This window comes from Lolium perenne, chromosome 7 (genome assembly GCF_019359855.2).
Source record: "Lolium perenne isolate Kyuss_39 chromosome 7, Kyuss_2.0, whole genome shotgun sequence".
NCBI lineage: Eukaryota > Viridiplantae > Streptophyta > Magnoliopsida > Poales > Poaceae > Lolium > Lolium perenne.
This window is the reverse complement of record NC_067250.2, coordinates 3,461,354-3,533,442: the sequence shown is the minus strand read 5'-3', so window position 1 is coordinate 3,533,442 and position 72,089 is coordinate 3,461,354. Positions and strand designations below refer to the sequence as shown.

Sequence of the window (72,089 nt, the reverse complement as noted above, 5' to 3'; positions counted from 1 at the left end):
TCCTTTTGCATCACTATAGGCATTAATTATTTTACTCGTATCCAACACCAATCAACTTATTTGAAATAACTCCCACATATGAAATACATTATAGACTATAGAGTTAATCATACACAAATAAAGAATACTAACAAGCTCTGAACAAAATTTAAGTGAAAGAACAAGAGCTAAACACGGTACTAGAAAAATAGAACACTCGCAGAACAATAAGAGCGAAAACTAGAGCGTTCTATGCAATAAAAAACGGAGCCGTTCTTTCTCCAAAAAAATATGTCGGGATCCAACATATGCTACAACAAACAAAAAAAAACAAAACAAAAATAAAGACACTCCAAGAATATCACATAGCGTATGAAGCAATAAAAATATAACGCATAGAAAGATGACATGTTGTTTTGTTCATGAAGAGGGGATGCCTTGGGCATCCCCAAGCTCTGACGCTTGTACCTCTTGAATATTTCTTGGGGTGCAGGGCATCGCCAAGCTTGAGATTTTGTCCATTCTTCATCTCATCACATCATTCTTCTCTTCCTACACTTGAAAACTTCCTTCATACAAAACTTCACATAATTCTTTATTAGCAGCATTAGTACAATCAAAATAAAAAAAATCCACTTGGGTTCAGTACTAACATATATCAAGCATCTATTAAAGCATTAGCTACTGTAGCAACCTTTGAAAAATCTCTTTGATCAAAATAACTAAAAAAAGATTTAAGAGGTAAATGCAAATAGTGTAGAAATTTGTCAAAACTGAACAACAGGTAAAGATCGATTTTTTCAAAAATATTTTGTTGCTCATCTTGAAAAGTGGTCAACTAACAAAAGTTATATAATAACCTGGGGAATATGCATAAAAAATAACAGCTCAAAATTCAGCTATGGCTATTTTTACAAAGCTTTATGGTAACATCACAGAATCTGTTTACAGGACTGCAACTTCTCCAAATCTTACTTTCTTCCTATTAGAGGCTATTCTTGGCACAAAAACGAAATAAAAATGATAATAAGAGGTTATTACAAAGATAATAACTTTCAAAACTCAACAAAAAGAAAAATTACAGTAAATAAACATGGGTTATCTCCCAAGAGTGTTTTTCTTTAACGCCTTTCAGCTAGGCGCAGAAAAAGAGGAAGCATCAGCCATCAAGTATTATCGAGTGAAGAAGCATCAACATCATAATTTGTTCTAATAATAGAGTCATAAGGTGACTTATTTCTCTTTCTAGGGAAGTGTTCCATACCTTTCTTAAGTGGGAATTGATATTTAATAATCCCATCTCTTATATCAATAGCAGCACCAACTGTTCTAAGAAATGGTCTCCCCAAAATAATTGGACAAGAAGCATTGCATTTAGTATCCAAGACAACAAAATCAACGGGTACAAGGTTATTGTTAACCATAATAAGAACATTATTAACTCTCCCAAAGGTTTCTTTGCAGCAATATCAACAAGATGAACATCCAAATAACATTGTTCCAACGGTGGCAATTCAAGCATATCATAGATTTTTCTAGGCATAACAGAAATACTTGCACCAAGATAACATAAAGCATTGCAATCAAAGCCATATACTTTCATCTTAATGATGGGCTCCCAGCCATCTTATATCTTTTTAGGAATAGAGGCTTCACGTTTTAATTTTTCCTCTCTAATTTGCATAAGAGCATTTGTAATGTGCTTTGTAAACGCCATATTTATAGCACTAGCATTAGGACTTCTAGCAAACTTTTGTAAGAACTTAATTACTTCAGAGATATTGCAATCATTAAAATCAAATTCATTTTTATCAAAGGTAAAAGGACTCTTATCTCCCGTACTCCGAATTTTTTTAGCACACATATCAGGAGCAGTTTCATTGGTTCTAGGTAATTTTGTAGAAGGAGCGGAGACTTTCCTACACCAATTGTTTTACCATTAATAGTAGGAGAGTGGCTAGCATTTGAAACTTCATTACTACTGGTGGTGGTGATGGTATAAACTTTAGTCAAATTATTGTTTCTAGCAATTTCATCTTCTCTTTCCCACCTAGCATGCAATTCCGCCAACATCGTAACATTTTCGTAAATTCTAATTAAATGGCATTGAAAGTTTTACTTTATTTAACATCATGAGGCAACACTTATAATTTAAGAAAATCAACATCATGAGCAAGGTTATCAACTTTAGAAGCAAGAATATCAATTTTGCCAAGCTTTTCCTCAACAGTTTTACTGAAAGCAGTTTGTTTACTAATAAAATCCATAAGCATGACTTCAAGATCAGAGGGTGCATTTTTATTATTGAGAAATATGAATTACCATAAGAATTGCCAAAAGCATTACCATTATTATAAGGATATGGCCTATAATTTTTGCTACCAAAATTATTACTATAAGCATTATTGTTGAAATTGTTGTTTTTAATGAAGTTCGCATCAACATGCTCTTCTTGAACAACGAAAGAAGCTAATGGAATATTATTTGGATCAACATGAGTTTTACCATTAACAAGCATAGACATAATAGTATGAATTTAATCACTCAAAGAGGAGGATTCTTCGACAGAATTTACCTTCTTACCTTGTGGAGCTCTCTCGGTGTGCCATTCAGAATAATTTATCATCATATCATCAAGTAGTTTTGTTGCAGCCCCCAAAGTAATGGACATAAAGGTACCTCTAGCAGCTGAATCCATGAGTTTTCTTGAAGAAAAATTTAGTCCTGCATAGAAAGTTTGGATGGTCATCCAAGTAGTCAGTCCATTAGTGGGACAATTCTTTACCAAAGATTTCATTCTTTCCCAAGCTTGAGCAACATGTTCATTATCAAATTTTCTAAATTTCATTATGTCAATTCTAAACGATATAATCTTAGCATGAGGATAATATTTTCCAATAAAAACATCTTTGCATTTAACCCAAGAATCAAGACTATTTCTAGGCAAAGATAGCAATCAATCTTTAGCTCTACCTCTCAAAGAGAAAGGAAACAATTTCAGTTTTATAATGTCACCATCTACATCCTTATATTTTTGCATCTCACAAAGTTCAATAGGTGCAAGTAATTTCATAGAAGCCAGCTTCGGGAGCAAGTGGAGCAATAGGTGTACGAATAAAATCATTGTTGTTGGTGCTAGTAAAGTCACACAACTTAGTATTTTAAGCAGAACCCATTTTAGAAAAATTAAAAGTAAGCAACAGAAATAACAACTATAATAGAAACTAACTTTTTTGTGTTTTTGATATAAAGACAACTATAAACGAAACTATTTTTTGTGTTTTTGATATAATAAAGCAAAGAAAATAAAGTAAAGTAAACTAAGCAAAACAATAACACAATAAAGAGATTGGAGATGAGAGACTCCCCTTGCAGAAATTCTCTTTCCCCCGGCAACAGAGCCAGAAAATCTTGATGGTGCTCCGATGATAGCGCCAGACAATCTTGGTGGCGGTTGTTGTGGAAGCGGTTGGTGAAAGTTCAGAGATGGTAAACCTAGAGGGGGTGAATAGATTTCTACAAATTTTAATTCTTTCTCTGCAATGTTAGGCTTTGCGGAATATGAAGATGAGCCTAATGCAAACTAGGTGAAGCACCCTATATGATGATACAAGTAACTCGAGCACGAAGGCTCTCACAGGTAGTTATATCACAAGTAAAGAGTTCAGTTAGGGATAACCGATAGCACGTGGAGACAAAGGTTTATTCCCGTGTTCGCTTCCTTTGCAAGAAGATACGTCACGTTTGGAGAGGTGGGGGTCCCACGAAGGATTTCCCAATGCCACGAAGGCTCACCTTCTTCTCCGGAGCCTATCCCACGAAGGAATAGCTCACTCACTTGTGATAGACTTTGAGGTAGCCTCCAAACCTTCACAATCTTGCCAGGAGCAACTCCATAGCTCGGATGCTTCTGGACCTCTTTTGCCCACCTAGGGTTTCCAAGAAACCCTAGAGAGCAAGTCTTGATGAATACAAGGGGGAAAAAGATTTGGATCGGTGGAACTATAGATCAGGGCCTCCTCTAGCTTTTCCCCGGAGGGATTTGAGTTTGGGTGGAGGAGGAGGGAGATCTGAAGGTTTTGGAGCTCAACAATGGAGTATGAGAGAGAGAGAGAAATGTCTTGAGCTTTTTGCACTAGTCTCCTTACCCCTTCAAGGAAGAAGAAGGGGTTTATATAGTCCTCCCGAGAAAAGATCCGTTTGAGTCATCAAAGTCGAAGCAACTGGTAGCTGATCCGGCAGTACCGGGCCACATACCGGACTACCCAGCAGCAGACCTGGAACACCGGGCTGTGTGTTGAGCCGCCCGGCAGCAGCACTCGGTCTGCCGGGTTGCATGCCGATTTTCCCTGGAGCTTCAGTTCTTCTCTTTTTGGCCAACCCGGTAGCATCACCCGATATGCCGGGCTGAGTGCCGAGCTGCCCGGCAGCAGCACTCGGTCTGCCGGGTGATACGTCTCCGACGTATCGATAATTTCTTATGTTACATGCCACATTATTGATGATATCTACATGTTTTATGCATACTTTATGCCATTATTATGCGTTTTCCGGAACTAACCTATTGACGAGATGCCGAAGGGCCAGTTGCTGTTTTCTGCTGTTTTTGGTTTCAGAAATTCTAGTAAGGAAATATTCTCGGAATCGGACGAAATCAACGCCCAGCATCTTAGAATCTCCGGAAGCATCCAGAACACCCGAGAGTCGCCAGAGGGGGGCCACAGGCCCACCAGGAGGTAGGCCGGCGCGGCCTGGGGGTGGCCCGCGCCCCCTATCATCTCACCGCATCTTCGACCCTCTGACGCCGCCTCTTCGCCTATAAGAAGCCCCTCGACCTAAAACCTCGAGACGAAAAAGCCACGGTACGAGAAACCTTCCAGAGCCGCCGCCATCGCGAAGCCAAGATCTGGGGGACAGGAGTCTCTGTTCCGGCACGCTGCCGGGATGGGGAAGTGCCCCCGGAAGGCTTCTCCATCGACACCACCGCCATCTTCATCAACGCTGCTGTCTCCCATGAGGAGGGAGTAGTTCTCCATCGAGGCTCGGGGCTGTACCAGTAGCTATGTGGTTAATCTCTCTCCTATGTACTTCAATACAATGATCTCATGAGCTGCCTTACATGATTGAGATTCATATGAGTTTTGTATCACAATTCATCTATGTGCTACTCTAGTGATGTTATTAAAGTATTCTATTCCTCCTGCATGATGTAAAGTGGACAGTGTGTGCATCATGTAGTACTTGGCGTAGTTTATGATTGTGATCTCTTGTAGATTATGAAGTTAACTATTACTATGATGGTATTGATGTGATCTATTTGGTTATGTTGATCTATCTTGCACTCTAAGGTTATTTAAATATGAACATTGAATATTGTGGAGCTTGTTAACTCCGGCATTGAGGGTTCGTGTAATCCTACGCAATGTTGTTCATCATCCAACAAGAGGGTGTAGAGTCTAGCATTTATCTATTCTGTTATGTGATCAATGTTGAGAGTGTCCACTAGTGAAAGTATGATCCCTAGGCCTTGTTCCTAAATACTGCTATCGCTGCTTGTTTACTGTTCTACTGCATTTGTACTGTCCGCAATATTACCACCATCAACCACACACCAGTCCTGGACAGCAAAGCACTTTTCTGGTGCTGTTGCTACTGCTCATACTTATTCATACCACCTATATTTCACTATCTCTTCGCCGAACTAGTGCACCTATTAGGTGTGTTGGGGACACAAGAGACTTCTTGCTTTGTGGTTGCAGGGTTGCATGAGAGGGATATCTTTGACCTCTTCCTCCCTGGGATCGATAAACCTTGGGTGATCCACTTAAGGGAAACTTGCTGCTGTTCTACAAACCTCTGCTCTTGGAGGCCCAACACTGTCTACAAGAATAGAAGCTCCCGTAGACATCAAGCACTTTTCTGGCGCCGTTGCCGAGGAGGAAAGGTAAAAGGCACTCATACTCCGGTTCCAGGTAACAGTACTTTTCTGGCGCCATTGTGTTTGTGCTCGAAGCTATTTCCTTTAGATCCTGCAATTGCATCTTTTTGTTTCTTGTTTACACTAGTTAGGCATAATGGAAAACAACAAAAATATGAGAGATCTTTATGAACTTTATCTTGAATTAGGACATGATGTGTTTGAAGAGAGAATTAAAAAACCCATGGAACTTTATATGCATGCTAATGGGAATGTTATTAATATGAATGCTTTGAACACCATTGTTGCTAATGCTATGGAAAATTCTAAGCTTGGGGAGGTCAGTTTTGATGAAAATGATCTCTTTAGCCCTCCGGGTATTGAGGAGAAAGTTTATGTTGATTATGATATGCCTCCCATATATGATGATTATAATAATAGTAGTCTTTTGGTGCCGCCTGTTATGGAGGATAAATTTGATTACGATTACAATATGCCTCCTATATTTGATGATAGCTACTTTGTTGAATTTGCTCCCACTACAACTAATAAAATTGATTATGCTTATGTTGAGAGTAATAATTTTATGCATGAGACTCATGATAAGAATGCTTTATGTGATAGTTATATTGTTGAGTTTGCTCATGTTGCTACTGAAAGTTATTATGAGAGAGGAAAATATGGTTGTAGAAATTTTCATGTTACTAAAACACCTCTCTATATGCTGAAAATCTTGAAGCTACACTTGTTCTATCTTCCTATGCTTGTTACTTTGCTCTTCATGAACTTGTTTATTTACAAGATTCCTATGCATAGGAAGCATGTTAGACTTAAATTTGTTTTGAATTTGCCTCTTGATGCTCTCTTTTGCTTCAAATACTATTTCTTGCGAGTGCATCATTAAAACTGTTGAGCCCATCTTAACGGCTATAAAGAAAGAACTTCTTGGGAGATAACCCATGTGTTTATTTTGCTACAGTAATTTTGTTTTATATTTGTGTCTTGGAAATTGTTACTACTGTAGCAACCTCTCCTTATCTTTGTGTTTTGTTGTGCCAAGTAAAGTCTTTGATAGCAAGGTTGATACTAGATTTGGATTACTGCGCAGAAACAGATTTCTTTGCTGTCACGAATCTGGGCAAAATTCTCTGTAGGAAACTCAGAAAATTATGCCAATTTACATGAGTGATCCTCAGATATGTACGCAACTTTCATTCAATTTGAGCATTTTCATTTGAGCAAGTCTGGTGCCCCAATAAAATTGGTCTTTACGGACTGTTCTGTTTTGACAGATTCTGCCTTTTATTTCGCATTGCTTCTTTTGCTATGTGGGATGGATTTCTTTGTTTCATTGACTTCCAGTAGCTTTGAGCAATGTCCAGAAGTGTTAAAAATGATTGTGTCACCTCTGAACATGTGAATTTTTGATTATGCACTAATCCTCTAATGAGTTTGTTTCGAGTTTGGCGTGAAGGAAGTTTTCAAGGGTCAAGAGAGGAGGATGATATACTATGATCAAGGAGAGTGAAAGCTCTAAGCTTGGGGATGCCCCGGTGGTTCACCCCTGCATGTTTCAAGAAGACTCAAGCGTCTAAGCTTGGGGATGCCCAAGGCATCCCCTTCTTCATCGACAACATTATCAGGTTCCTCCCCTGAAACTATATTTTTATTCGGTCACATCTTATGTACTTTACTTGGAGCGTCTATGTGTTTTTGTTTTTGCTTTTGTTTGAATAAATGATTGTGTGGGAGAGAGACACGCTCCGCTGGCTCATATGAACACATGTGTTCTTAGCTTTTAATTTTCATGGCGAAGGTTGAAACTGCTTCGTTAATTGTTATATGGTTGGATACGGAAAATGCTACATGTAGTAATTGGTAAAATGTCTTGGATAATGTGATACTTGGCAATTGTTGTGCTCATGTTTAAGCTCTTGCATCATATACTTTGCACCTATTAATGAAGAAATACATAGAGCATGCTAAAATTTGGTTTGCATATTTGGTCTCTCTAAGGTCTAGATAATTTCTAGTATTGAGTTTGAACAACAAGGAAGACGGTGTAGAGTCTTATAATGTTTACAATATGTCTTTTATGTGAGTTTTGCTGCACCGCTTCATCCTTGTGTTTGTTTCAAATAACTTTGCTAGCCTAAACCTTGTATCGAGAGGGAATACTTCTCATGCATCCAAAATACTTGAGCCAACCACTATGCCATTTGTGTCCACCATACCTACCTACTACATGGTATTTCTCCGCCATTCCAAAGTAAATTGCTTGAGTGCTACCTTTAAACAATTCAAAATTTATCACCTCTGATTTGTGTCAATGTTTTATAGCTCATGAGGAAGTATGTGGTGTTTATCTTTCAATCTTGTTCGGCAACTTTCACCAATGGACTAGTGGCTTCATCCGCTTAACCAATAATTTTGCAAAAAGAGCTGGCAATGGGATTCCCAGTCCCAAATTAATTAACTTAAATAGACACTCCTCCATGGTATGTGATTGTTGGACGGCACCCGAAGGATTTAGGTAGCCATGGCTTGAGAAAGCAAAGGTGGGGAGGAGTGTCATCATAATAAAACTAAAATAAAAAAGGCACTCCTTCATGGTATGAGATTGTTGGCAGGCACCCGAGGATTCGGTTGGCCATGGTTTGTGAAAGAAAGGTTGGAAGGAGTGCCACACAAAAATAAAAATAATTCATGGGAGCCGCTCTTTGAAGGTTTGTCTAGCAAGGGGGTTAGAGTACCCACTACCATTCGTTGACAACAACAAACACCTCTCAAAACTTTACTTTTATACTCTCTTGATGTTTTCAAAATAAAAGCTCTAGCACAAATATAGCAATCGATGCTTCCCTCTGCGAAGGGCCCTTTCTTTTACTTTTTATGTTGAGTCAGTTCACCTATTTCTCTCCACCTCAAGAAGCAAACACTTGTTTGAACTGTGCATTAATTCCTACATACTTGCATATTGCACTTGTTATATTACTCTATGTTGACAACTATCCATGAGATATACATGTTACAAGTTGAAAGCAACCGCTGAAACTTAATCTTCCTTTATGTTGCTTCAATGCCTATACTATGAATTATTGCTTTATGAGTTAACTCTTATGCAAGACTTATTGATGCTTGTCTTGAAGTACTATTCATGAAAAGTCTTTGCTATATGGTTCATTTGTTTACTCATGTCATTTACCATTGTCTTGATCGCTGCATTCATTACATGTGCTTACAATAGTATGATCAAGGTTATGATGGCATGTCACTCCAGAAATTATCTTTGTTATTATTTACCTGCTCGGGACGAGCAGAAACTAAGCTTGGGGATGCTGATACGTCTCCGACGTATCGATAATTTCTTATGTTCCATGCCACATTATTGATGATATCTACATGTTTTATGCATACTTTATGCCATTATTATGCGTTTTCCGGAACTAACCTATTGACGAGATGCCGAAGGGCCAGTTGCTGTTTTCTGCTGTTTTTGGTTTCAGAAATTCTAGTAAGGAAATATTCTCGGAATCGGACGAAATCAACGCCCAGCATCTTAGAATCTCCGGAAGCATCCAGAACACCCGAGAGTCGCCAGAGGGGGGCCACAGGCCCACCAGGAGGTAGGCTGGCGCGGCCTGGGGGTGGCCCGCGCCCCCTATCATCTCACCGCCTCTTCGACCCTCTGACGCCGCCTCTTCGCCTATAAGAAGCCCCTCGACCTAAAACCTCGAGACGAAAAAGCCACGGTACGAGAAACCTTCCAGAGCCACCGCCATCGCGAAGCCAAGATCTAGGGGACAGGAGTCTCTGTTCCGGCACGCTGCCGGGACGGGAAAGTGCCCCCGGAAGGCTTCTCCATCGACACCACCGCCATCTTCATCAACGCTGCTATCTCCCATGAGGAGGGAGTAGTTCTCCATCGAGGCTCGGGGCTGTACCGGTAGCTATGTGGTTAATCTCTCTCCTATGTACTTCAATACAATGATCTCATGAGCTGCCTTACATGATTGAGATTCATATGAGTTTTGTATCACAATTCATCTATGTGCTACTCTAGTGATGTTATTAAAGTATTCTATTCCTCCTGCATGATGTAAAGTGGACAGTGTGTGCATCATGTAGTACTTGGCGTAGTTTATGATTGTGATCTCTTGTAGATTATGAAGTTAACTATTACTATGATGGTATTGATGTGATCTATTTGGTTATGTTGATCTATCTTGCACTCTAAGGTTATTTAAATATGAACATTGAATATTGTGGAGCTTGTTAACTCCGGCATTGAGGGTTCATGTAATCCTACGCAATGGTGTTCATCATCCAACAAGAGGGTGTAGAGTCTAGCATTTATCTATTCTGTTATGTGATCAATGTTGAGAGTGTCCACTAGTGAAAGTATGATCCCTAGGCCTTGTTCCTAAATACTGCTATCGCTGCTTGTTTACTGTTCTACTGCATTTGTACTGTCCGCAATATTACCACCATCAACCACACACCAGTCCTGGACAGCAAAGCACTTTTCTGGTGCTGTTGCTACTGCTCATACTTATTCATACCACCTGTATTTCACTATCTCTTCGCCGAACTAGTGCACCTATTAGGTGTGTTGGGGACACAAGAGACTTCTTGCTTTGTGGTTGCAGGGTTGCATGAGAGGGATATCTTTGACCTCTTCCTCCCTGAGATCGATAAACCTTGGGTGATCCACTTAAGGGAAACTTGCTGCTATTCTACAAACCTCTGCTCTTGGAGGCCCAACACTGTCTACAAGAATAGAAGCTCCCGTAGACATCACCGGGCTGTATGCCGAGTTGCCTGGAGCTTCCGTTCTTCCTCCCTTCTCGGAACAATTCTTCCTCTCGTCATTTTTGGTGTGAAGATTATGTGGTAGGATGTGTATATGTGGCTTTGACAGCATCCTCTTTTAGAGAAGAGAGACAAAACACTATCACTAGTTGAGAACATCAATTGGGGGTATCTCATCACCTTGCATCCTCGTATGTCGACTGGAAACCTTTCTGACCACCTTGCCACCTCATACGTGGACTAAAAACATGTGTATACACTTATAGAACCATTAGTCCACACAATAGCTCCGGTGTCATTGTTAACCAAAATAATGGTAAAGGGTAAAATACCTTACAATCTCCCCCTTTCTGGTTAATGATGACAAACCGAGGTAGAGTCATACAAATATATTATGATGAACTTTAAACAAAAGTTTCCATAAAAGATATTAGACAAGCTCCCCATAATGTATGCACTTGGAGATTTTTGCGTTTGAATGCAAAGTGCAACAATAGGATATATGAGAAGCTCCCCAATATCTTTAGGGAACAAGCATGGCATATACAAGATAAAGCTAGGATATCTAAGTCATAGAGATATAACAGAGCATAGATAGATATCCAAGATACATATCATAATACATACTTATCCATCACACAAATTAAAGCATATTTTACCAACTAAAGATAGCAAATAGTAGCAGAAGCCAATAAGAACCAAATGAAATAGCAAGGCTTGTGCATACGGAGAACCCCGAAAACCCCCGGCAAGGAACCCGTAGACCTAAGACTCTACTCCCTTCTCCCCCTTTGGCATGGGGACACCAAAAAGGGATACATAGTGAGATGAGTACTAGCGCTTCCCAAAGAAATAGCAGCTGCGTCCTTGAACAAGGCGATGACTAGGACTCCTCGGAATTCTCCTCCTCTTCTTCAATGCCACCTCCACTATATCCGGCAAACATGGCATCATCAAGGGATGACATATGGTAGTTGAGGTGAGCAATAGGGGCCATCTCAGGAGGATTCTCGGGAATCTCGAGCCCGCGAGCACGAAAGTCCTCTCGAATGAGTTCACGGTTGCTTTGAGCCAACCGAAGAGCCTAGGAGTTCACATCATAGGACTGCTTGCACATAGTAAAGAGAGTCTTGAAGAACTTGGCAGCCCCTTCTTGGGCTTCACAGAGGTGGAGCTAGAGGCCATCAAGTGGTCATGACAGCGCTTGATGACAGGCTCCGAGGAAGCTGTAGCTGGACGCATAGATGGCAACTCAGGAGAGTCACATCGAAGAGGCAACTCAATAAAGACATGCCGCTCACGACGTCCTACCAATGTGGTGGCATGGACGACCGTAGAGAGCAAAAACTGCACATAAGAAGAATAGTTAGGATCCATCCTTTTCTCCACTGCCCTCTTCATCTCAAGATAGATATAGTCTGGCACATCAATCTTTGGCTGGTGATCTGGGTGAGTATAGAACATGGGGTTCTTGGCATACCGACGACAACCCTGAAAATCACCTGCCTTGCTGACAATAGTGCAACGATAAATCCTGGCCATGGTGTTGTAGAAGTAGTGCATAGCAGTAATCTAAGGAATCGGATGTTGTGGAGCGACCGAGGGGTAGCAAAAGGCAATAGAGGCCTCATGCATAGACCATTCACTATGAATGCGAAAGCCACCGCGCAAAGCTCCTGCGTACCCAAGGGCAGACTGAAACTGGTCATAGTCAATAGTGATTTGATCTCCGCCCAACATCCAAGAAATGTGCCTCTGAGGTGTGTTGTGGAAGTAGGTTGTGCAGAAGAACTGGCTGACAAGCTCCGGCAGATAATCTTCCTCAAAGGTGATAAGCGGCCACAGATTCATCTTGTTCAAGGCAATGCCAATATACTTGAAATCATCATGCTTATGCATATCGTGAAATGCAACGTTAAGGCATCTGGGCTTCACAGAGGGTTCTGGCCTAATTGTTCCCACATGGCAAATTGGGCTCTTGTCCAAAAGCGCATGTCTTATGTGAATGGTGGGTCAGTAGTCCTATATGGGTCTTCCTGCCGCAGGTTGGTCCAAATGTACAGCTCACATGTCTTCAGATCAACATTGGGAACATATTTGGGATCATGATGCTCAATGTCTCGAGAGAAATCGTCATACTCACGTTCCTCATCATCCCCGGAACTAGGTCTAGGAGCTGGGGCTTTCTTTCTCTTGGCCTTGTGCTTGATACGGTCACCTCCTTGACTTCCACCAGTCTCAAACATGTGATATTTGCCCCGACGAGATTTTGGAGGAATAAATTCTGAGTCAGATGCCTCGTCACCTGTGAAAAAGAGAGCATAGATGAGCAGCAAAGATAAGTGTACATGCCCGAAAAACGGGGGCCAAAACGGAGAAATTTTTGCAAAAGTGAACTTTTGGAGGAAACAGAAACAACTCGGTATTGGGCCCAGCAGACCGGATCAGAGACCGGGTTACCCGGTAGCAGCACCCGGCATGCCGGGTGAGCTGCCGAGTAACTCGGCAGGTAGTCTGGTCCACTGGGTCGCATACCGAAAATTTCGAGAGCAAAATTCCCAAATTGTCTTTCCTCTTGTTTGCTCCAAAAATTGCTCACAAACTTTTGCAAAACTAACTATGATGAAGTGAGAGTCATGAATAGAAGTGGTTGACTCCCTAATGGCACAAGCTCTAACCCTAAATCCCCAAGTTCATATGTTGGGTAACAAAAAGAAGAACACTTGAGGAGGGGGTGAAGACAAGTTGAAGTTACCCGAAGACATGCTCTCCTTGCCCTAACTTGGTGGAGAAGAGCTTATAATGGAGGAAGTTTTGGTGGGTGGAAATCCAAAATTCCTCCCAAACAACTTGAACAATCTTGAATCCCTTTGGTGGAGATGCTCCAAATGATGAGGGGAGCAAGGGGAGGGGATGGATCTGGAGTTCCAAGGGTTGAATCAACCTTCTTGAAGATGAGGGAGGTGTGGTAATGGTGGCTATGGTGGAGAGATGAGATGGGGAAGAAAGGGGATCCAATGGGTATCCCTAACTTCCTAGGGAGTAAATACCCCTCTGCCCCGCATGAACCCGGTACCCAGCCCGGTACCACCGGATCATGTGCCGACCAGCCCGGCACCCAGCTTGGCAGTCCAGGCCAGGCACTGTAAGCCCGGTAGCAGCACCCGACAGACTGGGCTGGCTGCTGAAAATTCCGGTAGCAACACTCGATCGACCGGGTCAGATACCAAAAATCCAAGATGACCTCATTTTGCTAGAATTTCAAGACATGCATGCACATATATAGATGAAGGATAGAGTAGGTTTGATTAGAGAAAGTTTAGATTCTATACATGCCCGTTGGTAGAAAAATAAAATCAAATTGCAACAATGAGCATGGTTTCGAATTAAGCATAAATCAAAGAGATAGGATATGTTATTTAAGATCATGTGGCCTCAAAAGATGAGTAGGCTAAGATGCATAAGAGGCAAATAAAAGGGCGGGGGATTTCTCCCCTTTATGTGAAAGCGCAAATTTCATGAGACCTTGTAGAGACATGCTTGGTTCCATATTTTGACATTGGTTCTATTAATGTTTCACACATAGGTATGCATCATACCAAGACATGGTAAGATGAGTATCCCCATATATGATGCACAACTAAGCTAGATAGCAAGATAAATGCAAGAATATAGTGCAAGAAGTTGTTCAATCTAAGTTGTTAGGATCAAGAATACCAAGTTCTCCTCTCAAGCTTACAAACCGGGCTTCATCCAAAGGCTTAGTGAAAATATCCGCCAATTGGTAAGTTGTTCCCACATGAGTGAGCTCAATGTCCCCATTGGCAACATGATCACATAGGAAGTGATGACGAATGTCAATATGTTTTGTGCGACAATGTTGAACTGGGTTATTGGCGATCATTATTGCACTTTCGTTGTCACATAGAAGAGGCACCGTACCAAGAGACATACCATAGTATTTCAAGGTTTGCTTCATCCACAACAATGAGTGCAACAAGATGTCGCGGATATGTATTCGGCTCCAGCAGTGGATAAGGAAGTGGAGTTTTGTTTCTTGGATGACTAACTCACCAATGATCGGCCAATGATTTGGCAAGCTCCAGAGGTAGACTTCCGGTCAACCTTATCACCAGCCCAATCGGAATCCGAATAGCCTATGAGTTCAAAGGTTGAACCCTTTGGATACCATAGCCCGAGAGTAGGAGTGAGAACAAGATATCTTAGAATCCGTTTGACCGCCACCAAGTGGCTCTCCTTAGGAGCAGATTCAAAACGAGCACACATCCCTACACTTAGCATGATATCTGACCTAGAAGCACAAAGGTAGAGCAGGGATCCAATCATGGAACGACATACCTTTTGGTCCACATCCTTCTCATCATCACATGAGCCAAGCTGCCCCTTTATGGGCATGGGTGTCTTCATTGTACTTGCTTTGGCCATGTCAAACTTCTTGAGCATGTCCCTTACATATTTTACTTGAGAGATGAAGGTGCCTTTTGCAAGTTGCTTCACTTGGAAGCCTAGAAAGAACTTCAACTCCCCCATCATGGACATCTCAAATTTCCTAGTCATCAATAGCTCAAAAGATTTGTTATGATTAGGGTTAGTTCCACCAAATATAATATCATCAACATATATTTGACATAGAAATAGGCCATCCCCTTTAACCCGCTTGGTGAAAAGGGCGGAATCGACTGTACCCATGATAAACCCATCCTTGAGTAAGAAATTCCTAAGGTACACATACCAAGCACATGGAGCTTTCTTGAGACCGTAGAGTGCCTTATGGAGTAAGTACACATGGTTGGGACGGCATGTGTCTTCGAAACCCGGGGGTTGAGCCGTGATACGTCTCCGACGTATCGATAATTTCTTATGTTCCATGCCACATTATTGATGATATCTACATGTTTTATGCATACTTTATGTCATATTTATGCATTTTCCGGCACTAACCTATTAACGAGATGCCGAAGAGCCAGTTGCTGTTTTCTGCTGTTTTTGGTTTCAGAAATCCTAGTAAGGAAATATTCTCGGAATTGGACGAAATCAACGCCCAGGGGCCTATTTAGCCACGAAGCTTCCAGAAGACCGAAGAGGAGACGAAGTGGGGCCACGAGGCGGCCAGACACTAGGGCGGCGCGGCCCAGGTCTTGGCCGCGCCGGCCTGTCGTCTGGGCCCCTCGTGACGCCCCATGACCTGCCCTTCCGCCTACAAATAGCCTTCGTCGCGAAACCCCTAGTACCGAGAGCCACGATACGGAAAACCTTCCAGAGACGCCGCCGCCGCCAATCCCATCTCGGGGGATTCAGGAGATCGCCTCCGGCACCCTGCCGGAGAGGGGATTCATCTCCCGGAGGACTCTACACCGCCATGGTCGCCTCCGGAGTGATGAGTGAGTAGTTCACCCCTGGACTATGGGTCCATAGCAGTAGCTAGATGGTTGTCTTCTCCTTATGTGCTTCATTGTCGGATCTTGTGAGCTGCCGAACATGATCAAGATCATCTATCTGTAATGCTATAAGTTGTGTTTGTTGGGATCCGATGAATAGAGAATACTATGTTATGTTGATTATCAATTTATATCTATGTGTTGTTTATGATCTTGCATGCTCTCCGTTATTAGTTGTAATGTCCCAGGTTTAGAGACGATCGAGGGGTAGATTTTAGAAAGGGATGTGCATTGCATAGTAAATTCTGGGGAAATTTCGCGCTTTTAAACAAAAACTGCATCGAAGGGGGACAAGTTTCTCTCTCGACACCATAGTTGTCAGAATCATGATTCTACTATGCGATTCTACGACTTTACGACCCAAAATGAGTGGATCGATTCAACGATTCTACTAAGTAGAATCTAAGATTTTACGATTCTTAAAGTAAAGATCTTACGGTCTACGATCCTACCATTGAGGTTTCGATCCGATTCAGAATCACGATTCTGACAACATTGCTCGACACCTTACAGGGTTAGGGTTTCGAGAGTGCGACAAACTTGCATCTCACTTCACTAGTTTAGGGTTTTGAGAAGAGAGGGGAGAGTTTGCATGATTGGATTCTAAATGAAGTGACATGGTTGAATTCAAACCAATGTTGAATTTGAATTCCAAATTCAAACATTAATTAATTACCCTAAATAATTCAATTGAGGAAATTCATTAAGTAAACAATCAATAATAAACAAGATGAACAATTATAATAAAGTAAAGCTCATTAGAGAAAACTTTGAGCTTTATTGATCATCACACAATATACATTGTCATTACAATATTCATAAGAGAAAATAAAATGAATTACAACACATTACAAGAATTGTTGAAATTGAAAAATACAAGAAAATGAAAAGAAAAATACAAGTAAGAACCTAGTCTAAATTCTACAAGATCATCTTCACTTGATCTTGGATTTGATGAACTCCCTGTCCAATGTGATCAATTGATAATTCCTGTACATAAACACAACAAATAGAAGTTATGCCAAGTGGCATAGCCACTTGGCAGGTTAAAAAGAAATGGAAAATTATGGATATGGATCAGCTCTGCCGAGCTGATCATCTCCAAACCAAGTTCAGAGTATCAGGTGCACACACACACAGCCACATCAAGCTTGTGCAGGCAGTGTGCATGCTCAACAGCACACACAGCCTGGGAGAGTCACCAAAGTGACCAGGCCAAGCTGTCAACCAGAGAGAGCAAGAGGGCATCATATATAACCTTTTTGAGCCAAACCCTAGCTCATTCATCGGCAGGCATCTTGGTAAGTCATCAGCAAACAAGAACACTTAGAACAGGAAGAACACATAGCCAGAATTTCATCCAGGAACAGCTCAAGCAAAGAACTGTTTCCTGTTGAGAAGTAAACCATGGAGTAGATCAAGCACAAGCCACAAGGAGGAGCAGGGCAAGCCAAGAAAGCAGCACAGAAGCAAAACCTCTACACCAACACACCATTTTCTAGGAGCTGGAGTGAGGTATAAACAGATCAACCTGAGCAAAACCAAGTTTTGCTCATAAATAAGCATACAATGCATCACAGGAACACAGAAGGGTAGAATACCCAGATTGTATCATCATCTGGCTACCAAGTCAGTTGGTGCAAGCAAAAAATGGGTGAAGCCAATAGGAAATCACCAAGGGAACACTGGCTAGACCAAAACAGTGGCATAACCAAGGCAATCCAGCAAGGAAATGATCCTATCTATTCAACCAAAGCCACTTAGCACCTAAAACCTAGCATACCATCAGATAGATAGACAATATGTGTCTATTCTTGTTTGTCAACATCAAAGATCACTGAAAATCCAACAAGGAATTACCCAGTGATGCATTCACTAAGCCATAGCAAGCCAACAAGGGTGGGAGCTACCTAAACAAAGAATGAATTGCCGTCAAGGTCACCTCAACCACCGAACCAGCCCAAATTAATAAGCCATGCACGCTTATCATCACCAGATGGGTTCAAAAGGAGGGCTAGGGTACCCAACCAAGTGGTGGCATCCATCTAGCCCTGCCAAACTCAATGAAATGATCATTACCGTGCAAGCTCACATCATTTTTCCATTTTAGTAAGATTCAGGCAAATACAGATAAGTGAACTAAGCAAATAAATCAAAACACCAGAGCTTTGTAGTGATCCAATGGATCACTGCAAGCAACAGCAGTTGCTTAAGTCAGCAATAGTACACACCAGGCTAAGCCTGTATGAAGCACAAACAGCACTGGTGAGCACCAGTGAATCACAGAGAGAAGCACACACTTGCTCACAGGCAAGTAATGCTCAATTGATCATCAAAGCATCACTTGCTCTTGCTACAGATCACTATAGCCAAGCATAGTATCATCACAAGGCCCAGACAGTTAAGCTAACCATATAATTGAACAATTGCATCACAGATAAGTGAATAGAGCATATCAATTGTATCCAGAAGCACTCCATCAAGGGATGGAGTTGATAATGCAAATGCTTAGGCTCAACTGAGCATATCCATGAACTAGAGCACAAATAATAGCACATCATAAGCATTGGCACTTGCCAATGGCAAGGATCATCATAGAATGATCAAGCCAAGAGCAATTCATGGCATTCACAGGAGAGGAATATTATACAGAGAATCAGCAGGAGCTACTAAATTACACAGAGCACCACAGCATGCTCATGAGCAATAGTTCATGAGTTGCAACAGCAAGCAATTGAGCAAGAACAAAGACAAAGACAACAAACTGGAACCATGACAGATGCACAAAGAAGAAGAAGCAAGCGGCACAAAGAACATAGCACAAAGAAAGCATACGCGTAAGCTAGCAAGGCGCAGTAGCTAGCACAGCACATCGGCACAGCGTGCATCCCCACAGGGAGAAGCAGGCCAGTGGCCAAGCTAGACGAAGGGAAGGGGAAGCAGTAGAACAAGTAGCAGAGAAGGACGGAGGAGATGAGCACTTACTGGTAAGCGGAGAGGAGATCGACCATGGCGGCACGGCGGCACACGCCGGGCGAACGGCGGCGCCAGGCCAAGCCTAGCCAGGCACTACTCGCCGCAACGCCAGCATCACCACGGCGAGGCACACGGCCTCGACACCAGGAGCGTCGGCGGCGACGAACTCGCCGCAGCACACCACGGTAGACGAGCAGAGGCGAAGGGGACGCGTCGAGGAAGCGGCGAAACACAGATCGACGTGGTGGATCTGAATCGCCGTCGAGTGGCGGTTCAGATGCGCCACATCTCACCGCCGGCGATGGCCGGAATCGGCCGGAGAAAATCGGCGAAGGCGGCGGCGACGCGGGTGTCGCCAGAGCTCAGAGGGTTAGGGTTAGCGCGTGCGCGAGAGGAAGGGGACGGGTGCGTCCGACCGAGCCGGACGAGCGGCCCGGGTTAGGGTTAACCACTGGGCCACCCTGACAGGTGGGCCCAGGGGCAAAAAGGACCTTTTACAATTTAATAAAAATATGAAACTTTGAAATTCAATCGAAAATTATTAAAAGCTCTTAAAAATAACTTAAAAATATGAAAAATGATCAGCATAAAATTCTCTATTTAAATAAAATATCAAAGAGAAATTTGAAAGACAATTAAGAATAGTCCTATTTTGATGATTTAAATAATCATTTAAATCACACACCTAATTTTCTATAAATGAAATTAAGTCCATTAATGTATTTGGACTTTAAAAACACCTTGACAACATTTCAAGGTTGTATTTTACTTTAAATCGAGTATCCTCAAATTATTCTTAGTAGCAACTTCTTACATGAAATAATAACGGCATCAGAAGGGGGGAACAAACCCTAAAAATGGAATCATGCATAATTGCTTCTTTAACCATTGCCCTTATCGGACAATGATGCTATTTTTCAGAACAAGAGGACAAGGGTCAGTCCACACCTTCCAACTGCAAAACTTTGCAGTGTTCAGGCAAGTTCATCACTTGCTCATGTCATTTGAGTATTTCTATCAAATTACTTGCAAAATATTATGGTTATCACTATTGCATAAAAACCAAAACCACTATTTTCATAACTATGAATATGACTATGTGGTGGGCAATGGAACCATGGATTGTGTTGATATGGTGGAGCTTCCATTGCAAAGGTTAATATCCATCTAGGATTAAACAACAAATGTCGCCAGTGATTCTTGTGCCGTAATACCCGTGTTAACCATAAGATCTGGAGTGGGACAGAGTAGTCAAAAGTGTTTCCACCTCTCGTACATCAACGGATGCGCTATCGTAGACACTTGACCCAGGTTGGGCAAGCGGTGGGGTGGGGATCCCATTCTAATTCCCCACGGTAAGTGGTCTATGATGGGTTGCGACTACGGCGAAGGAGTTTGGTTAACGAGTCCCAAACTGTTGTCGTGGTCGGGGTCCATCCTTAAGTGGTATAAGAGGACCGACGAGGACCCAGGGTCGGGGTATGCAACAAAGGGTGGGTGTGCGAGGTAGCGGAGGAACATGATTGGCTAGATCTTATACCGGGCCTCACACCGAAGGAAGTGTGGACGGGAAAGCTGCCCGGTTGGCACCAAGGTTAAGATCTCTTATGGGTAAAGCAACACACCTCTGCAGAGTGTAAAGAACTGTGACCTGTCACTCCCTGTTCCGGGATAAGGAACTGCGAACGCGGCCGGAAAGGAGCTCCATGAAGTTCTAGTAAACCGGTGAAGGCTGACGGACATAGCTCTTTGAAATAAAAGCAATCTCTTGAAGAAATGTTTGTCAAAACTTGCATTGGTATTAGACTTTCTGGTCTAATATCGTAGCTAGTGCATTAAACACCTCTTATCTATAATGAACTTGTTGAGTACGCTCGTACTCATACCACTCTTAAATCCCATGCTTAGATTGTCTGAACCGTCTGGAGGAGGACTACGACAACAATGAAGGAGCTGAAATTATTGGCTATGATGAACCTGACCTCTCAGGAGGAGTTGAAGGCGTAGACTACATCATCGTCTACGGATCCGGGGAGGCTTCTGGAGGAGAACAAGCCTAGATATATCCGATAGTAGTAGTAACCGAGCAGCCCGAACTCTTAGTATTTAGCTGCTCGAGGAAATAAATGTTTAGCTTAATGAGACACTTATATTGTAAGTTAAGTTGGGTTCGCCTCGAACCCAGGAGTATTCCTCTTAGGACCCAGGAGGAGCTCCGAGAAGACATGTGTATATTAATTGTAATAATATGTGAATGAGGTATGGACCCTGCTATGTTCTGTTGTACTACTCTGAGGGATGTAATATTTGCGGAATGGTACTTCGTGAATGTTATATCAACGACTGGCATACTACAACATGCAGTGGTATGCAGGGTCACCACAGTTGGTATCAGAGCAAAAGCTTTGACCTTAGGTTGGAACCTAGTAAATGGGACCAAACGTTAGGAGTCAAATAGGATTAGTAAAGAATTCTCTAAAAATATGGTGTATATTCAATTGAGAATACAACAATCATATCTTTTAGTGCGATAATTCTTTATTATCTCTATTATGATGCATTATTACTAATCTTATAATCTTTCTATTTCTACAGCCAACATGGCAAGTTCACGACCAGGAAGAAACGTAAAAGTTATGGATTCCACACTGAACGAATACCAAGGAGGACTTGCAGACATCCTACGAGCCATGTTATTGGAATTTGGGTGCGATCCCCAGATTCCAGTAAAGAAGTACATGTTCTATGATGGACCGGTGTTGGCCAAGTGCAGGGTAGGACTGCGACTTCCCGAATCTTTGGGAATGAGCGTAGTCATGCCAGCTGGGGAAGCTAGGACAACCAACACAGCCTACCATATAGCGGTTATGAGAGCCATAACCGACATACGGGAGCATAAGACAAAAGAGCTTATGGATTCCGAGTTCTCCCATATTCCTCATAATCAGGAGGAAGAAGATCCCATGCTCAACCACTACAAATACGCCAAACGCAAACCCATAGCAGCGGCAAAATATATGGATAATAGCCGTAACTTCATATCATTACTCTTTCAGCTGAATCATCATCTGATAGGAGCAATTGATACGATGCTTGAGGAATTCACTGAACCCAAGGAGAAGAGTAGGGGGAAAGAACCTATGGAGAATGTGGTGCACACACCAGTTTATTCAGCTGGTGACTACATCAGCATTGATCCACTTGCACGTGAAACCACACCTGCTACACCTGGGAACTATCTGGGTAGTTCCTATGGGGGATACGAAGGCGGAGAGGAATCCGGAAACAACCAGCGTTCCGAGACTCCTATCGAGAATTCCAGGGGTTGGCGTTGGGGATCGGATACTGGAACTCATAGTACTTCTGTGTATTATGATGGAGAGATGAATGATGACGCAACAACCCAGAACCAGAGCTATCCTAGTAATGAAGGAGTGGATGGAGGATATCCGACTCAAGTTGAGTCGGGTATGAGTTTTGGTAACCCTTATGGTGGGGCTACAGGAGAGTACACCCGATGGGTGGACTATGATGCACTCAACGATCAGTTTGTGAATACTGATTTCTCCCTAGGATCATCATCGGATTCGGATTACCAGCCAACGGGGAGACCTTATGTTCCAGGGTCTATCAGGAGGACGACACGTTCGACCGGATGGAAGCCTGGGATGTACCGGGAGTGAAGATCGACTAGAGTCCACCAAGGGAGGCGTGGCTATAATACACAAGTACCACGTGTATTATAGTTTGTAATATTTGTATAAATTTGTACATATACTTTAATAAGTGAGTTTGCATACTCACCTCGACTTGAGTAATGTAATATGACCACTTATGTATGTATATACAGGGTATATGTTTTGTATGATTTGGATTTGCTTCTTGATTTCCATTGCGTGACTAGTTCTGTGCACAAAGTTGAGCTTAGAAAACTTGCGCATGGAGTAATTATGAGTATCATCTTGTGTTGCAGAACTAGGGGGATTATGTCGAGAACGTTAGGAAACGAGACTGAAGCGCACCGCATGGAGCGCGAAGCAAAAGAAAAGGAAGAGGCTGAGGGTGCAGCCAGAGATCAGTTTCCACCACCACCACCACCCATGACTCAGCAAAACTTTATCCAGTACATGCAGTTGGTGGAAGAGAGGCAGCGTGTAACGCTGGAGCAGCAGAATAAATTCTTTCAAGAGTTGCTGCAACAGAACAGGGTGGAGAGACCTGAGAACCCGGGAGTCACATTAGCAGACTTCCAAAACACCAAGCCGATATCTTTCGCATACGCGCCCGAGCCAATGGACGCGGAAGATTGGCTGATGGATACTGAGCGCAAGCTCAACACCGTTGGATGTAACGACCAAGAGAAGGTTCGATATGCTACCCATCTGCTATGTGGACCTGCCGCATCATGGTGGGATAATATTGTAGCCGTTTATCCGGCTGGAAAGGTATTTACCTGGGAGGAATTCGCAAGGAAGTTCAGGGAATCCAATGTCCCTGCAAGTATTGTGGAACTGAAGCGTCGAGAATTCGAGAGTCTCGAGCAGAAGGACAAGGCAATCTTGACCTATGTCCGGGAGTTCTCTAAACTGTCCCGGTACGCTGTTGAAGAAGTCAACACCGAGGACAAGAAGAAAAAGAGATTTCTGAGGGGGTTAAGTCCCCAGTTCAAGGTACAGCTACGGATGATGAGAGCAACGGAATTCCAAGAGTTGGTGGATGCAGCCATCACTCTTGAAGATGACTTCAAACAACTGCAAGAAGAGAAGAGGAAAAAGGCCAAATTTGAGCCTAAGAGGTTTGTTAGTAACAAGCCCAATACCAGCTTGAGTTTCAAGCCACGATACAACAACAACAACAACAACAACAACAACAGCAATCAGAGGAGGAACCAAGGATATCAGTCTGCAAACCAGATTATATGCCATTCCTGTGGATTCAAAGGACATGTCGCGAAAGATTGTAAGAAGCCAAAGATTATATGCTTTGGTTGTCGCCAGGAGGGGCACATGCTGAAGGACTGCCCCAAGAAGAATAGTGGAGGAGGTCAGTCAGGAGGAGGAGGAAACCGAGGAGGAAACACCGGAGGCAACTGGAAGAATAAGAAGCCCTTCGGCAAGCTGAACTGTACTGGGCCTGGAGGAGGTGGTCAACTCGACCAGCGGTGATAGGTACGCTCCGTATACTCACTCATCCTGGCAAAGTACTTTTTGATACTGGTGCAACTACATCATTCATTTCTCAACAATTCATCATCAAACATGGGATTAGTTGCACTAAGTTAGATACACCCATAACCATACTTTCTGCGGGGGGAACGATAGTAGTAACCCATGCCAAACAAAAACAAGTCATTATGATCAATAAGTGCGCGTTTGACGCGGACCTGTTCATTTTACCGATGAAGGACATTGATGTCATTCTTGGTATGAACTGGTTAGAAGCTAATGGAGCATTGATCGACTGTGTAAACAAGACGGTGTCATTGAAAAGTCCCGACGGAAGTAGAATGATCTACCAAGGCGACAAACATACACAGATTGAAGTTGAGTTACAGCTTAACAGCATGAAGGAGGTGAAGTTAGAAGATATACCTGTAGTAAATGAATTCCAGGATGTGTTTCTGTGAATTACCTGGTATGCCACCAGATAGGGAGATAGAATTCACTATCGACCTAATTCCAGGAACAGCTCCGATTGCCAAAGCACCATATAAGATGGGGCCTAAGGAATTGAAAGAGCTTAAGGAGCAACTGGATGACTTGGAACAAAAGGGATTCATTCAGGAGAGTGTTTCACCATGGGGATCACCTGTGATCTTCGTGGATAAAAGAGATGGAGGAAGAAGGATGTGCGGAGACTACAGGAATTTGAACAATGTGACCATCAAGAACAAGTATCCACTTCCAAGAATACAAGATCTATTCGATCAAGTAAGAGGCGCGGGAGTCTTTTCCAAAATTGATCTAAGATCCGGTTATCACCAGATAAAGATCAAGAAGGAAGATGTTCCGAAAACTGCCTTTGTCTCAAGGTATGGACATCATGAATACCTTGTAGTACCTTTTGGATTAACCAATGCCCCAGCAATATTCATGAATCTCATGAATAAGATCTTCATGCCATATCTAGACAAGTTTGTCATCGTATTCATCAATGATATCTTGATATATTCCAAGAACAAAGCCGAACATGCTGAACATTTGAGGTTAGTGTTGCAAACACTAAGAGAACATCAACTCTATGCCAAACTTAGTAAGTGTGAATTCTGGCTAGATCAAGTGGAATTTCTTGGTCATGTTATCAGTAAAGATGGAATAGATTTTAACCCGAGTAAGGTAGCAGCAGTTCTAGAATGGGAAGCACCCAAGACTGTCAAGGAAATCCGAGGATTCCTAGGAATGGCAGGATACTATCGAAGATTCATTGAAGGATTCTCTAAGATAGCAGGACCAATGACAAAGTTGCTAAGGAAGAACACACCATTCGTGTGGTCAGAGGAGTGTGAGAAGAGTTTTCAAACTCTAAAGGAGAAACTCACCACGGCACCGGTGTTAGCAGTTCCAGAAGTTGGCAAGGACTACACCGTGTTCTGTGACGCATCCAAACATGGATTGGGTTGTGTACTCATGCAAGATCGGAAAGTGATATCTTATGGATCAAGGCAACTCAGACCTCATGAAGTGAATTATCCAACACATGACTTGGAATTAGCAGCTGTCGTATTTGCACTAAAAACTTGGAGACATTTTCTCTATGGAGCGAAGTGTGAGCTCTATACAGATCATAAAAGCCTCAAATATTTCTTCACTCAGAAGGAACTCAACATGAGACAGAAAAGATGGCTAGAATTGATCAAGGATTATGACCTGACAATCAATTACACACCAGGGAAGGCTAATGTAGTAGCAGACGCCCTGAGTAGGAAGAGTACCGGAGGAGTGCAACAAGAAATATCACCGGAGTTGAGAAAGGAAATAAGCCAAGCCCAAATACAACTTTGGGAGAAGGAAGCCCATGAAGGATTATCGGCGTTGCAAGTAGCCGATGAGCTTAATGTCAACTTGAAGAATGAAATAATGATGGGTCAGTTGGACGATCCATTTATTGTAGAAGAGATGAGAAGAATAGATGAGGGAAGACCATCAGAATTTCACCGAGGAGAATCTGGATCATTATGGTTCCAGAAAAGAATTTGCGTTCCGGATATTGCCGAAATTAAGGAAGTAATACTCCGGGAAGCTCATCAAACCCCATATTCCATACATCCGGGAAGTACAAAGATGTACATGGACCTAAAGGAACTATTCTGGTGGAATAACATGAAGAGGGAGATAGCACAATATGTGGCAGAATGCCATACATGCCAGAGAGTGAAGGCTGAACACCAGAGTCCGGCAGGAAAGTTACAACCTTTACCTATTCCAGAGTGGAAATGGGAGGAAATAGGGATGGATTTCATCACCGGACTACCCATGACCAATAAAAAGAAGGACATGATATGGGTAATCGTGGACCGGTTGACGAAAAGTGCACACTTCTTAGCGGTAAACTAGCAGGATAAAGGAGAGAAACTTATCGATCTTTACATCAAAGAGATCGTGAGTAAGCATGGAGTGCCAAAGAAGATAGTATCGGATCGAGGATCCGTGTTTACATCAGCATTCTGGAGGCAACTTCACGAAGCTTTAGGATCCAAATTGGATTATAGTACCGCTTATCATCCCCAGACCGGTGGACAAACCGAGAGAACCAACCAAATTTTAGAAGATATGCTTAGGGCTTGTGCCCTAGACTTCGGAGGATCATGGGAAGAACACTTACCATTAGCAGAGTTTTCATACAACAATAGTTATCAAAGCAGCATCAAGATGGCACCATTTGAAGCTCTGTATGGAAGGAAGTGTAGATCACCAATATGTTGGTATGAAGCTGGAGCAAGCAAAGAGTTTAACCCTGATTATGTCAAGGAAAAACAACAAATCATTGACATTATCAGAGACAGGCTCAAGATAGCTCAAAGTCGGCAAAAGAGTTATGCCGATCAGAAGAGAAGAACATGGGAGCCACGAGTTGGAGACATGGTTTATCTTAAGGTAAGCCCGATGAAAGGACTCCAGAGGTTTGGAGTAAAAGGAAAACTCAGTCCTAGATATATAGGACCTTTCAAGATACTAAGTCAGAACAGAGGTTTAGCCTTTGAGTTGGATTTACCGGGAAGGCTAGCTCAAGTTCACAACGTGTTCCATGTGTCACAACTGCGGAAATGTTTGAAGACCCCAGATGAACCAATAGCACATGATGAGCTCGAGATACAACCAGACTTAACCTACATCGAGAAGCCAGCCAAGATTCTCGAGGAGAGCTGGAAACAACTCAGAAATAAAGCTATCAAGTATTGCAAGATACAATGGAAGCATCATCCCGAGAGGGAAGCCACCTGGGAAAAAGAGGAAGACCTGAGGAAAACATACCCCGAGCTGTTCAGGTATTACAACCACAACTTCGGGACGAAGTTTTCTTTAAGGGGGAAAGGCTGTAATGTCCCAGGTTTAGAGACGATCGAGGGGTAGATTTTAGAAAGGGATGTGCATTGCATAGTAAATTCTGGGGAAATTTTGCGCTTTTAAACAAAAACTGCATCGAAGGGGGACAAGTTTCTCTCTCGACACCTTACAGGGTTAGGGTTTCGAGAGTGCGACAAACTTGCATCTCACTTCACTAGTTTAGGTTTTTGAGAAGAGAGGGGAGAGTTTGCATGATTGGATTCTAAATGAAGTGACATGGTTGAATTCAAACCAATGTTGAATTTGAATTCCAAATTCAAACATTAATTAATTACCCTAAATAATTCAATTGAGGAAATTCATTAAGTAAACAATCAATAATAAACAAGATGAACAATTATAATAAAGTAAAGCTCATTAGAGAAAACTTTGAGCTTTATTGATCATCACACAGTATACATTGTCATTACAATATTCATAAGAGAAAATAAAATGAATTACAACACATTACAAGAATTGTTGAAATTGAAAAATACAAGAAAATGAAAAGAAAAATACAAGTAAGAACCTAGTCTAAATTCTACAAGATCATCTTCACTTGATCTTGGATTTGATGAACTCCCTGTCCAATGTGATCAATTGATAATTCCTGTACATAAACACAACAAATAGAAGTTATGCCAAGTGGCATAGCCACTTGGCAGGTTAAAAAGAAATGGAAAATTATGGATATGGATCAGCTCTGCCGAGCTGATCATCTCCAAACCAAGTTCAGAGTATCAGGTGCACACACACACAGCCACACTGCTTACCAGGCAGTGTGCATGCTCAACAAAGACACACACACTGGAGAGTCACCAAAGTGACCAGGCCAAGTCACAACCGAGAGAGCAAGAGGGCATCATATATAACCTTTTTGAGCCAAACCCTAGCTCATTCATCAGCAGGCATCTTGGTAAGTCATCAGCAAACAAGAACACTTAGAACAGGGGAAGAACACATAGCCGAATTTCATCCAGAACAGCTCAAGCAAAGAACTGTTTCTGTTGAGAAGTAAACCATGGAGTAGATCAAGCACAAGCCACAAGGAGGAGCAGGGCAAGCCAAGAAAGCAAAGAAGCAAAACCTCTACACCAACACACCATTTTCTAGGAGCTGGAGTGAGGTATAAACAGATCAACCCGAGCAAAACCAAGTTTTGCTCATAAATAAGCATACAATGCATCACAGAACACAGAAGGGTAGAATACCCGCATTGTATCATCATCTCGGCTACCAAGTCGGTTGGTGCAAGCAAAAAATGGGGAAGCCAATAGGAAATCACCAAGGGAACATCTGGCTAGACCAAAATAGTGGCATAACCAAGGCAATCCAAAGAAGGAAATGATCCTATCTATTCAACCAAAGCCACTTAGCACCTAAAACCTAGCATACCATCAGATAGATAGACAATATGTGTCTATTCTTGTTTGTCAACATCAAAGATCACTGAAAATCCAACAAGGAATTACCCAGTGATGCATTCACTAAGCCATAGCAAGCCAACAAGGGTGGGAGCTACCTAAACAGCAATGAATTGCTGTCAAGGTCACCTCAACCACCGAACCAGCCCAAATTAATAAGCCATGCACGCTTATCATCACCCAGATGGGTTCAAAAGGAGGGCTAGGGTACCCAACCAAGTGGTGGCATCCATCTAGCCCTGCCAAACTCAATGAAATGATCATTACTGCAAGCAGTTCACATCATTTTTCCATTTTAGTAAGATTCAGGCAAATACAGATAAGTGAACTAAGCAAATAAATCAAAACACCAGAGCTTTGTAGTGATCCAATGGATCACTGCAAGCAACAGCAGTTGCTTAAGTCAGCAATAGTACACACCAGGCTAAGCCTGTATGAAGCACAAACAGCACTGGTGAGCACCAGTGAATCACAGAGAGAAGCACACACTTGCTCACAGGCAAGTAATGCTCAATTGATCATCAAAGCATCACTTGCTCTTGCTACAGATCACTATAGCCAAGCATAGTATCATCACAAGGCCCAGACAGTTAAGCTAACCATATAATTGAACAATTGCATCACAGATAAGTGAATAGAGCATATCAATTGTATCCAGAAGCACTCCATCAAGGGATGGAGTTGATAATGCAACAGTTAGGCTCAACTGAGCATATCCATGAACTAGAGCACAAATAATAGCACATCATAAGCATTGGCACTTGCCAATGGCAAGGATCATCACAGAATGATCAAGCCAAGAGCAATTCATGGCATTCACAGGAGAGGAATATTATACAGAGAATCAGCAGGAGCTACTAAATTACACAGAGCACCACAGCATGCTCATGAGCAATAGTTCATGAGTTGCAACAGCAAGCAATTGAGCAAGAACAGCACAAAGACAACAAATCGGAACTATGACAGATGCACAAGAAGAAGCGGCTGCACAAAGAACATAGCACAAAGAAGCATACGCGTAAGCTAGCAAGGCGCGATGGCTAGCACAAAGACATCGGCACAGCGTGCATCCCCACAGGGAGAAGCAGGCCAGTGGCCAAGCTAGACGAAGGGAAGGGGAAGCAGTAGAACAAGTAGCAGAGAAGGACGGAGGAGATGAGCACTTACTGGTGAGCGGAGAGGAGATCGACCATGGCGGCACGGCAGCACACGCCGGGCGAACGGCGGCGCCAGGCCAAGCCTAGCCAGGCACTACTCGCCGCAACGCCAGCATCACCACGGCAAGGCACACGGCCTCGACACCAGGAGCGTCGGCGGCGACGAACTCGCCGCAGCACACCACGGTAGACGAGCAGAGGTGAAGGGGACACGTCGAGGAAGCGGCGAAACACAGATCGACGCAGTGGATCTGAATCGCCGTCGAGTGGCGGTTCAGATGCGCCACATCTCATCGTCGGCGATGGCCGGAATCGGCCGGAGAAAATCGGCGAAGGCGGCGGCGACGCGGGTGTCGCCAGAGCTCAGAGGGTTAGGGTTAGCGCGTGCGCGAGAGGAAGGGGACGGGTGCGTCCGACCGAGCCGGACGAGCGGCCCGGGTTAGGGTTAACCACTGGGCCACCCTGACAGGTGGGCCCAGGGGCAAAAAGGACCTTTTACAATTTAATAAAAATATGAAACTTTGAAATTCAATAGAAAATTATTAAAAGCTCTTAAAAATAACTTAAAAATATGAAAAATGATCAGCATAAAATTCTCTATTTAAATAAAATATCAAAGAGAAATTTGAAAGATAATTAAGAATAGTCCTATTTTGATGATTTAAATAATCATTTAAATCACACACCTAATTTTCTATAAATGAAATTAAGTCCATTAATGTATTTGGACTTTAAAAACACCTTGACAACATTTCAAGGTTGTATTTTACTTTAAATCGAGTATCCTCAAATTATTCTTAGTAGCAACTTCTTACATGAAATAATAACGGCATCGGAAGGGGGGAACAAACCCTAAAAATGGAATCATGCATAATTGCTTCTTTAACCATTGCCCTTATCGGACAATGATGCTATTTTTCAGAACAAGAGGACAAGGGTCAGTCCACACCTTCCAACTGCAAAACTTTGCAGTGTTCAGGCAAGTTCATCACTTGCTCATGTCATTTGAGTATTTCTATCAAATTACTTGCAAAATATTATGGTTATCACTATTGCATAAAAACCAAAACCACTATTTTCATAACTATGAATATGACTATGTGGTGGGCAATGGAACCATGGATTGTGTTGATATGGTGGAGGTTCCATTGCAAAGGTTAATATCCATCTAGGATTAAACAACAAATGTCGCCAGTGATTCTTGTGCCGTAATACCCGTGTTAACCATAAGATCTGGAGTGGGACAGAGTAGTCAAAAGTGTTTCCACCTCTCGTACATCAACGGATGCGCTTACCGTAGACACTTGACCCAGGTTGGGCAAGCGGTGGGGTGGGGATCCCATTCTAATTCCCCACGGTAAGTGGTCTATGATGGGTTGCAGCTACCGGCGAAGGAGTTTGGTTAACGAGTCCCAAACTGTTGTCGTGGTCGGGGTCCATCCTTAAGTGGTATAAGAGGACCGACGAGGACCCAGGGTCGGGGTATGCAACAAAGGGTGGGTGTGCGAGGTAGCGGAGGAACATGATTGGCTAGACCTTATACCGGGCCTCACACCGAAGGAAGTGTGGACGGGAAAGCTGCCCGGTTGGCACCAAGGTTAAGATCTCTTATGGGTAAAGCAACACACCTCTGCAGAGTGTAAAGAACTGTGACCTGTCACTCCCTGTTCCGGGATAAGGAACTGCGAACGCGGCCGGAAAGGAGCTCCATGAAGTTCTAGTAAACCGGTGAAGGCTGACGAACATAGATCTTTGAAATAAAAGCAATCTCTTGAAGAAATGTTTGTCAAAACTTGCATTGGTATTAGACTTTCTGGTCTAATATCGTAGCTAGTGCATTAAACACCTCTTATCTATAATGAACTTGTTGAGTACGCTCGTACTCATACCACTCTTAAATCCCATGCTTAGATTGTCTGAACCGTCTGGAGGAGGACTACGACAACAATGAAGGAGCTGAAATTATTGGCTATGATGAACCTGACCTCTCAGGAGGAGTTGAAGGCGTAGACTACATCATCGTCTACGGATCCGGGGAGGCTTCCGGAGGAGAACAAGCCTAGATATATCCGATAGTAGTAGTAACCGAGCAGCCCGAACTCTTAGTATTTAGCTGCTCGAGGAAATAAATGTTTAGCTTAATGAGACACTTATATTGTAAGTTAAGTTGGGTTCGCCTCGAACCCAGGAGTATTCCTCTTAGGACCCAGGAGGAGCTCCGAGAAGACATGTGTATATTAATTGTAATAATATGTGAATGAGGTATGGACCCTGCTATGTTCTGTTGTACTACTCTGAGGGATGTAATATTTGCGGAATGGTACTTCGTGAATGTTATATCAACGACTGGCATACTACAACATGCAGTGGTATGCAGGGTCACCACATTAGTAGAGGCTCTGGCCAAGTTTTAACTCTTAACTCCAAGAGGGAGTATTTATGCTCTATAGTGGGTTCATGTCTCCGTGAATCTGGGGGAGTGACAGAAACCTCTAAGGTTATGGATGTGCTGTTGCCACTAGGGATAAAACATTGATGCTATATCCGAGGATGTAGTTATTGATTACATTACGCACCATACTTAATGCAATTGTCTGTTGTTTGCAACTTAATACTGGAAGGGGTTCGGATGATAACCTGAAGGTGGACTTTTTAGGCATAGATGCATGCTGGATAGCGGTCTATGTACTTTGTCGTAATGCCCAATTAAATCTCACAATACTCATCATATCATGTATGTGCATGGTCATGCCCTCTCTATTTGTCAATTGCCCAACTATAATTTGTTCACCCAACATGCTATTTATCTTATGGGAGAGACACCACTAGTGAACCGTGGACCCTGGTCCATTCTTTTATATCGAATATAATCTACTGCAATACTTGTTCTTTACTGTTCTCTGCAAACAATCATCATCCACACTATACATCTAATCCTTTGTTACAGCAAGCCGGTGAGATTGACAACCTCACTGTTTCGTTGGGGCAAAGTACTTGGGTTGTGTTGTGCAGGTTCCACGTTGGCGCCGGAATCCCTGGTGTTGCGCCGCACTACATCTCGCCGCCATCAACCTTCAACGTGCTTCTTGGCTCCTACTGGTTCGATAAACCTTGGTTTCTTACTGAGGGAAAACTTGTCGCTGTACGCATCACACCTTCCTCTTGGGGTTCCCAACGGACGCGTGCTGTACGCGTATCAAGCTCTTTTTCTGGCACCGTTGCCGGGGATCTGAAGAAAAGTTACACCACAAAGATCTCTAACTCCCACGTCAACTACACGCCAGCAGCTCTTTTTCTGGCGCCGTTGCCGGGGAGATCAAGACACGCTGCAAGGGGAGTCTCCACATCGCAATCTCTTTACTTTGTTTTTGTCTTGCTTTATTTTATTTACTACTTTGTTTGCTGCATTATATCAAAATACAAAAAAAAATTAGTTGCTAGTTTTATTTTATTTGCTATCTTGTTTGCTATATCAAAAACACAAAAAAATTAGATACTTGCATTTACTTTATCTAGTTTGCTTTATTTACTATTGCTAAAATGGGTACTCCTGAAAATACTAAGTTGTGTGACTTCACAACCACAAATAATAATGATTTCTTATGCACACCTATTGCTCCACCTGCTACTACAGCAGAATTCTTTGAAATTAAACCTGCTTTACTGAATCTTGTTATGCGAGAGCAATTTTCTGGTGTTAGTTCTGATGATGCTGCTGCCCATCTCAATAATTTTGTTGAATTATGTGAAATGCAAAAGTATAAAGATGTAGATGGTGATATTATAAAATTAAAATTGTTCCCTTTCTCATTAAGAGGAAGAGCTAAAGATTGGTTGCTATCTCTGCCTAAGAATAGTATTGATTCATGGACTAAATGCAAGGATGCTTTTATTGGTAGATATTATCCCCCTGCTAAAATTATATCTTTGAGGAGTAGCATAATGAATTTTAAACAATTGGATAATGAGCATGTTGCCCAAGCTTGGGAAAGAATGAAATCTTTGGTTAAAAATTGCCCAACCCATGGACTGACTACTTGGATGATCATCCAAACCTTTTATGCAGGACTGGATTTTTCTTCGCGGAACCTATTGGATTCAGCTGCTGGAGGTACCTTTATGTCCATCACTCTTGGTGAAGCAACAAAGCTTCTTGATAATATGATGATTAATTACTCTCAATGGCACACGGAAAGAGCTCCACAAGGTAAGAAGGTAAATTCTGTCGAAGAAACCTCTTCCTTGAGTGATAAGATTGATGCTATTATGTCTATGCTTGTGAATGATAGGACAAATATTGATCCTAATAATGTTCCGTTAGCTTCATTGGTTGCCCAAGAAGAACATGTTGATGTAAACTTCATTAAAAATAATAATTTCAACAACAATGCTTACCGGAACAATTCTAGTAACAACTATAGGCCATATCCTTATAATAATGGCAACGGCTATGGTAATTCTTATGGGAATTCTTACAACAATAATAGGAACACACCCCCTGGACTTGAAGCTATGCTTAAAGAATTTATTAGTACACAAACTGCTTTTAACAAATCTGTTGAAGAAAAGCTTGGGAAAATTGATATACTTGCTTCTAAAGTCGATAGTCTTGCTGCTGATGTTGATCTTTTGAAATCGAAAGTTATGCCTCATGAAAATCATAATAATAAAATTGTTACTACAGCAAATGCCATCCAAGTTAGAATTAATGAGAATATAAGATTGATGGCCGAATTGCGTGCTAGGTGGGAGAAAGAAGAAAATGAAAAAGAAGATAATATAGCTAAAGTTTGGACTATTACCACCACTAGCAATGCTAATGCTACACATGTTGCTGCACCTCCTACTAATAATGGTAAAAGAATTGGTGTTAGCAATGTTTCCACTTCAAATGCAAAGCGCGAAAAACTACCCGAAACTGCTAAAACTGCTGAAACTGCCTGTGATAAAACTGCTGAATTTTTTTCCAATATTGGGGATGATGATCCCATTGCTTTAGATTATAATGGTTTAAATTTTGATAATTGCCACATCTCTGAAGTTATAAAGTTCTTACAAAAACTTGCTAAGAGTCCTAATGCTAGTGCTATAAATTTGGCTTTCACGAAACATATTACAAATGCTCTCATAAAAGCTAGAGAAGAGAAACTAGAACGCGAAGCTTCTATTCCTAGGAAGCTAGAGGATGGTTGGGAGCCCATCATTAAGATGAAGGTCAATGACTTTGATTGTAATGCTTTATGTGATCTTGGTGCAAGTATTTCTGTTATGCCTAAGAAGATTTATAATATGCTTGACTTGCCACCATTGAAAAATTGTTATTTGTATGTTAATCTTGCTGATCATTCTACAAAGAAACCTTTGGGAAAAGTTGATAATGTTCGCATTACCGTTAAGAATAACCTTGTCCCCATTAATTTTGTTGTCTTGGATATTGAATGCAATGCATCTTGTCCCATTATATTGGGAAGACCTTTTCTTCGAACTGTTGGTGCTATCATTGATATGAAGGAAGGTAATATTAAATATCAATTTCCTCTCAAGAAAGGTATGTAACACTTCCCTAGAAAGAGAATGAAGTTACCTTTTGATTCTATTATTAGAACAAATTATGATGTTGACACTTCGTCTCTTGATAACACTTGATACACACTTTCTGCGCCTAGCTGAAAGGCGTTAAAGAAAAGCGCTTATGGGAGACAACCCATGTTTTTTACTACAGTACCTTTATTTTATATTTGAGTCTTGGAAGTTGTTTACTACTGTATCAACCTCTTCTTATCTTAGTTTTGTGCATTGTTGTGCCAAGTGAAGTCGTTGATAGTAAGGTTCATACTAGATTTGGATTACTGCGCAGAAACAGATATTTTTGCTGTCACAAATCTGGGCCTAATTCTCTGTAGGTAACTCAGAAAATTATGCCAATTTACGTGAGTGATCCTCAGATATGTATGCAACTTTCATTAAATTTGAGCATTTTCATTTGAGCAAGTCTGGTGCCTCAATAAAATTCGTCTTTACGAACTGTTCTGTTTTGACAGATTCTGCCTTTTATTTCGCATTGCCTGTTTTGCTATGCTCGATGGATTTTTCGATTCCATTAACTTTCAGTAGCTTTGTGCATATGTCCAGAAGTGTTAAGAATGATTATGTCACCTCTGAACATGTAAATTTTAGTTGTGCACTAACCCTCTAATGAGTTGTTTTGAGTTTGGTGTGGAGGAAGTTTTCAAGGATCAAGAGAGGAAGATGATACAACATGATCAAGGAGAGTGAAAGCTCTAAGCTTGGGGATGCCCCGGTGGTTCACCCCTGCATATATCAAGAAGACTCAAGCGTCTAAGCTTGGGGATGCCCAAGGCATCCCCTTCTTCATCGACAACATTATCAGGTTTCTCCCCTGAAACTATATTTTTATTCCATCACATCTTATGTACTTTGCTTGGAGCGTCTGTTTGTTTTTGTTTTTGTTTTGTTTGAATAAAATGGATTCTTTGTGTGGGAGAGAGACACGCTCCGCTGTTGCATATGGACAAATATGTCCTTAGGCTTTACTCATAATATTCATGGCGAAGTTTCTTCTTCGTTAAATTGTTATATGGTTGGAATTGGAAAATGATACATGTAGTAATTGCTATAATGTCTTGGATAATGTGATACTTGGCAATTGTTGTGCTCATGTTTAAGCTCTTGCATCATATACTTTGCACCCATTAATGAAGAAATACATAGAGCATGCTAAAATTTGGTTTGCATAATTGGTCTCTCTAAGGTCTAGATAATTTCTAGTATTGAGTTTGAACAACAAGGAAGACGGTGTAGAGTCTTATAATGTTTACAATGTGTCTTTTATGTGAGTTTTGCTGCACCGGTTCATCCTTGTGTTTGTTTCAAATAGCCTTGCTAGCCTAAACCTTGTATCGAGAGGGAATACTTCTCAGGCATCCAAAATCCTTGAGCCAACCACTATGCCATTTGTGTCCACCATACCTACCTACTACATGGTATTTCTCCGCCATTCCAAAGTAAATTGCTTGAGTGCTACCTTTAAAATTTCCATTCTTCACCTTTACAATATATAGCTCATGTGACAAATAGCCTAAAAACTATTGTGGTATTGAATATGTACTTATGCACTTTATCTCTTATTAAGTTGCTTGTTGTGCGATAACCATGTTCCTGGGGACGCCATCAACTACTCTTTGTTGAATATCATGTGAGTTTCTATGCATGTCCGTCTTGTCTGAAGTAAGGGAGATTTACCGCTAGAATGGTTAGAGCATTGCATAATGCTAGAGAAGAACATTGGGCCGCTAACTAAATCCATGATCCATGGTGGAAGTTTCAGTTTTGGACAAATATCCTCAATCTCATATGAGAAAATTAATTGTTGCTATATGCTTATGCATAAAAGAGGAGTCCATTATCTGTTGTCTATGTTGTCCCGGTATGGATGTCTAAGTTGAGAATAATCAATAGCGAGAAATCCGATGCGAGCTTTCTCCTTAGACCTTTGTACAGGCGGCATAGAGGTACCCCTTTGTGACACTTGGTTAAAACATGTGCATTGCGATGATAATCCAGGTAATCCGAGCTAATTAGGACAAGGTGCGGGCACTATTAGTATACTATGCATGAGGCTTGCAACTTGTAAGATATAATTTACATGACACATATGCTTTATTACTACCGTTGACAAAATTGTTTCTTGTTTTCAAAATCAAAGCTCTAGCACAAATATAGCAATCGATGCTTTCCTCTTTGAAGGACCTTTCTTTTACTTTTATTGTTGAGTCAGTTCACCTATCTCTCTCCACCTCAAGAAGCAAACACTTTTGTGAACTGTGCATTGATTCCTACATACTTACATATTGCACTTGTTATATTACTTTACATTGACAACTATCCATGAGATATACATGTTATAAGTTGAAAGCAACCGCTGAAACTTCATCTTCCTTTGTGTTGCTTCAATACCTTTACTTTGAATTATTGCTTTATGAGTTAACTTTTATGCAAGACTTATTGATGCTTGTCTTGAAGTACTATTCATGAAAAGTCTTTGCTATATGATTCATTTGTTTACTCATGTCATTTACATTGTTTGGATCACTGCATTCATTACATATGCTTACAATAGTACGATCAAGGTTATGATGGCATGTCACTCCAGAAATTATCTTTGTTATCGTTTACCTGCTCGGGACGAGCAGAAACTAAGCTTGGGGATGCTGATACGTCTCCGACGTATCGATAATTTCTTATGTTCCATGCCACATTATTGATGATATCTACATGTTTTATGCATACTTTATGTCATATTTATGCATTTTCCGGCACTAACCTATTAACGAGATGCCGAAGAGCCGATTCTTTGTTTTCTGCTGTTTTTGGTTTCAGAAATCCTAGTAAGGAAATATTCTCGGAATTGGACGAAATCAACGCCCAGGGGCCTATTTTGCCACGAAGCTTCCAGAAGACCGAAGAGGAGACGAAGTGGGGCCACGAGGCGGCCAAACACTAGGGCGGCGCGGCCCAGGTCTTGGCCGCGCCGGCCTGTCGTCTGGGCCCCTCGTGACGCCCCCTGACCTGCCCTTCCGCCTACAAATAGCCTTCGTCGCGAAACCCCCAGTACCGAGAGCCACGATACGGAAAACCTTCCAGAGACGCCGCCGCCGCCAATCCCATCTCGGGGGATTCAGGAGATCGCCTCCGGCACCCTGCCGGAGAGGGGATTCATCTCCCGGAGGACTCTACACCGCCATGGTCGCCTCCGGAGTGATGAGTGAGTAGTTCACCCCTGGACTATGGGTCCATAGCAGTAGCTAGATGGTTGTCTTCTCCTTATGTGCTTCATTGTCGGATCTTGTGAGCTGCCGAACATGATCAAGATCATCTATCTGTAATGCTATAAGTTGTGTTTGTTGGGATCCGATGAATAGAGAATACTATGTTATGTTGATTATCAATTTATATCTATGTGTTGTTTATGATCTTGCATGCTCTCCGTTATTAGTAGAGGCTCTGGCCAAGTTTTTACTCTTAACTCCAAGAGGGAGTATTTATGCTCGATAGTGGGTTCATGTCTCCGTGAATCTGGGGGAGTGACAGAAACCTCTAAGGTTATGGATGTGCTGTTGCCACTAGGGATAAAACATTGATGCTATGTCCGAGGATGTAGTTATTGATTACATTACGCACCATACTTAATGCAATTGTCTGTTGTTTGCAACTTAATACTGGAAGGGGTTCGGATGATAACCCGAAGGTGGACTTTTTAGGCATAGATGCATGCTGGATAGCGGTCTATGTACTTTGTCGTAATGCCCAATTAAATCTCACAATACTCATCATATCATGTATGTGCATGGTCATGCCCTCTCTATTTGTCAATTGCCCAACTGTAATTTGTTCACCCAACATGCTATTTATCTTATGGGAGAGACACCACTAGTGAACTGTGGACCCCGGTCCATTCTTTTATATCGAATACAATCTACTGTAATACTTGTTCTTTACTGTTCTCTGCAAACAATCATCATCCACACTATACATCTAATCCTTTGTTACAGCAAGCCGGTGAGATTGACAACCTCACTGTTTCGTTGGGGCAAAGTACTTGGGTTGTGTTGTGCAGGTTCCACGTTGGCGCCGGAATCCCTGGTGTTGCGCCGCACTACATATCGCCGCCATCAACCTTCAACGTGCTTCTTGGCTCCTACTGGTTCGATAAACCTTGGTTTCTTACTGAGGGAAAACTTGCCGCTGTACGCATCACACCTTCCTCTTGGGGTTCCCAACGGACGCGTGCTGTACGCGTATCAAGCCGCATATGCAGTTTCTTTTAGGAGACCATTCAAAAATGCACTTTTCACATCCATTTGATATAGCTTGAAATTATAAAAGGATGCAAATGCAAGCAAAATACGAATAGCTTCAAGATGGACAACCAGCGCAAATGTGTCCTCATAATCCATACCTTCTATTTGGGAAAACCCTTGCGCCACTAACCTTGCTTTATTTCTTATGACAATGTCATTCTCATCTTGCTTGTTCTTGACCACCCACTTGGTCCCAATTACATTGATGCGATGATCCTTGGGTCTCTCAACTAGAGACCATATTTCATTGCGGGTGAAACATTCCAATTCTTCTTGCATGACAATTACCCAATCCGGATCAACCAAGGCTTCATGTACCTTGAGTGGCTCAAAACTAGACACAAAAGCATGATGTTGACAGTAAGTGATAAGTAATGCATGTTGTCTACGAGTTACCACTCTTAATGAGATGCTACCAAGTACTTGATCTACTTTCATGTCGCTTGTCTTTGAAGCAGCCTTGATTTTTTTCGAATTTTCGGAAGCAGTTTGGGCCAAACCAGGCACAACGTGCCAAACGGCCCAATCAAGCCGGCATTTCGACCCATGGGTACGTCTGCCCATGGGCACCCGACCCGAATGGGTAGGGTATGGGTCTCGATGTTCGCCCATGGAAACGATCCATGGGCAACCCGATTAGTCGTGGGTCGGGCATGGGTATCAGTCTATGCTCACGGGTTGCCCGATGGGTCACCCGATTAATATAACTAATTAAAACAGTTTAATTATTTTGTATGGTACGTGGGCTATGATACACGTACATTATACATGTAGACAGTATACATCGTTTACACACAAAGCTCTTGTATCCAGAAACCAAACATGTGCATATTAGCACTACTTGCAGTCACAAAGCCATGAACGGGAACACACCACTCTTCGTCTTGGTAGCCCAACAATGTGCCGATGTGTTCTAAATATTTGGTTGCGTCAAACTCTCCATTTTTTGTACCCGATGGGTTGCCCGATAGGTTCGGGTTGCCCGATGGGTTTGGGCATGGGTCTCATTCCTTACCCATGAGTAGGGTCATGGGTCACAGGTGTGCCCGATAAGGGTGATGGGCATGGGTCTAGTTTAGGTTGACCTGACCAAACCTGACCCATTGCCAGCTCTTAGGCCCAACAATGCTAATGTGCCGCGGGCCGGCACGATAAGCAAAGGGGTTGTGTCCGGGCCTGTATGTCAAGCCCACGTGCCGACACGACACGACCCGTTATCTTAGCGTCCCCTGGTGGGCCGTGCTATGCCGTGCCAAGCACCTTAACTCCTTATCGGGCCGTGTTGGCCAAGTTTGGATGGAACACTTTATCCAGGTATCCAAACAATCTGCACTTCTGTAAGTATCACTACCTAAATACCAACCTTTCTAGAGGGAATCGAACTAAGGAACAAGCAACACGTGTCAGCGCTGGAGAACCTTCGCGCGTGCGGTATGACCCACGTCCGCGCGTACGCAGCGACTCAACCTGCGGCCAAATCACATGCGCGTGCAAGGAAGCTCGCGCAAGTACGGCCCAGTTCTTTTGAGCTACGGCTTGTGCATAAGCCACTCTGGCTTGAGCTGTCCATAAAACGGTTGTAAAAATAAGCTCAGCAGAAACTAGCCTCCAGTTCTTTTGGGCTTTCATTGTCTCGGCTTATTATCTAAGTTGTCTGGTAAAAGTTCTGTAATGCCCCTGAATATTTTGTACTATTAGCCTAAAACTATAGGGGAAAATTGAACACTCCAAAAACAAACAAAAAAATCTCAATTGCATACATCTGATGCGTAAATACAAATGCTGGTTTTCATACAATAGTTGAACAGATCATCACAACATGAGCCGTGCGTACATACAACTACAACCTAAGCTGAATTTATCCAATTCTGGCATGTTGCTTGACCCTGCTCGATCGGTGGTGGATGTGCGCGTTCCTGGTGGACCTTTACCTTGTGTCCGCCGGAGTGGAGAGAAGGACGGACGGAGGAGGTAGCGCTGGTGGACAACATCAGTACATCGCCACCTGGCCGACGAGCTCGACCTCGCCTGGATCCGGGCCAACGAGGTGAGGCAGGACTCTGTCTTGAGGAGGACGGACGAGGGAGCAGCAGCGAGGGGCCGGAGTCGCAGCGCCGGTCCTAGGCTGCAGCGGAGGGAGGGTCGGCCGGCGAGCTCGAGCTCCGCTCGATGGGCCGAAGAACGCGCAAGGGGTTGCCGCAGGATAACTCCGCTCCATGAAATGGATGCGGGGAGAGATGGGGATCTACTTGGCAACGGACGGCGTGCGGAGGCGGCAGGCCGGAGCAGCCAGGTCCGGTGGCGGTGGAGATGCGTGGGAGGCTGTCGCGAGCGGGAGGTCGATGGGGTGTGCGGTCCTGCGCGGTTTGGATGGATACAGAGATAAATATAACCTTTCGCTACAGCGTGGTGGTATTTTGACGTAAATAGAGTAGCAAATAGGGGTATACTCATATAACGATTCTATGGAGCTCGGGAAGCTGTGAAAATCTAGGTAGGGTGGCTTCCCCCCACTACACAGGAATGGCCAAGCCGGCTGCCCCCACAACGGCTTAAAATCGAGTTCTTTTGGGTTTTAGCTTATTTTCACGTCTAAGCCATTAAGAAGCTAAAAAAAAAAAAAAACTGGGCCTACGTCCCGCGGCTGAAAATCGCTAGCTCGTACCTAGGCTGCTGGCTCCTACCTAGACTATGCCGCTAAATCGTATGGCATTGAAGTGGCAATCCATTGAGTATATGCCTACATGCACGTAAGCGGACCGAGTACATTTTAGGAAAACTTCGAGTACAATCATGTACAAACATACATATAAATCTGACTATAAAGGAGGACGAGTACAACTCAGTGTACACTCAAGTACAGTAGCTTACAAAGCACAAGTACATTTACATACAGAGCACAAGTACAATTGCACACATAAACAGGTACAAGTAGAACTGCATATACGAGTGAGTACCGTATAGAAGTATATATGTACACACGAGCGAGTACAGGTATAGAAGTAAAGTCGCGCACACGGGCAAGTACAAGTACAGAAGTACATGTACAAGTCGCATACACGAGCAAGTGACCGAGTAAATGGAAAACTGCATCAAATACACTAAAAACAGAAGTACTTATCAGTTGAAGCACGAATACAGTTAGTTACACACCACGAGTACAATCACACTAGTATTGGAAGTACGAAAAAAAAGTATCTCGAAACCTATCAACATGGGATCTAGTTTTGAAGATCTCGACGCGAGGATCTCAAAAGTGAAAACGGTTCGTAATTTTGACTTACGGTTCCCAAAATATTTCATTTAAAAAAAACGAATCTACAAAATAAAGGGAAAATTAGACATCCCCTATCATTCTCTCTCCTTTCCTATCCCATCTTGCTCCCCTTTGCGAGACTTGGCGAGTAGAGGACCACTTCCCACCAAAAATTCTGGCACCACAACACGCCACGTGTCGCATGCGAAGAGACTTTTGGACCTTCGCGAAGACCGGCCTTTTTTTAGAGTTTTCGTATTTCTGTTTGAACCGATGTAACACAGGATATCAAACACTGGGCCGAATATGCCCCGTGACCCGTTCACGACGCGCAGGGCTCCCGTCTGACTGTGCCACTGGTGCAGAAATCCTCAGCTTACCAAACGCGCTCGACGCCTTTTCTCATAGCACGTGACTATAGATATATCTAGATACATTTTAAGTGTAGATACATCTATTTTTGTGGCAAATGATATGGATGGGAAGAACATTGGTCGTAATATTTTACTGCAGTACTATCTTATTCGAATTCTTGGTTATTCCAGTAATAATTAACAAAATAGTTAGTGCTAGATAGGATGTCCGCGCGCTCCAGGAGCCGACCAGACCGGCGGGTCAGGCGATGCCGGCGGTGAGCCCGAGCGCGACGGTGGCCAAGCGGCCGTACTCCCGGTCGTGCTCGGTGGCGACGGCGGGGACATTCCGCTGCTCCTCCTCCCCCTTCCACGCGTCCTCGCACCGCTCCGCCGCCCCCAGCGCCGCCGCGATCTGCTCCACGGCCCGCCCGTACACGCGCGCCCGGATGTTGTCCAGCGCGTCCCGCAGCACGTCGGTGGCGGCGCCGTACACCTCCAGGCAGTGCCCCAGCCTGGCCCGCGCGCGCGGGGACTCCTCCGCCTCGCCCAGCCCGTCGAACCTCGCCTCCGTCGCCGCCGCGTGCTCGATCGCCATCCGCGTCGCCGCCGCCGCCAGCGCGTGCATGTCCGCCGCGTCCCGCCGGCTCTGCGGGTCCGACGACAGGGACGAGACGCAGTGGGCGTAGTCCACGGCCGAGTCCCGGCTCACCGCGCCCCGGCACGCCTCCTCGATCCCCGCCCGCGCCGTCGTCGCCAGGAGGAGGACGAGCGCCGCCGCCGCCGCCATGAAGGTGCGGTTGAGTTCCTGATGCGTGGCCATGCTTCCCCGGTCGTGCTGCGGGAGCGTGCGCTCGCGCCATGGTATTTATGTATGAGCTCGTGAGGTGAGGATTCGTCAATGGAGGACGACCAGGTGGCGCGCATGCCAAGACAGGTTAATTCTGTCGTTGAATCATTCAGAATTCCAGATGGAGGTCGTTCGTCATTGCTAATTTTGTCTTTTTTTTTCGAGAGTACACCAAAGGCGTATTATCAAAACCAGCGGTTCGTCGAGGCTCCTATATATAGTAGATAGATCCGGCACCACAAGGAATTCAGTAACTGATCATAATATTCATCAACCAGGGGCGCCATTGTTAAGGCAGATTCAGCAGGAGCAATCCACTATGGTACAATGTCATTTTCAAGAGTAAACGCAGACAAGAGGCAACCCATGGGATGGCTGCTAATCGGAGCCTGGAAGATCATCATACATGGCGGTGTGTCAATCTGGATCAGGTTCTCTTAAGTCTTAACAGATATGTACAGATCAGAGTCACACTCTCTCCTGCTGCTCTGCCACGTCTCCCTGACCAGCTGCTACCTGCACGGGCACCGGCTTCACCGGAGCCGCCGAGGCTGCGGCGGCAGCTTCCTCCCTCTTGCCCCACAGGACAAGGTAGAGCCCCATGATCACCAGCACTGACCCCAGCACACTACAACATCATTCATATCATCAAGTCAACACCAAATCAACACTGATGGAGCTCACTGCCTGCTGCAATGTAGACACAGCATTCTGACGAGAAATAGCAATGTTCTGAATGGCTGGCTGACCTTCCGAGGTAGAGTGGCTCATGGAGGAAGAAAAGGTCGATGCCGGCGACAAACATCTGGGACAGCGGGCTGAAGGCCGCGGTGAACACCGGGCCCCTCTTCTCCACGCAGTACGTCAGCAAGAGGTACCCGATCCCAGAAGCCACCACGCCGCAGTACACGGCAGCGGCGATCTCCACGGTGCCCCTGAGCTTCCACATCTCCACGGTGATCCGCTGCGTTGACAGCGCCAGAGCCCCCGCCTGTACGAAGCTGAGCAGGGACATGACAGCTGTGGCAGAGTACACCGCAGGGTACCTTCGCATGAGCAGACGCTGCAGCAGCAGCCACACCGCGAAGCCGACGACGTTGGCCAGCATCGACACTGAGCCCAGCACCCATCGCACCGCGCTGGCGTGCCCATGGTCGTTAACGTCGCTGGACACGACCACTGGGGTGCTGGGTGGAGAGGATGCTAAATGGTGGTGGTGGGTGAGGGATGTGCCCTTGTAGAAGGTGAGCAGCATGGCTCCGGTGAGGGACACCAGAGTGCCTGACATCTTGGCGCTTCCCGACTTGCTCCTCACCTCTAGGGCCTCATACCTACAAAATTTTAGATTAAATTATTTCCTTGCTGTTCTAATTATGTTCATGGCTCATGAGTGTGCAATGCAACTAGCTTATGAAAAAAATCATGGTTCTGAAAATATGTGTTTAACAATTTATGCTCATGTACGAGAAGCCGATCAATTTTCTACTCCCTTCGTCTCATAATATAAGATACTGTTACATCCAATATACATCTTATATCATGGGACGGAAGGAGTATATATATATAGTAGGATTCAAGCCGCTTCATAAAGTTGAGGTTTTTCCCTTTTTGTGTTGGTCCATTTCAAGATGCTGCCATGTGAAAACACATATAAAAGTATTGACACAGAATCAAACTAGCTATTAGGATCTTATAGTCGTTTATTTCAAGATGATGCTCTACTAGTTTAATTAATGAAAATACAGTTGAAATTATTCAGATAGCATCAATTGAACTTCCAAAGTAGACATGTAGTACATAGAAGTATATGAAACTTTGCACCTCACCTACAAGAAAGAAACCTTCTTTTCACAGAAGTGTCTTTTTGGCACCAAAAAAAAGAAGGAACATTACCCGAAAGCGAGTGATATCAAGAAGGTAACCACTGGGAGCAGATTCGAGAAAGTTGCAGCAAATGTTGCTGTTGTGTACTCCAATCCGACGAAGAGCGTGTACTGAAGCAGCACCGGACCGAGGATTCCACTAAGGAACATGTACACAAAGACCTCAGCAGTGAACTTTGGTCTTCTCTTTCTGAAAGAAGAAGAAAAAAAGGCAGTGCATGTGCATGATCAGCAGCAGTGCAATACCAGCGACAACTACTGGTACGAGTAGGCTTTATCACGATGATTTATTTGCCTTTGCTTTTTGATAGTAATGACGGTACCTTTCCTTGAAGTAGGCAATGGGGCCAAGGAATACAGTGGCCAGCATCTGCCTGAAAGTGATGAGGACCAGCCGGTTCATCCCCTGGTTCAGCGCCTGCTTGAGAAGCGCAGTCATGACGGCAATCACGATGTTCGTGACCACCATCGCTGCTGTTGGCATCCATTGCTCCATGCATCCTGCACTCCACATTCTCGGTCTGTCTGCGTTGATGATCTGATGTGCAATTTGTTTTGGGTTATGCCATGGCTTTTATAAGGGTTGTGACTGATGAGGTCCTGAAAATTGGCATCTGCAGGCATGTTTCCGATTGCGGCTTTGCTTTCGCACACGTGACCGAGAACTAAAACATGGCCCAAGAGGAAGGAGGACAATGGTTGTGTCCTGACATCAGAATGTCTGAATAATTGTGGAAATTTCTCGAGCAAATTGCACAACCAGCTGAATCGAATAGCTGCCTTTATTACACAGTGCAGCGGAACAAAGTAAAGCTCTGTCCCTCTTTTTTCCAGTTTCTAGCAAGCAAAATATAACCTGTGATCCTTCCTGCATGGCCTTCTTCTACTGTAGAGCATTAGATGCTGTCTTAGCACTGAAAATTGTAGCATGAGCCCATTTTAGGGTCTACAAAGAACAATGTAGAGAAACACCTTCCCATGGGAAAGTTCCAAGATCCAATGCCCACTGCCTCTTCTTTGATGAGCAAAAGATATCTTTGTGGCCTAATCAAATCACAAAGCATTGATTCGATAGCGGCCCTCAAAGGACGGTGGGGCAGTCGTACGAATAGAAGTGTGGAGAATATTTCCTTTCCTTTTCTTTTATTTTCTTTCTTGTCATGTTCAATGTGACAGATCAAGATGTTCTAACGTGTTGAGATGTGGGCAGCTTATGCCGCCACTTCCATCGCCTGCAGAATCTGGGGCTAAATTCAGGCATATTGCCATGGAAATTAGTCCGACATATCGCTTCGTAGTGTGAGGAAAAACACATCCGACAACTGCACTAATGGTAGTACTGTATACTATTACTCTTGGTTATACCATATAGGTTTTAGGAAACTAAGGAGGAATCTATGCGGCAGTTTGACAACCAAACAATGGCATAGTTTGGTCCTCATGATTGGGTTTGCTTCTCCTTATCCTCTTCCTCTTCCTCTTCCTCTTCTTTGACAGATGCTACTGTCACTGAGGCATCCCTGTTCTTTCCCCACAGCAGAATATAGAGGCCCATGATCATCAGTATGGATCCCAGTACACTGAAATGATATAACAAAAATACAAAAGATGATGCCATTTAGACCAGCCATTGCAATTCTGGAAGTGTAAATTTACGATAACTCGCTCAGAAACTTAAAAGGTTAGCACGATTTCAGTAACATGGTACCATCTTGATTTAACAACTGAGGCAAGTAAGGTTCACCTTCCAAGGTAGATGTTCTCATGGAGAAAGAAGAAATCAATTATGGCAACCATGATCTGGATGATAGGGATGAAGGATGAAGTGAACACCGGCCCTCTTTTTTCGACACACCATGTCATTATTACATATCCTACTCCAGACCCCAAAATTCCCTGTAACATATGAAAAAGTGGTTTTGTTTTGTTCAGTCAATTCTCTGCAGAGTTTTCTTAACTAACTTTAATGAATTGTAACGGGATGATCTTACTGTATATAGAACAGTAACAATTTCCACTGTCTGTTTGAGGACCCACACCGATTTCCGCCTCTGTATCGCCACCGTCAGGCCCCCGCCCTGCATGGAGCTGATGAGGAACATGTATGCAGTGCTGGAATAGAGTGCTGGGTACTTCTTAGTGAGCTTGGACTGCAGCAGGAGCCAGAAGGAGAAGCACAGGCAGTTTGCCAGTAATGCTAGAGTGCCCAGCGTCCAGCTTTTCTTGCCAGATTCTGTTGTTGCTTCTGCATGCTGGCCTGAAAGCACAGATTGGTCACCTTGGTGTGTCAAGGCCACACCCTTGTAGAGGGTAAGAAGCATGACGCCGGCGAACGACATGAGTGTCCCGCTGATCTTCGCTACTCCTGCCTTGCTCTTCATGTTCAGTGATTCCACCCTGCATCCATGAGTAGCATTCCAAAAGGTTTTCAGATAACATTAGGAAGAACAAGGTGCATGAAAGTTACCAGGAAAATTTTGAAATTTGGCACACCTTAGCAAGACAGCAATGATGAAAGTGAGCACAGGAGCTAAGTTTGTAAAAGTTATGGCAAATGTTGCTGTTGTGTATTGCAACCCATAGAAAAAGGTATACTGAGAGAGAGCCGCGCTAAATGGGAGGAAAAACACAAGAAAAGGAAATGATGAGTTAACTTTTAAGTAGAATCATATCTGGGAGGACATTAGCCAGGTCACTGTACAAATATGAGGAAGTGACATTTGTGAAGTTATGTTTGAAACCATACCCTAGCGCTGCGCTAAAGAAGAGGTATATGAGGATCTCCAGTGTGAGCTTAGGCCTTGTGGTCCTGAGAAAACAACGGTAATGTCAATTTATAGCCTAATTCTGAAATCTTATCATATGCTTTGAATTAAATTTATGTACCGTTCTTTGAAAAATGCAATCGGAGAAAGGAAGACTGTGGCCACCAGTTGTCGCAGCGTGATGAGTACTAGACGGTCAAGCCCCTCCTCGAGGGCCTTCTTGATCAAGGCCGTTGTCACGGCAGAGATGAGGTCAAAGACCAGCATTGCGATCACCGGTTTCCACTCAGCAATGTGCGCCATCCCCCACATTGGTGCAGCTGAATCTTTCACACCCTTCACTTATATTGCCATGACAATGCTCTTGTCATGGACTACTTATAGGCAATATTCTACTATGTGGAGACCCTTCTGAAACTTAAAGAGATCTCGTGGAGGATACTCGACAATGACCCTTTTACCCTCCGAAAGAGGTTCCAATGCTCTTCTCATCGAGTACTTATTGGCATGAAACAGTCCATCCTCACATGAACTTTTTTCGCAGTGCCATAAGATGATACTGACATGAATTGTCAAGATATTTCCTCTATTGCGGAGCTGGCGGTGGCAGTGGAAGCAGCAGCCAGAAAGATACCACTGTTTGCACACTTTGGTGAGTTTGGCAGGTTCCTGTTTGGACTACAAACTTGACCCTATTCTTATCATGGTAAGGGTGCAAAGCTGTTCAGTTGTGCAAAAAAGGCGGCACCATCCCATCCGATCCAATCCAAAGGAAAAGCAGGATGGTGAGTTGTAAGTGGAGTGATCACCTAGTATGAAAGCTCCCCGTCTCATCCATGTCCCTTGAAAATTGGAGCAACAGCAAGACCGAGGGCCGAGCTCAGCTCCCAATTGCAGCGAAGGAACAACGAAAGCAGGTTGTCGCAATGTGGCATTGCCCATGGTGGAACTGCACTTGGCTGCAACAGCATTTTTACTTCATGATCAGGAAATGGCCAGCGAGCCAGAGCTAGCCCCTAGATGTAGCAGGGAAGAATAATCTCCATCGCCGACAACCTCTAGTAGATCCAGACCGGTGCGGTGACACCAAATTCATCAGATGTAGTCTACGCACATTATGCGGCGAGCATCAACCCACTTGTCACTTTCAGTTGAGACGACGTTACCGCCACTTGTCCACTTGTTTTTACTGCAGGGGGTGGATTCAGACAAGCTGCTGAATTATGCACATCCAAAGTATAGCATGACTGTTCAGGTAACTAATTCACATACAACTAGCTACTCTGTTCAGGCACCAGTATGGTAAAATTCATGAGAGTTTAATGAACATTCTTGTATGAACTGATTTGCAGATCACAATCTAAGCCACACATGCAGCCATATCCCTTTTAAGGCTTTAGCTTCTTGCAAGGACAGATAGATGGAACTGTGTGGTGTTGTCCCAATCACAGTACATGCCCTAACCTAAGAAAGCACGTTAAGCAGCAAAGAAAAAGAAAGCACTGGCTTTATCCATAGGCCTATGGTTGAGCAAAGTGCTGAGCCTCCTCTATGCTGAAATAAAAGGTAGCTTTAACCTGCCACAAAAGTTTTCAAAAAAGAAAAGAGAAGGATTTGCATTTGTGCTTTTGGAGAAAAAGAAAAGCAAAATGATTGTATATATCAGAGCAGCATCTTAAAAAGAGAGGTTTAACTAGTATGACTGGGCTAGTGCCCAATGTAATCTAGCACAGATTTGATGCTGACCTTAAATATCTGATATATTAGTGTAGTGTCAGTCAGTCTCATGGTTAACCTTAATCAGATGCCAAATTTAGTGGTTAATTTGTCTTTTTGTATTGAGAAGTCAGACAGTAAAAGCAGCAAAGGAGAACAAGTATATTTTTTCCAAGTGTTTTTAATATTTTCACATGCAGAATAAAGGAGCCCAATTTGTGCTGTCTTGTTTGGGCAAAATGAGCATGTGATGACTGTACCAGTACTACTGGGCTTTTTGGGCCTGATGCTGGCTGTAAATTTTGGGCCTACTCTTGAAGATGATCCGCTGTGCGGGTACTCCTGTTCGCATGGACAACGGGCCGTCTCTTGAGTCTGCAAATTCCTGTTCTGTATTTTTACGTACTCCTAGGTGTATTTGAATCTGAGAGGGAGGGAAGGAAGTATGTGCTGCTCCGTTATTCAACATGTACATCTCCTGGACACGTACGCACTCGTGTTTACAAAGCTGTTATGTATAATTATTTTAAAGAACATAAAACTGGTACATGTGAACATTTTTCCAAAAGCCAACAATATTTTGTCAAGCTCAGTAACATTTTTTTTTGGATCGATGAACACAATTTTTGAAACCTTTTTTTTTAACGGGTGAACCTTTTGTGGCAACAAAACCGAAAGCACCATCTTGATTCTCGTTTATAAAAGAAGCATCAAAATTGACCTTTGCATAACCAGGTGGCGGTAACTCCCACTTGCACATGGACATTTGTATGGTGATAGTCTCCTTATGCTCAGGTGTGAATTCACGGACATGTTTATTCACAAGGAAGCACAGGGTCATCCGTCGATTTTCTGGCCTCACCTGCATTAGTTTTATTCCTGCATGTCCACCAATCCCATAGAAGCACATCGATCTTCAGTGTCCATACATGCTGAAGTACTTCCCGAGCATTTGAGCAGTGCAGAAGTTCCAGTCTGATATGTTCAAGGTCCAGCTGCCTCCAGACATGTTTTACATACTTACATCTGAGGAAAATATGCACCCCATCCTCATCCAGCCTGTGACAGATCGGGCAACGAGTGTCTAACTCCACACCTTTTCTCTAAATGTTCATACGCGTTGGCAGACTGTTGTGGGAAAAACGTCAGAGGAAAATCTTGACCTTCCCAGGCACATCCAGATTCCAGATTCCAGATGTTATTCCATTCCTTCACTGGAGTTTGAATAGCAGCCGTAGAAGTGCCCGCGTTTCTGTTAGCTTTCACGTCCCGAATACTGACAGCCAGCTAGTACGCAGATTTAACACTGAAAACACCCTTGCTATCATAGTGCCAGACTATCCAATCCTCCATGCCAGGCCGAACTGGGATAGATAGGATGTCTCGAGTATCTTCAGCCGTGAAATTATCACGAATCAGCTCCTCGTCCTATTGCTCAGTGATTGGATTGATCAGCTCGCTCACTGTAGAGATGATGGATAAACCCCTCGTCGCTACTAGCCTCCTGGTCGTACCCCGTGGAATCCATGGTTCCAACCATGCATTGATATGCTCCCCGTCGCCCACTCTCCAGACCGCACCTTCCTTCAAAAGTTGCACACCTCGCAAAATACTGCGCCATGAATAGGACATCCCCGGCTGTGGTTGGGCCTGTAAAACTGATCCATTCGGAAAATACTTCGACTTCAAAACAATAGCGCAAAGGGAATAAGGGACCTGGAGTATTCGCCAACCTTGGCGTGCCAGCATTGTAATGTTAAAAAGATGGAGATCCTGAAACCTAGTCCACCGGAAATTTTGGCCCTAGTCATCCGTTTCCAGCCTATCCAATGGCATTTGTCCTTCCCATCCTGCTGGCTCCACCAGTATCTGTTGATCATGCTACTGATTTCATCACATAATTTCTTTGTGAGGTCAAAACATGACATGGCGTAAGTGGGAATCGCCTGTGCAACTGCCTTAATCAATATCTTCTTCCCGGCCTTTGAAAGTAGCCTTTCTTTCCATCCTTGTATACGCCGCCACACCTTCTCCTTAAGATACTCAAACTCCTTGAACATATTTTCTCTAACCAGTGAACAATTTTTGAACCCGTCAACTTTATTTTATACGTAGTCTCATTAAAACCCGTGAATATTATTTTTAAAGTCCGAACATTTTCGTTGAATGCGTGAACATTTTTTTGAACATGTGAAAAGATTATAAATTTGTAAAGATTCTTTTTTACATATGTGGATTTTAACACATGAACAATTTGTTGAACCTCATGATTATTATTTAATATTCAAAACCAATTTTTTTGTATGAAAACATTTGAAACGTCGTGAACATTTTTCAAAAAATATGTGAATTTTTTAATATGAAAGTAACATAAAAAGTAAAGAAATAAGAAAAAGGAAAATATAAATGAAAATAGAAAATTGAATATAAATATAAAATATAAAAGGAAAAAATAAAAAGCGCAAAGATAAAATAAAGAAGGAAAACATAAATAAAAAATCCGGTAAAGATCGAAAAGAGAGAGCGAAAACCAGAAAAAAGCCAAGCAAAAAAACTGAGCAGCCCGACCAATCCACGCTCGAGAAAGGAACATGTAGACAGTAGCGATCAAATGGGCCCGGCCCATCGCCGAATCTCAGCGCTTGCAATGGACAGAATTCAACTAGTAAGTTGTACAACCCCTCAAAAAAAAAAACTAGTAAGTTGTACAACCCCTCAAAAAAAAAACTAGTAAGTTGTACATTATTTTAATATCTAGTTTTCATTTTTTATTTCTTTTGTATGCTATTTTACTTTTTCCTGTTTTTATATTAACTAGTTGAAATTATAAAGCGTTACAAGCATTTCTTTCGACCTACATTAATATTCTAACTACACATGACATAATTTAAAAAAAGTTTTGGTAATTCTTTCCGGTCAATTTTTTTATGGAAGCTAATCGTGCATGAGCATTTTCTTAGACGATGTAACATATGTTCAGAAAATTCTTTTATATAATTTTGTGCAAGCAAATTTACAAATATCCAAATATCATAAACTGCAGCCACACATTGCCCTTGGGGCGGCTCTCCCCTTTCTTAATATGGATCCAAGCTCCCAGCATGCTTTTTTAGTGTCATTCTTTTGCATCTCAGTTTCGTACCATGACTTGGATGAAGAAGTAGTGGAACACTAAATTTGTACAAATTTGAACCAACCTCGAAGGTTACAAAAGCAGATTGAGCCACTTAATAGCATAAAACCGCCGCTTGTAAATTGAAATTTATCAAAGATCAGCACTTTATGTTTGCGGAACATACCACCACATTTTTCCAAGTTTTAGCAAAATATCACCACGTTTTTTTTAAGAATTGACGCGGTTTTGACCCATTTGGTAGGGCTAATTTGCTAATGTTGAATGGAAACTATTTATCAATCCAATTAAGAAAAATAATAAAACCCCCTTTTATCTCCTATCTCTCTCCCGGTTAACCCACTAGTCACTGCCGATTCGCCAACGAAGTCGCTGCCATCTCTTAGGCCCCGTGGCTCCAATCTCTGTCGAGGGTGTCAGACGTGGCGAGGAGCATGTGTCTAAAACTCCACAGTGGTCGTGTCTCCAATCTCCTTCCTTTCTCAGCTTAGTCCAAAAGTATGATGTGGACGTCTTCGAGTCGCCACCCTAGCTCAGCCCTCCTCCCGGACTTCTCCATTTTCCTTGAGTTCGCCCTCCCCCTACCGAAGCTCATTCGACTGCCAATTTCGTGAAGGACCGATGGCGGTATTGAGTTCTTCGTCGATTTCCTCCAACCGCTGTAGTTCCCCGTAGAGAACCAAGCTCCGCCTCCCTAGACTGAAATATAGGGTCCATGTCTAAGGGTATTTTACCCTTAAACCTTTATGTTGGCTAATGATGACACCAGAGCTGAGGTGTGGACTAATGTTACCTGTGAGTGTCTACCCAGGTTTAAGTTTGCAAGTGTTGTTGGAAGGTGGTGGAAGTCCCCCCATTTTCTATACAAGAGAAGCGCCAGTGTTTTGGCTTTTACTTCCCTTGATTTATATTTGACTTAATCGCAAACATCGCATTATTAAGAGGGGTGGCATCGGATTCTCGGGGATGTTGTCAAATCCATATACAGACATCCTACCACAATATACATCCATCGCACTCTTTAGGTGGTTTTAGTTTTTGGAGAAATTTCTATTTGTGAAGGTTTTGGCAAAACCGCCGCAGAAATCCCCGCCGGAATGTTTCGTCCCGTACCGAACTGCTTCGGTATATATATGCCAAGGCGCTGACGAAGGGATCTCCACCTTCTCCAACGTCTTTCACATCAACACCATGATGAAGAGGGAGTAGTCCACCCCTGGACTATTGGTTTGTGGGAGTAGTTTGATCTATTTATCTCTTGTGATTCATAGATCTTAGTACCATATGAGCTACCCAACATAATTATGATCATATATGTAATTCATATGTGGTGGATCTTTATTCTATGATATTGTGATACTGGAATCTATTATGTGTAAGATATATTAATAGATGTATATTATGTACCCAGTTCTTAAGTATGGTTCTGATCCAACTTGTATACAAGAACATGTGTGGAGAGATGTGTGTACTAGATGTAGTAGCATGGTTTTAATGATTGAATAGTGACAACAAATTCATGATGTATTATGGTTTTTACTTTTTCTTTGCTACCTCGCTAGGGATAAAGTGAATGCATGTGCTATGTTTATCACGTGACAAAAGTGATAATCTTGTTTGTTCAAGGTAGCATATTTGATATTAAAATATCATGTTAAAATACATATGGCTATGCTCTGTTAATTCTTAATACAAGATTGCATGGAGTTTTTCCTTTCTTGTGGAGTGTAAGAGAGATGTGTTGTATCATTTTTATGTTAGGACGTGATGCCCATATGAATGCTTATCAAATACATATTGAAGTTCCACTAGTATTATCTCATTAGTGGATTGTTATTATCCACTAAAAAATTAAAAAAGATCGGATGAACCTTGGTGATCACATGTATAGGTGAGCACGCTATGCCTACTCTATGCCGTTCACTGCCGCGTTAAGGATGTCTCCGACGCTTATCACCACCAGCAACCATAAGATGGGCCCCCATTGTTAAGTTTTTTTCCCCTCAAAACCGCTCCTCACCTTATAACTTCCACGTTGACTGAAGAGCCGAATCCTTCGGATTGCTATGTTTATCTTAGGCCAACAAAGCTATAGCCACGCTCTCCCAGTTTCCTCGATGCTACGCTCGTGTGGCAGCCTGGACACGCCCACGACAGCAGCAGCGCACGCGCACGACCACCTCCATGCCACCGGATTTGGGCGTGGTAGGACAAATTAGTGCTTCCCCGCGTCCGTGACAGACCCGCTCTTCCGCAGCTACTCCGCCGCCCTCCGTCGAGATGACCATGGCGGCCGACCGCGTCGAAGAGCCGTGCTTCTTGAGGAAGAGCTCCCACCGTTGCTGCTCTCCAATTGATGGGTGGATCCGTGCGAGGCGAGTCCGGACACGGTCGCCCCGTTCAGGTGACGCCGGAGCGCCATGGAGTTGGAGTGTGCCTCTTGACTCCCTAGCACGCCGGCGCGACCCTAGACGAGCCGCCCCTACTCTGCTCTCGTTCGAACTTGCTAGGTCTGCAGTTTTGGTGGGGCCCACGACATGGACATGACTACAATTTCCCGAGAGTTCGATACAAATCCTCAGGTCACCATCGTGGACGAAAATTATTTGCTGACTACAACACTATGCTCTGGAGTCCCAATGTCACCAAGGCAATCAATCCATTGTGAGTTTCCATGAAGGCATTTCCTGACGCCGTTGACGGGGAGTTTCCAAAGCATCTCACAACTGCATCCTTATCGAGCTGGGAGTACAACAATTCCCACCGTGACTGCAAGACATTTTCTGGCGATGTCGTCTTCATCGAGCTAAGTGAGCACATCCTCTCGCAACTTCATCACCAACGGTGGCTGCATGAGACGTTATCTGACGAAGCTGATCGGACGGTCCCCATCGACTCGATCGGACGGTTCCCATCGACTCGATCGGACGGCTAACGATCTAGGGTTCGAAAATTTGATCCTCGGGAGACGCTCAACGCTGTCTATCTCTTTTTTTTTTTTTTTTTTTTTTTTTTTTTTTTTGCTTTGAACGGTGTTCCTTTCTTTTTCTGAGTGGGACGTGCCACCCGGCTGGCAGTAGCGCGAGCGAGGGACAAGAGGGTGTCGGGTCCATGGGCAGTCCCATTCTGCCTGCCGCCTTGTCGGGTAGTCGGTCCAGGCCCATCAACGCATGCCGGGCTGTGGGGCCCATTCGAACCTTCACCAATCACGCCCTATCTCTTTTTCCTCGGCCGATCCAGATTTGTGCACTGCACACAGGCTTGGCGTATGTGCTAGACGGGATGTACCTAGCTGCTAGTACTTCCGTGTCCCTCAAAAAGAAGAGAAAAAACTGCTACTTCCGTGTATGCAGAGCTGTGCAGATCAACAACTTTGAAGTGCACAAAGAAGCGAGAACCACAAACTCTATGAACCCTAAGGGCATCTCCAGTGGGGAGATACATTTCGGATGCCCAAAATGTCCACGCGTGTTCGTTTGCGTCGGTCTAAATGGTCGAAATCGACCGCACGTCCGTTTGCGTTGGGTGGCTCCAGCGGCACGACGCATTTTCTTTCGATTTTGCATTTTTTTCAACATAAAAACTTAATTTACATAGTAAAAGAAAGGAAAATGAGGTGACCCTGCATACCACTGCATGTTGTAGTATGCCAGTCGTTGATATAACATTCACGAAGTACCAATCCGCAAATGTTACATCCCTCAGAGTAGTACAACAGAACATAGCAGGTCCATAACTCATTCACATAATATTACAATTAACATACACATATCGTCTCGGAGCTCCTCTTGGGTCCTAAGAGGATTACTCCTGGGTTCGAGACGAACCCAACTTAACTTACAATACCAGAGTCTCATTAAACTAAACATTATTTCATCAAGCAGTTAAATCCTAAGAGTTCGGGCTGCTCGGTTACTACTGCTTATCAGATATCTCTATGCTTGTTCTCCTCCGGAAGCCTCTCCGGATCCGTAGACAATGAGTTAGTCTACGCCTTCAACACCTCCTGAGAGGTCTGGTTCTTCGTAGCCGATGATCTCGGCTCCTTCATTGTTGTTGTAGTCCTCCTCCAGGTGATTCAGACAATCTAAGCATGGGATTTAAGAGTGGTATGAGTACGAGCGTACTCAACAAGTTCATTATAGAAAAGAGGTGTTTAATGCTCTAGCTACGATATTAGACCAGAAAGTCTAATACCAATGCAGGTTTTGATAAACATTTCTTCAAGAGATTGCTTTTATTTCAAAGAGCTATGTCCGTCAGCCTTCACCGGTTTACTAGAACTTCATGGAGGTCCTTTCCGGCGTTGTCAGCTTCCTCAATCCCGAATGTGGAGTGACAGTCATGATTCTTTACACTCTGCAGAGGTGTGTTGCTTTACCCATAAGAGATCTTAACCTTGGTGCCAACCGGGCAGCTTTCCCGTCCACACTACCTATGGTGTGAGGCCCGGTATAAGGTCTAGCCAATCATGTTCCTCCGCTACCTCGAACACCCACCCTTTGTTGCATGCGCCGACCCTGGGTCCACGTCGGTCCCATTATTCCCGTAATTTCAGGGTGGACCCCGACCACGACAACAGTGCTGGGCTCTACCATACACTCCTACGCCGGTGGCTGCAACCCATCATAGACCGCAATACCGTGGGGACTTAAGGCTTCCCCAACCTACCGCTTGTTCTTCGAACGACAAGTGTCTACGGACTGTGCCGTGGGGACTTAAGGCTTCCCCAGCCTACCGCTTGCCGCCGACAGATACAAGTGTCTACGGTAAAGCGCATCCGTTGATGAACGAGAGGTGGAAACACTTTTGACTACTCCGTCCCACTCCGGATCTTATGGTTAACACGGATATTACGGCACAAGAATCACTGGCGACATTTGTTGTTTAATCCTAGATGGATATAAACCCGTGCAATGGAACCTCCACCATATCAACACAATCCATGGTTCCATTGCCCACCACATAGTCATATTCATAGTTATGAAAGTAGTGGTTTTGATTTTTGTGCAATAGTGATAACCATAATACTTTGCAAGTAATTTGATAAAAATACTCAAATGACATGAGCAAGTGATGAACTTGCCTGAACACTGCAAAGTTTTGCAGTTGGAAGGTATGGACTGACCCTTGTCCTCTTGTTCTGAAAAATAGCATCATTGTCCAATAAGGGCAATGGTTAAAGAAGCAATTATGCATGATTCCATTTTTAGGATTTGTTCCCCCCTTCCGATGTCGTTATTATTTCATGTAAGAGGTTAATACTAAGAATGATTTGGGGATACTTGATTTAGGAGTAAAATACTACCTTGAAATGTTGTCAAGGTGTTTTTGAAGTCCAAATGCATTAATGGACTTATTTTCATTATTGAAAATAATATGTGTGATTTAAATCATTATTTAAATCATCAAATTAAGATTCATTCTTAATTGTCTTCAAAAATTCTCTTTGATATTTTATTTAGTTAGAGAATTTTATGTTGATCTATTTTCATATTTTTAATTATTTTTTTAGAGCTATTAATAATTTTCTATGATTATTCAAAGTTTCAGCATTTTTATTTGTTTGTGAAAAGACAAAAACACTTCAGGCCACACTGTCGGTGCAACCCAATGGGTTAGGTCTAACCGACCGGCCCGGTCCGGCTCGACCAGCCCCACTCCTCTCTCTTCTCCTCACGCGCGAACGAACCCTAACCCTAACCTGCTCTGGCGACCCGTGTCGCCTCCGCCGTCGCCGCTCGATTCCGGCGAGATTCGCCGGACTTGGCCCCCGCCATGATGCGCAATCAACGCGCCACACGATGGCGGTCAATCCTATCCGCGTCGATCTGACGCGGGCGACCTGCTGCTCTCGGTCTCATCCCCGTCTGGTGCTAGGGTTACGGGATCCGCTCGATCCCGCCGTTCCTGGCGCTCCTGGTGCTTGGACTCCGCTCTGGCTTCGCCGCCGTGGTGCGGGTGGTGCCGTGGTGTCGCCATGGCCTGGCTTGGCTTGGCGCCGCCGCGCTCTGGCGTGTGCCGCCGTGGCCGCCATGGCCGTGCCTATCTGCTCGACCACGGTAAGTGTTCCGCCACCCTCTTTCTCCTGTGCCTCTCTTCTTCCTCCTCCAGTATCCCTGGCCATGGCTTCCCTCCTTGTGGAGGTGCTGGCCTACTGATGTTGGTGCTCTGCTGTGCTTGGCTTGCTGCTGTCGCCATAGATCCTAGCTTCTTGTCTTTGGCCGTTCTTGCTCAATTGCTCACCGTGCTTCCTAGCTATTTCGTTTATTGTAATCTCTGTCGTGGTCCTCCTGTGATTGCTCATGAGCATCCAGTGATGCTCATGGCCTACTGGCATGCTCCTATTCTTTTTACTGTCACTAGGGCATACTGTGTGTGCTTAATCTTGTCCCTGGCTTGATTGTGGTGGTTAATCCTTGCATACTTGCAAGTGCCAGTGCCTCTGGACTAGTTCATTTAGTTCAGATTCATGATTATGCTCAATTGAGCATTACTGTTGGCTTAGCAGTGTGATCCAATGATGAATTGATATGTGCTTTTCTTGTGTATTATGATCCTTTGGTTCATCAAGCCTTTGATGTGCTTCTGGATACAATTATAAAGCCTGATGCCCTTATCTGTGATGCAATTGTTCAGTTATTTAATTATCTGTTCATGTGTTAATTGCTTAGAATGAGTTCTAGCATGCGGTAGCATGCTCTAACAAGCTTCGGTGTTCATATGATCACCAGTTGCTTATGTAACACTGCCCTTTGGTGTCTGTGCCTCACTTTGTTGCTCATCGGTGTATCACAGGCCTGGCACGATGTGTCGTTGCTTGCTTAAGCATCAATTGATGCTGTCATGATCCATTTGATCATTTGCAAGACCCTGGTGCATCCATTGCTTGTCTGTTTTATTTATCTCGTTTATCCTTGCTTGATTAAATGGATAAATAATGTGAACCGAGATTCATGATGATCATTTCAATGAATTTGTTAGGGCTAGCAGGATGCCAACCATCGGTTGTGTACCCTAGCCCTCCTTACGAACCCTACCGGGTGATGATATCGTGCATGGTTTCTTTGTTGGAATTGGTTAAGTGGTTGAGGTGATCCTGGCGGTATTCATGTGTCGCCCGGGATGGCTCCCCTGTTTGGTGGCTTTCTGTGATGGATAAATGCTCACTGGCTAGTCACTTAGTGAATTTCCAGTAGCTTTGATGTTGATAATTAGGATAGGCACATGTTGCCTGTCAATCTGATGGTTTAGCTAGGTCAATAGGTGCTTTGTGATTCTGATTGGCTGCAAGGAATAAATCCATGCTGGATTTCTCTGGCTTTGACACTGTGTGGTCATAACCAGTGTTCCCTGGTTTATTTTCCTTTTAGCCTTGGTTGTACTTGCTGGCACCAATTGGTTTAGTAACCAAATGATGATACACCCAGGGTTTTCTACCCTTCTTTGCTCCTGTGATGCAAGCATGCTTAATTATGAGCAAGATATGATCTTGCTCAGGCTCTTGTGTGGTATACCTCACTCCAGCTCCTAGAATTAAGTGTTGTTGTAGAGGATTGCTTCTGTGATGCTTGGTTTGCTTGCCCTTCTCCTCCTTACAAGCTTGTGGTGCTTTACTCCATCTGGTACTTGCTCACAGCTGACAGTTCTTGGGGAAACTGTCCCTGTATGATTTCTGGTGGCTTGTTGTTCTTCCTGTTCTAAGTGTTCTTGGTGTTCTTGGTGAACTTACCACTGCTGCTTGTCGATGACTGAACAAATGGCTAGGGTTTGGTTCTGAAAAGGTTATATATGATGCTCCTCTTCTCTCCCTGGTCGACAGCTTGGGTATGTGCACTTGGTGACTCACTGATGATGTGTGTGTGTGCTGTGCCACATGCACACCCAGTGGCTTGGTGTTGAGCATGCACACCTGCTGTGTGTGCTGCTTGTGTGTGTGTGTGTACCAGATCCTGTGAACTTGGCTTTGGAGAGGATCAGCTCGGCAGCCTGATCATATCCCCTCCATTTGCTTTATTTGTTAACCTGCCAAGTGGCAAGCCACTTGGCTTAATTCTGTTTTTTGGCTTTGATTTGTGCAGGGATCATCAATTGAGCAAAATGGACATGGAATTCATCATATACAAGATCAAGTGAAGATGATCTTGTAGAATTTAGACTAGGATATTAACTTGTAATTTTTCTTTATTTTCCTTTCTTCTATTCTGCCCATTTATGTAATGTGTTGTATTATTCTTTTATTTCACTTATGAATATTGTAATGACATTGTAATGTGTGTGATGATCAATAAAGCTCAAAGTTTTCTCTAATGAGCTTTACTTTAATATAATTGTTCTTCTTGTTTATTATTGATTATAAACTTAATGAATTTCCTCAATTGAATTATTTAAGGTAATTATTTAATGTTTGAATTTGAAATTCAAATTCAACATTGGTTTAAATTCAACCATGTCACTTATCAAGAATTCAATCATGCACTTTCCCCTCTCTTCTTAAAACTCTAAACTAATGAAGTGAGATCCAAGTTTGTCGCACTCTCGAAACCCTAACCCTGTAAGGTGTCGAGAGAGAAACTTGTCCCCCTTTGATGAATTTTTTTGTTTAAAAGCGCGAAATTTTCCCAGAATTTACCATGCAATGCACATCCCTTTCTAAAATCTACCCCTCGATCGTCTCTAAACCTGGGACATTACAGAAAATAAAATAAAAAAACCTAAGAACGGTTGCGCCTACTGGTCGTCGTCATTGCCGCCGATCACGACGAGCTCCAGTACCGGCCACGACTTGTTGGAAGCGGCGGAACATACGTCAGTGCCGTCGGCGGTGGTGGAGGTGGAACCCACGCCGGTGGTGGCGGTTGAGCAGCCTAGGCCGGTGGTGGAGGTTGAGCAGCCCACTCCGGTGGTGGAGGTTAAGCAGCCCACGCCGGTGGTGTAGGTGGAGGCCCCCACGGGTTGTACGACGGAGGTGGAGGCGGCAGTTGCACCGGTTGCGTGGCCGAGTCCTCGAGCGCCCGTCGTAGGGCCACTTCCTCCGTGAGGCCCGGCGGCATGATGCCGGTGGCGTACCGGGGTAGTGACGGTTGCACCGGTCAGTCCACCTCCGAGACGAGGACGCCGAGCCTCGCGATCTCGTCGTCTGTCATCGTCTTCGGGTACTCGAACTTCCGGCTCTCCGCCATGGCCAACTGCCATTCCTGGAAATGCAGGCGACGTAGTCGTCGCTGTCATCCTTGGCCTCCTCGTTGTGGTAGGCCAGCGTGTCGCTGTAGTCGTCGTCGTCCTGTGCAGGCGCCGGCGACTTCCGTGTTCGACGACGAGGCGGCGGTGGATGGTCAAACGGGAGTCCATGTCATCGAGGAAGCCCGCCCTCCTCCTCGGATCCTTCTCGATCTCACACCAGGTGCGCCAAGTGTCGGAGTTGATGGCGTAGGCGGGATCGGCGTGGAGGTCTGGCGATAGGTAACACCGCCTGCGCCAGAACTTAGCGCTCCTCTCTGGCTCACGCGGAGGCACGGGCGGGACATGCACCCGGAGGTAGCTGAGCCGCCAAGCATGTGCACGCCCCCACCTGTCGCACGGCGTCCAGTTCGTGTGCATGAGCCGCGCCACGTTGACTGGCAGCGACACCCTGTGCGTCCGGTCCGCCTTCTTGGTGCCGCTGCTGGATGCCTCGAAGTCGTTGATGTCTACGTTCCCCCTCCTTTCCTGTAGACAGTGTTGGGCCTCCAAGAGCAGAGGTTTGTAGAACAGCAGCAAGTTTTCCCTTAAGTGGATCACCCAAGGTTTATCGAACTCAGGGAGGAAGAGGTCAAAGATATCCCTCTCATGCAACCCTGCAACCACAAAGCAAGAAGTCTCTTGTGTCCCCAACACACCCAATAGGTGCACTAGTTCGGCGAAGAGATAGTGAAATACAGGTGGTATGAATAAGTATGAGCAGTAGCAACGGTGCCAGAAAATAACTTGCTGGCGTGTAGTTGATGGTGGTAGTATTGCAGCAGTAGTAACACAGTGAAACAGTAAACAAGCAGTAGTAACGCAGCAGTATTTAGGAACAAGGCCTAGGGATTAGACTTTCACTAGTGGACACTCTCAACATTGATCACATAACAGAATAGATAAATGCATACTCTACACTCTTGTTGGATGATGAACGCATTGCGTAGGATTACACGAACCCTCAATGCCGGAGTTAACAAGCTCCACAATTTGTTCATATTTTAGTAACCTTATAGTGTAAGATAGATCAACAGATTAAACCAAGTACTAACATAGCATGCACACTGTCACCTTCATGCATATGTAGGAGGAATAGATCACATCAATATTATCATAGCAATAGTTAACTTCGCAATCTACAAGAGATCATGATCATAGCATAAACCAAGTACTAACACGGTGCACACACTGTCACCTTTACACACGTGCAGGAGGAATAGAACTACTTTAATAACTTTGCTAGAGTAGCACATAGATAGTAGTGATACAAAACTCATATGAATCTCAATCATGTAAAGCAGCTCATGAGATTATTGTATTGAGGTACATGGAAGAGAGATGAACCACATAGCTACCGGTACAGCCCCGAGCCTCGATGGAGAACTACTCCCTCCTCATGGGAGCAGCAGCGGTGATGAAGATGGCGGTGAAGTTGGCTGCGGTGTAGATGGAGAAGCCTTCCGGGGCACTTCCCGCTCCGGCAGCGTGCGGAACAGAGACTCCTGTCCCCCGGATCTTGGCTTCGCGATGGCGGCGGCTCGGAAGGTTTACGTGGGTTTCGTCGAACGCATCGGGGTTTTCGCGACGGAGGCTTTTTATAGGCGAAGAGGCGGCGCAGAGGGCTTACGGGGGCCCACACCATAGGGCGGCGCGGCCCCCTCTCGGCCGCGCCGGGGTGTGGTGTGGGGCCCCCGGGGCTCCCCTACGGCGGCTCTCGGGTGTTACGGATGGTTCCGGGAAAAATAGGAACACAGGCGTTGATTTCGTCCGATTCCGAGAATATTTCGTTACTAGGATTTACGAAACCAAAAGCAGAAAACAGAACGGCACTTCGGCATCTTGTTAATAGGTTAGTTCCAGAAAATGCACAAATATGACATGAAGTGTGCATAAAACATGTAGATAACATCAATAATGTGGCATGGAACATAAGAAATTATCGATACGTCGGAGACGTATCAGCATCCCCAAGCTTAGTTCTGCTCGTCCCGATCAGGTAAAACGATAACAAAGATAATTTCTGAAGTGACATGCCATCATAAACTTGATCATACTATTTGTAAAGCATATGTAGTGAATGCAGCGATCAAAACAATGTATATGACATGAGTAAACAAGTGAATCATATAGCAAATACTTTTCATGAATAGCACTTCAAGACAAGCATCAATAAGTCTTGCATAAGAGTTAACTCATAAAGCAATAATTCATAGTAAAAGCATTGAAGCAACACAAAGGAAGATTAAGTTTCAGCGATTGCTTTCAACTTGTAACATGTATATCTCATGGATATTGTCAACATAGAGTAATATAATAAGTGCAATAAGCAAATATGTAGGAATCAATGCATAGTTCACACAAGTGTTTGCTTCTTGAGGTGGAGAGAAATAGGTGAACTGACTCAACATTGAAAAGTAGAAGAATGGTCCTCATAGAGGAAAAAGCATCGATTGCTATATTTGTGCTAGAGCTTTGATTTTGAAAACATGAAACAATTTTGTCAACGGTAGTAATAAAGCATATGCATCATGTAAATTATATCTTATAAGTTGCAAGCCTCATGCATAGTATACTAATAGTGCCCGCACCTTGTCCTAATTAGCTTGGACTACCGGATCATCACAATGCACTGTTTTTACCAAGTGTCACAAAGGGGTACCTCTATGCCGCCTGTACAAAGGTCTAAGGAGAAAGCTCGCATTGGATTTCTCGCTATTGATTATTCTTCAACTTAGACATCCATACCGGGACAACATAGACAACAGATAATGGACTCCTCTTTTATGCATAAGCATGTAACAACAATTAATAATTTTCTCATTTGAGATTGAGGATATATGTCCAAAACTGAAACTTCCACCATGGATCATGGCTTTAGTTAGCGGCCCAATGTTCTTCTCTAACATATGCATGCTTAACCATAAGGTGGTAGATCTCTCTTACTTCAGACAAGACGAACATGCATAGCAACTCACATGAAATTCAACAATGACTAGTTGATGGCGTCCCCAGAAACATGGTTATCGCACAACAAGCAACTTAATAAGAGATAAAGTGCATAATTACATATTCAATACCACAATAGTTTTTTAAGCTATTTGTCCCATGAGCTATATATTGCAAAGGTGAAGAATGGAATTTTAAAGGTAGCACTCAAGCAATTTACTTTGGAATGGCGGAAAATACCATGTAGTAGGTAGGTATGGTGGACACAAATGGCATAGTGGTTGGCTCAAGTATTTTGGATGCATGAGAAGTATTCCCTCTCGATACAAGGTTTAGGCTAGCAAGGTTTATTTGAAACAAACACAAGGATGAACCGGTGCAGCAAAACTCACATAAAAGACATATTGAAAATATTATAAGAATCTACATCGTATTCCTTGTTGTTCAAACTCAATACTAGAAATTATCTAGACCTTAGAGAAATCAAATATGCAAACCGAATTTAAGCATGCTCTATGTATTTCTTCATTAATGGGTGCAAAGCATATGATGCAAGAGCTTAATCATGAGCACAACAATTGCCAAGTATCACATTACCCAAGACATTTATAGCAATTACTACATGTATCATTTTCCAATTCCAACCATATAACAATTTAACGAAGGAGAAACTTCGCCATGAATACTATGAGCTAAGAACACATGTGTTCATACGAACCAGCGGAGCGTGTCTCTCTCCCACACAAGCATGATGTAATCCAATTTATTCAAACACAAACAAAAACAAAAACAAACAGACGCTCCAAGTAAAGCACATAAGATGTGACCGAATAAAAATATAGTTTCAAGAGAAGGAACCTGATAATTTGTCGATGAAGAAGGGGATGCCTTGGGCATCCCCAAGCTTAGACGCTTGAGTCTTCTTGAAATATGCAGGGATGAACCACCGGGGCATCCCCAAGCTTAGACTTTTCACTCTTCTTGATCATAGTATATCATCCTCCTCTCTTGACCCTTGAAAACTTCCTCCACACCAAACTCGAAACAAACTCATTAGAGGGTTAGTGCATAATCAAAAACTCACATGTTCAGAGGTGACACAATCATTCTTAACACTTCTGGACATTGCTCAAAGCTACTGGAAGGTAATGGAACAAAGAAATCCACCCAACACAGCGAAAGAAGCAATGCGAGATAAAAGGCAGAATCTGTCAAAACAGAACAGTCCGTAAAGACGAATTTTAAAATGGCACCAGACTTGCTCAGATGAAAATGCTCAAATTGAATGAAAGTTGCGTACATATCTGAGGATCACTCACGTAAATTGGCATAATTTTCTGAGTTACCTACAGAGAATTTTTCCCAGATTCGTGACAGCAAGAAAACAGTTTCTGCGCAGTAATCCAAATCTAGTATTGACTTTACTATCAAAGACTTTACTTGGCACAACAAAACACAAAACTAAGATAAGGAGAGGTTGCTACAGTAGTAAACAACTTCCAAGACACAAATATAAAACAAAGTACTGTAGCAAAATAACACATGGGTCATCTCCCAAGAAGTTCTTTCTTTATAGCCATTAAGATGGGCTCAGTAGTTTTAATGATGCACTCGCAAGAAATAGTAGTTGAGGCAAAAGAGAGCATCAAGAGGCAAATTCAAAACACATTTAAGTCTAACATGCTTCCTATGCATAGGAATCTTGTAAATAAACAAGTTCATGAAAAGCAAAGTAACAAGCATAGGAAGATAAAACAAGTATAGCTTCAAAAATTTCAGCACATAGAGAGGTGTTTTAGTAACATGAAAATTTCTACAACCATATTTTCCTCTCTCATAATAACTTTCAGTAGTGTCATGAGCAAACTCAACAATATAACTATCACATAAAGCATTCTTATCATGAGTCTCATGCATAAAATTATTACTACTCCCAACATAAGCATAATCAATTTTATTAGTTGTAGTGGGAGCAAATTCAACAAAGTAGCTATCATATATAGGAGGTATATTGTAATCATAATCAAATTTATCCTCCATAACAGGTGGTACCAAAAGACTACTATCATTATAATCATCATAAATAGGAGGTAGAGTATCATCAAAGTAAATTTTCTCCTCAATGCTTGCGGGACTAAAAAGATCATGCTCATCAAAACCAGCTTCCCCAAGCTTAGAATTTTCCATATCATTAGCAACAATGGTGTTCAAAGTGTTCATATTAATATGTTCCATGGGTTTTTTAATTTTCGGATCAAACCATCCATGTCTTAAATCAGGAAATAGAGTAAAAAGCTCATTGTTGTCCATTATGCCAAACTAGTGTAAACAAGAAACAAAAAGATGCAATTGCAGGATCTAAAGGAAATAGCTTTGAGTACTTACAACGCCGGAAAATAGCTTAGTAGCCGAGATACAGAGTGTGAGTACCTTTTACCTTTCCTCCCCGGCAACGGCGCCAGAAAATAGCTTGATGTCTACGTTCCCCCTCCTTTCCTCAGAGACGGTGTTGGGCCTCCAAGAGCAGAGGTTTGTAGAACAACAGCAAGTTTTCCCTTAAGTGGATCACCCAAGGTTTATCGAACTCAGGGAGGAAGAGGTCAAAGATATCCCTCTCATGCAACCCTGCAACCACAAAGCAAGAAGTCTCTTGTGTCCCCAACACACCCAATAGGTGCACTAGTTCGGCGAAGAGATAGTGAAATACAGGTGGTATGAATAAGTATGAGCAGTAGCAACGGTGCCAGAAAATAACTTGCTGGCGTGTAGTTGATGGTGGTAGTATTGCAGCAGTAGTAACACAGTGAAACAGTAAACAAGCAGTAGTAACGCAGCAGTATTTAGGAACAAGGCCTAGGGATTAGACTTTCACTAGTGGACACTCTCAACATTGATCACATAACAGAATAGATAAATGCATACTCTACACTCTTGTTGGATGATGAACGCATTGCGTAGGATTACACGAACCCTCAATGCCGGAGTTAACAAGCTCCACAATTTGTTCATATTTTAGTAACCTTATAGTGTAAGATAGATCAACAGATTAAACCAAGTACTAACATAGCATGCACACTGTCACCTTCATGCATATGTAGGAGGAATCGATCACATCAATATTATCATAGCAATAGTTAACTTCGCAATCTACAAGAGATCATGATCATAGCATAAACCAAGTACTAACACGGTGCACACACTGTCACCTTTACACACGTGCAGGAGGAATAGAACTACTTTAATAACTTTGCTAGAGTAGCACATAGATAGTAGTGATACAAAACTCATATGAATCTCAATCATGTAAAGCAGCTCATGAGATTATTGTATTGAGGTACATGGAAGAGAGATGAACCACATAGCTACCGGTACAGCCCCGAGCCTCGATGGAGAACTACTCCCTCCTCATGGGAGCAGCAGCGGTGATGAAGATGGCGGTGAAGATGGCAGCGGTGTCGATGGAGAAGCCTTCCGGGGGCACTTCCCCGCTCCGGCAGCGTGCGAACAGAGACTCTGTCCCCAGGATCTTGGCTTCGCGATGGCGGCGGCTCACGGAAGGTTTACGTGGGTTTCGTCGAACGCATCGGGGTTTTCGCGACGGAGGCTTTTTATAGGCGAAGAGGCGGCGCAGAGGGCTTACGGGGGCCCACACCATAGGGCGGCGCGGCCCCCTGGCGCGCCGGGGTGTGTGGTGTGGGCCCCCCAGGGCTCCCCTCTGGCGGCTCTCGGGTGTTCTGGATGGTTCCGGGAAAAATAGGAACCTGGGCGTTGATTTCGTCCGATTCCGAGAATATTTCGTTACTAGGATTTCTGAAACCAAAAACAGCAGAAAACAGGAACTGGCACTTCGGCATCTTGTTAATAGGTTAGTTCCAGAAAATGCACAAATATGACATGAAGTGTGCATAAAACATGTAGATAACATCAATAATGTGGCATGGAACATAAGAAATTATCGATACGTCGGAGACGTATCAGTCGTTCTTCTTCTTCCCCATCGTGCCGTGGTGGCGCACGGCGGTGGTGGGAGTGGAGGTGTCCGTGGTGAGGGCGATGCTAGGGACGATGCCGGTCGACTTTTAAGGCCGGCCACGCGTGGGACACGATGCCATTGAAGGCGGCACAGAAGCCCAGCCAACGCCCGCGAGTGCGCGCGTAGAAAAGGCAGCCGCGACATTGATAGCTAAGGCTACGGCAGACGCGAAAGCGATGCCCTCGATACAGCCCTATGGCTCGCTGCCAGGCTGGCCCAGTGGAAAAGCGAGTGGTCACTTGGGGCGTTGAAAGTGCATGGAGCCCCCATGTGTGGTTTTGGTAATTAATGACAATCCCTATGGACTAATGTTTGCATTGATTTATATTTGTAGGAGTTGTCCATAGGCAATTCTTGAACCATATGTTGGCTTCAAGGTTGCAATAAGAAGAAATTGATGAAGTATATCAAGTGTCAAGTATGTCTTGAAGATGAAGATGAAGTGTGCCCTCAAGTTACTTCAAGACATCAACATGATGAAGAATGGAGAAATGAAGTGCTAGTTCAAGATGAGCCATCTCGAAGAGATCCTTTGATTGACTCTTGTCATCCATATGGTGATCATGGATATGTGAAGTTGCGCCGAAGAAGAAGCTCTCCCATGGTGGTTTATGGGGGAGCAATCTACAAGACTTCGTCTAGAAAGCACAAGCAAGAAAGGCGCTCCATATTGTTGCGGTCAAGATCGTCATCATCGAGCTCAAGTGGAATGCGCAAGTTTAAGGTTTGCTCTTGATAGGGTTTCTTTCTCACCGGTCTCATAAGTGTAGTTGGAGACCGGTTTATAGTTTAGCTGCCGTACTATCAAGAGGGCTCTCGAGTGAGTAACTCGATCGTATCATTCGGAGAGAGCTCAAACCTTTGCATCCTTGCATCATCTTTCTTGGTTGTTATTTGGATCTTATCCATGTGATGTTTTAGAGCTTGTGCTTATTCTCATGACAAGCTCTAGTTCATCGAAAACGGATTTCGTATAGATCACTTGTTGCGTTTTCGAGTTTGGTTCATCATCATATTTCTTGGTTGTTATTTGGATCTTATCCATATGGTGATGTAGAGCTTGTGGTTACTTCCATAGCAAGCTCTAGTTCATCGAAAACGGATTCCGCATGAATCACTTGTTGCGTTTTCGATATTGGAGTTTTTCTCGGTTTCTCGTATTGAGAGGTTTCACTCTAAAATACATAGAAAAACCTACCCCACTTGTTCTTAAGCTTTTCACTCTTTGTTGGGTAGCTCTTGTCATACCCTTTACAACAAAATTGGTTTCACCTAAATCCGAGTTTCCTAACTCAACTTGTTGCATTTTCGAGGTTGGAGGTTTTACCGGTATGTCTTTTTTAGACAGGTCAAACCTTTTGTCTTTTATTTCTATCCTACCTTACTGGACTATGATGGTTCCCTGCATGATCTTGTAGAGCTTGTTACTAGCTTCGAAACGAGCCCAAGATCATCAAAATCGGAGTCCGGATGCAAAAGTTCTTAAAGTTTTCGTATCGGGTGTTTGGGCAAAAACTGGGGGGCCGGAACTGCCGCCGGAACTGCCGCCGGGAGCACCCCGGCACTGCCGGTGGCGCAAGGCCTGCACTGCCGGCCACCCCGGCACTGCCGGTGGAAAATGGCCAGCACTGCCGGCCACCCGCACTGCCGGTGGCACAAGGCCGGCACTGCCGGCCTGTCGCGATTTTTGCCCCAACGGGCAGAAATCTGAGGCCCCTATTTAAGGCCTTCTTCCTCCTCTTCCTCCTTACTTCTTCTTCCTCCTTTGGCTCTCCACCATTGCT

At 43.5% G+C, this 72,089-nt stretch overlaps 3 protein-coding genes and 1 long non-coding RNA gene across 5 annotated transcripts; 1 reads left to right on the top strand and 3 right to left on the bottom strand.

Moving 5' to 3' along the window:
- Positions 1–43,774: 43,774 nt before the first annotated feature.
- LOC127311655 (putative invertase inhibitor) lies at positions 43,775–44,766 on the bottom strand. The gene has a single exon (XM_051342107.1). The coding sequence runs from the start codon at positions 44,578–44,580 to the stop codon at positions 44,020–44,022; it is 561 nt and encodes a 186-aa protein (XP_051198067.1). The 5' UTR covers positions 44,581–44,766; the 3' UTR covers positions 43,775–44,019.
- Positions 44,767–44,843: 77 nt separating this feature from the next.
- LOC127311652 (WAT1-related protein At3g30340) lies at positions 44,844–47,004 on the bottom strand. The gene is made up of 4 exons (XM_051342104.2): positions 46,814–47,004; positions 46,501–46,680; positions 45,357–45,938; positions 44,844–45,235 (listed from the first exon to the last, which is right to left on the bottom strand). The coding sequence occupies exons 1-4, from the start codon at positions 47,002–47,004 to the stop codon at positions 45,076–45,078; spliced, it is 1,113 nt and encodes a 370-aa protein (XP_051198064.1). The 3' UTR covers positions 44,844–45,075.
- LOC127311656 (uncharacterized) lies at positions 46,874–51,492 on the top strand. Its single transcript, XR_011749569.1, has 3 exons — positions 46,874–47,009; positions 47,111–50,510; positions 50,608–51,492. It is a non-coding gene; the product is annotated as an uncharacterized lncRNA (long non-coding RNA).
- Positions 47,814–49,567, bottom strand: LOC127311653 (WAT1-related protein At3g30340). Of its 2 annotated transcripts, XM_051342105.2 has the most exons (6): positions 49,377–49,567; positions 49,237–49,299; positions 48,984–49,100; positions 48,482–48,887; positions 48,235–48,386; positions 47,814–48,070 (listed from the first exon to the last, which is right to left on the bottom strand). In XM_051342105.2, exons 1-6 carry the CDS (start codon positions 49,565–49,567, stop codon positions 47,929–47,931), a joined length of 1,071 nt encoding a protein of 356 aa, XP_051198065.1. In that variant the 3' UTR covers positions 47,814–47,928. The 2 variants fall into 2 exon arrangements, with proteins under 2 accessions (XP_051198065.1, XP_051198066.1); XM_051342106.2 differs by lacking the exon at positions 48,984–49,100.
- Positions 51,493–72,089: the final 20,597 nt, after the last annotated feature.

What these genes read in the sequence shown, in the direction of transcription:
- LOC127311655 (XM_051342107.1), bottom strand. Translation starts at nt 44,580, where the DNA reads ATGGCCACGCATCAGGAACTCAACCGCACCTTCATGGCGGCGGCGGCG.
- LOC127311652 (XM_051342104.2), bottom strand. Translation starts at nt 47,004, where the DNA reads ATGTGGAGTGCAGGATGCATGGAGCAATGGATGCCAACAGCAGCGATG. An exon ending in TTGATATCACTCGCTTTCGG is followed by an intron (nt 45,939 to 46,500) that starts GTAATGTTCCTT and finishes AAAATTTTGTAG; the next exon opens with GTATGAGGCCCTAGAGGTGA. An exon ending in GAGCCACTCTACCTCGGAAG is followed by an intron (nt 45,236 to 45,356) that starts GTCAGCCAGCCA and finishes ATGATGTTGTAG; the next exon opens with TGTGCTGGGGTCAGTGCTGG.
- LOC127311653 (XM_051342105.2), bottom strand. Translation starts at nt 49,567, where the DNA reads ATGTGGGGGATGGCGCACATTGCTGAGTGGAAACCGGTGATCGCAATG. An exon ending in TTGTTACTGTTCTATATACA is followed by an intron (nt 48,387 to 48,481) that starts GTAAGATCATCC and finishes CATATGTTACAG; the next exon opens with GGAATTTTGGGGTCTGGAGT. An exon ending in GAGAACATCTACCTTGGAAG is followed by an intron (nt 48,071 to 48,234) that starts GTGAACCTTACT and finishes ATATCATTTCAG; the next exon opens with TGTACTGGGATCCATACTGA.